The following is a 72,089-nucleotide window of genomic DNA, read 5'->3' on the forward strand; positions in this document are numbered from 1 at the left end:
TGGCTAGGAAGCAAGTGAGCTGGTGAAGATGATGCATATGTAAAATCCCGAGACTAGGGAACACAAAGGGACGTGTTTGTGTTTGTCCCTTCGTGTTCCTAGTCTTGGGGTTTTATATCATGCATAATGTGCAGCCTTCCATTCACGCTTAATGGCCGTGGCAGTAATGTATGAAGGCCACTGCTAAGTTGTGTTGAGAAACACAACTTTATGTTTGCCATGTCTAAATGAAACGTACCTGACCTGATCCAAATTAACCGTTCTGAGTCTGGAACACACAAATAGAAAAACGCAACACACGCCACAACATTAACAGATAGACGAATGAGCTGTGGCGAGCTCCACCTTGGGACAAAGTCAACAAGTAATTCAACAAAAGTCAATGAGCGCCTGAAATGTAACATCTCTGACTGGTAGCAGGACGGTCCACGTTCAATTCCTGGTGCTAGCACTGACTGGCTTTTTCATGAATTATTTGTTGAAGTTTCGATGTACTTGAGAACCATTCGTCAACCATTGTATCCTCATGAGGTGATGAGGGTTTGTCATCTCAAAGAGACTCCCTTTCTGCCGTGTGTCCTTATGGATGCTCATCACTGCAGAAAAAAAGAAAGAAAAAGCATTTAATGACAAGAAATGGATAGTCGTATTTACTCTATAATGATTGTGCACAACAGAAAGAAGACTTTCGCACAGAAGGCTGTACTTCTTGAGGTCTAAGATCAAGTTACAAAATTCCGGAATATATGACATGTTGTAAGGTAGAGAATAAGTAGAGTTATTGAGTTGTCGAGTTGAGTTGAGGGGGGAATTGTACCCCCTTTTTATTTTATTATATATGATTGTGTAATTATTTTTATGTCTGTAGCAACCCTCGCTGTCTACATTACACCATGTTTTATATATTCTGGGAGTTTGTAACTTCATGCTAGACATTAACAAGAGCAGCGTTGTGCACGAAAGTCTCGTCCCATTAAAATTTAGATGCTCCCAACAGTCGTCTTTCTGTTGTGAATCTCTATCGCAGCATACCTGCACATTGCTGTTCTACGTACTGTGACTTTGCAGTAAGAGTATGGACTTTGGGTAAAAAGACTACACAGCACTGCTCAGGTATTTTTGCCTATCAAACAGTATGTATGTATGCAGTATGCACACAGTATTTGTGCACCAGACCCACTAAAAATGTAGTGAATGTGGCATTGCCCACGGTAATGCACCAAGTTCAACACAATTATTGTAGAATCCAGGTATTTTAGCTTACATGTCAAGCCAGTACCACATCCAGTGTGAAGTTGTGACAAATAAATAGTTTCGATTTTTCTAAGCTCTCAGAACACAGACAGTGAATTAATAAGAGTAGACAATGTTAACATGAATTCTGGGCTATTCTTCAATTAAAGGTTCACATATAGTAAAGGCACCTTCCTCAATGGACGTTGATGACGCTGAAAATTCTAAAACGTTATCAGAGGCGACATCAGCTTCTGTGTGTCAAAGGATTGTATGTCCAACAGTAATCCAACTAACAGTAACGAAAATGTGCAAAAGATAAATTAACTGAACTAATGTAACGTACCTTCTATATCAGACAGTGAAGCTTGTAACAGCCCATCCACAGGAACCAGTGTCCAGACAGCAAAAGTGCTTGAACTGGGAGATAGCAGCTAATCGGAATGGCGACCTTTGTTTTCCACCCTGAAAGCACAGGTTGTAACTTTGAGGGCAGATTTAAAAGTGGTGTCAAGATGTCTGCATGCGAGTGCACATGAAAAGTTGAACATAGGTGAATACTCAAATTATAACATCACACTGTCGTACCTGTTGGTGGAGGTAGACTGCTACTAACGTGCCAGGAATTTCTTCATGCACCAGATGCAAGCCAGATCATGCTTCATTTCCGCCTTCAGCGTGCACCTGTGACAATTCAGAAGTTAGATTATCAATACTATTGTGTTGTTAATCGTGGTTATATCAGAGTAAGCGCAGTAGGACAGCTGCACAATCGATTCATTAGGCTTGCTATTTTTTGTATCTGAACCTCGACTTACCTTTTTTGCTCTCGTTTTTTGCCTTGATCCTCCGTGGCACGTTCAAAATGTTGTGCGTCGGGCACCTCAGATTTTCATCCGACGATTTCTTGCCGATATTCCAAATTGCCTCTGGAGTCGCGCGTAACCTATGAGACGAAATCCTTGCACTGGAAATTAGCAGGCTTCGCACTGCTTGGTCTTTTGGCAGCTTATAAAAGGTAACACTTGAATGCTCCGATGAATTGTTCTAACAGCGTAGCACGTAGCACCGTCGCATCTTCGACAACTTCGCCGTGGCATTTCGCTCCAGCCCATAAAAGGCAAGGTCAGAACAAGGAAGTGCACTTTCCAAACGACGCCGTGCCAAAAAAAATATTCACATGCTTTGTTTCCGGCTTAGCAATAACATAACAGCTGTTCGCTTATGTACGATGCACAGAGGACGAAACGAAAGAAGCCAAGCGGCCAAGCCAAGAGTCCATGCCAAGCCAAAGACAGATAAACCGAGAGCAGTGACGTCGGTGCGCCCGTGCGCAGGGTTTGCCGACGGTCTGACGGCCGGGCGTGGGAACTAAAAAAACTGTTTTCTAAAAAACTACGAACAGTTGGAGCAAGATATTTCGCACACATATTCAGTGTTAGGTGATGAGCACACAGCGCGAGTATCGCTCAGTTCTGCGGCACTTCAAAATCGGCATATCTGACCTTTAAGATGAAGCCCTTTTGTACGGAAATTTGCCAGCCTTTCTTTGCCAATGCAGTCTTCATTGCTGTACACGCACCCCTTGCCCTTTAAATTTTCACAGTTGGCACCTGGTTCCAAAGTAGTGTCTTTTGATGCTGTCCTATGAAAAGCATGTGTCGGCCGCCCCTACACAAAGGTTGTGCCCATTCGGCATGTCCAAAAAATGAGCTGCACTCTTGATGACCTTGCATAGAAAGAGAACCCTGCCTACTGCAGCGGGTGGCCAGCAATGACCCGGACACTACTGTTATGAGACGACTGGGGCAGAGCAGCAACTGCTTGCATTATTTGCTAGTATCTCTGTCCCTGCTTGGATTACACTCAGAAGCTTTCATACAAACTTTGATCATCCGATGGGAATCATAGGTCGTTGGGTGGTTTAGGCCTACGTTAACATTCGTGGTCAGAAGTTTGGAGAGGTAGTGAACTGCCTATTTTGTGAGTGATTAGGATGTCTCTGCCTTGAGGGTTTTGCTTGTAGCTATAGTGGTCAACTTGAAACAGGTGAGCCATGTTTTGGAGTGCAAAGTCAAGGAAAAATTGGGCTAAACACTAAAGCTTGAGGATGTGTTGTGATCAAGCTGCTAGAAAACAGAGTTAAGTTATACCCCTGACACACGTGCATACTTAGGGTCCAATATCTCAAGGCATTTTGAAAATTCCGCAGGTGAAAATACAAAACACTGACTCAGGGCTGTTTCCACCGTTTCTGTTTGGCACAACTTGCTGCCCTGCCCACTAATGCGGTTGAGATAAAAGGCTCTCAATGCACCCATTTTTCAGCGGTGTCATCTTTATTGTGGAATTGACCAAAGCGACGTAGCACGTAATATGCAGCAAACTCATGACATAGCAACGCTTAGTACCCTACATCCCTCCAAAGCATTTGTTTGAGGTACGTAGCATTTGGACCTGTATCATACACATGAACACTGAAGTGGTTGTGCTGGCCTGGGCCACAGCTGTACATAACCAGGGGCTATTTTTGTGGTCATTGTGTTAGAAACAGGTGACAGTCGAGAAAGCACCTTTTTCTTGCTCAAGCAGCAGAAAAATTGTGCTCGTTTTTATTGTGTCACTTTATTCATGAAGCGTTCATGAAAGCTTAATTTTCTTCACTCTGCGTATAAAGTGTATCGTGAAAAGTAATCAGTTAAAAGTGTGTGCTTAACAAATTGTCAATATGTAGCGTGTTATATGTACGTGTCGTATGCAATGTCTTTTGTACATTGACACAACTCAGAGCTGGCCAAGTGACTGAGGGTTAGTCATTTAAGTTTTGTTTATAACTTAGGTAGCAGTGAGTCCCCTCTGGAGTGGGGAAGTGAATTGGACATGCACTGTGCAGATGTCACCCAGGTGCCACTCGACTTGTAAGTCAGGATAGCAGTGGTAGATGATCACGATAAGGGGGAAGAATATTTGTGTGCTCTGAAGTCCATCCCCAGAGTGTTGAGTGTAGTCGGATTCTTGAGTTCTCATAAACTAAGGGGATTTACATAGTGCCACCATTAGGAACAGACATTCCCACGGAAAAAGGTCATGAAGTGAAGACCAGTGTCATATTAATGTATGAAGTGTCGTGTCATTCTCCATGTTCCTTTGTTTTACCTTCTGCTACGACTCCGTGGGCCATGCAGGGTCACTGTACAGTGAAACCTCTTTAATGCTTGGTGGGGGACGCGGAAGAGCTACGCATTAAGCAGCAGTACAGCGTAACAGGGCCACCTTATATACATGGGAAGTAAGTCTGATGATCAGCATTACTGCATTTAAAGGAGAACTACTGTTTAAGAGGGTATGCTTTAACAAGGTTTCACGTTAAAGGTGCAAACATTGCTCGTGTTCATTGCTGGGTGTGAATTACTTCCGTGTTGTGACCTACTCTAAGATGAATTGCCATGCATCAAATTGTCCATGACAAAGTTTGCTTATAGTTGGGACATGCTATCGTTGTGCGCTACTAGGCTGCCATTTTCTCCTCCTACAAGCACAACACGTACGTGCATCTTGCCTGTGAAAAACAATGCATATGTGATTGCATGAACGGGTCCCACATAAGCCGCGGAGAATGTTATTGAGCTAGTGTGACTCTTGCTTTGTCCTTTATTCTGATATATGGTTAAAAAGTAATGACAACAGTAACATGTTACATTGTTGCCGTGTAACTGATTATATAGTAAAGCAACTTGCTAGGGTAAAAAATTGGGCATGGTTATCAGTAACTGTGAACAGTTATTTTTAGCAACAGGCACAGCTCTGGCATATGCACTCAATGGTAACAACCTACACAAAGGAACCTATTGACGAGAATTTCATTGCACTGTGTTGTTCTCAATTAAGCGTGCAGAGGACAGTACATGATGCGCATCATAGCGTGTATCATGGTGCATCAAGCACATTTCGGATGTGCATGAAGTTCTCCCTGGGACCCTGGCTAACGTCTGGTTGATGTCGGCACACTTTATTTGTCTGTTGAAAGTTCACCCAGTGATACTCTTCATTTACAAATGTTCAGTGGGCTCCCACGATTACACATTGCACTTGTGATGTTGCATGTCCTTTGTACATATTACATGCATTTGTACATATTTCTAAAACCAGTACATACGTTGAAGTAAAAACTATACAAATTTTGTATCTGATTGGTGATTGCACAGGCACTGTCTACACTCCCTAACTGCAGAATATTTTTCTTTTTCTTGAAGCTAACTAAAGCAGCATTATGCTTTGTAGCCAGTATGTATGACAGCTCTGCCCTAAAAAGACCGTTTTTGCTGACCACTGTGCATCCAAGTGTCAAGTGGGATGCTTGTGGCATCTGTATTAATGTATGTACAACCGCTTTAACGCGGTGCTATGCGTGTATGAGCACGCAGATAATAAAGGGATAGCCCTACGAGTACATGTGTAGGAACAATGAAAACTTGCAGTATCAGCCTCCGCGCTGTGTTACCTAGTCGGGTAGCCTTTCTTCATGTAAATGCAAGACACATTTTTGCTTATTGCTTTAGACGTTGTTGAGGCTATTTGTTCTGTCTATCCTTTCCGTTTCTTTCGCTCACCTTCTACTGTACTATTTAGAAAGGACGAACCGTTGTTAAAAAAAACTTCGGCTCCTTGAGAAGTTCGCGTTCGCTGCGGCGCTTTCTTTACTGTAATGTGCTCAAAGAAAAGTATCACGGCGACACTGGCTGGTGCACGATTTGCCTGTTTCGTGCGGTCAGCAAACTAGACTTCCAAAGCTGGCGGAGAGATCGCCGATGTGAAGTGGGATCAAGTGACACAGCTAAGTGTTGACAGTGCGAACCGTGGAGCGCGGCGAGGCTTCTACATCGATGTTCAGAGCTCGGCAGGTGTTGGCGCTACAACTTCAGCACTAAACACGTCATTTCTTATAAGAAACATGATAAAACGATGCGGTGGTCCCCGATAGCTCGTGCCAGCCATTTCAGTACGATACAGCGGCCATGACGGAGTGTAAACAAACTGACTGCCAGGCAGAGCTGCCTAGGTGTGGCTATCCAATCCGCGCAGTTCCATGTATGACGTCACAAGTGGAACCGGCGCCCGGTAGTTTCGGTTTGAATTTTCTCAATTTTCTCACGAAGGAGTACGGAAATTTGGAAAGCAATGTGCGTTTATGAATGAAGTTGGGACCACGGTTCTGAATATCACAACGTCTCCATACTTTCGGAACAGCAGCGGAGCTGACCTTTAAGTACGCATCAGCAGTGTTCTGTCATGTGTTCAGGCCATTGCGACCCCTGTACCCTTTTCTGTGACCTGCAGGGGTAGAATGAAGTTTATTTAGAATCACAGGTGTACGGCGAACAGCAACCTCCGTGTTGCATGGGTGTTCGCCACGTACCACGAACCTTCCTTCATGGCCTCATCTACACAAGACTCATCTATAAACATATATATATCTTCACGGTGTCCTGCGAGAAAGTGTCACAAAATCACTATAAAAACACTAGGGGTGATAAAAGCATGAAACTTGCTTTAGGAGACTCCTGAAGGATTTTGCCACCTACTGTAATGATTTTCGTTAGTGTGATTAATTAATTAGTGGAATTTCGCTAATTAATTTCTTAAAAATGCCAAGGAAACGTCACTTTTTTCTTCCGGAATTGGAAAGGCTATGTCTGGAAAAGCGTATCACAATCAAAATTAGTTGATTTTGCGCACGTTTTTCCGAGAAAAATTGCTACCCAAAAGGCACCCGCAATCCTATCGCAAGTTGAACGCTCTTGCGGGCTTCGCTTCGCCGCGGAAACAAGATCCGCCCAAGGGCCTTCCCTCTGCGTAGAAAGCAGGAAGAAAGAAGCAAACGAAATCGATAAAGAGGAACAGTGAAACAGACCGCAATCCTATGTAAAAAAAAAGAAAAAAAACTTTATTTTGGCTTTGGAGAGTGGGAAGGTTCATCGCCACAGGCGATACTCTACCCCATCGCTGGTGGGAATGTGGAGAATAAAATAACGAGCCCCTTCACAATAACAATCGAAGTCCGATGGAGTCTAGAAATGTCAGAAGAGCTTTGAGCGCAGAGCGTTGCTGGGATGGATTTGGCCAGGGACCAAGCAATTTCGATAGGGAGAAGGGGGAGAGTCCAGCTGACGAAGAGACTCAGGGGAGTGTGGTTCGGGAAGGTTGGTAGTGGGAGCACTGAAGAAGAATATGCTCCAGATCCTCTAGAACACCACAGTGGCATCAGGTGGTCGCTGGGTGCTACGCCTCCAGGAATTTGACATCACGATCAAGTTTAAGTCGGGAAGTAAGCACTCGGACGCCGATTCCCTGTCCCGTTGCCACAACCCGACCTGGAGGACGACCCGCTACCCGTCGACGACATGGTCCATCCCCTCTGCCCCCTCACGTCCTGTGACCCGGCTTACATCCGTGAGGAACAACTAAAGGACCCACAGTTCTCTGCCATAATCCACCATCTTGACGGCATTCACGCCGGCAGTCCAAAGGTCGCTAAGAAAAGCCGAAACTTCACACTCAATGACGGCATCCTCTACAAGAACAGCTACTGCCCAGATGGCGACCTCCACCTTCTGGCCGTCCCATCGTCACTCCGCCGCTGCGTCCTGAGCAGTTTACACGACCATCCAACGGCTGGCCATCTCGGCTTCTACAAAACTTTCGACCGGCTTCGCAAACGCTACTTCTGGCCCCGAGTGTACACTACGGTCCAGAAGTATGTGAAGTCGTGCTTTGCCAACGTCGGAAACCATCCCACTTGCCCACTCCTGGGCTCCTACAACCTCTCCCGCCTTGCCATCGCCCCTTCGAGCGGGTCGGGATCGATCTGTTTTGGCCGCTGCCTACTACTCCTTACGGCAACCGATGGGTCGTGGTAGCCATCGATCACTCCACGCGGTACGTCGAAACCATGGCTCTACTATCCGGAACTTCCGAAGAAAATTCAAAATTTTTCATCGCAAGTATCCTCCCCCGCCACGGTGCGCCTCGTGTTCTCTTAAGCGATAGAGGTCGCTCGTTCCTGGCTCAGCTATTGCAGGACGTGCTTCGCGCCTGTTCCGTAGTTCACCGTCCTACTTCCGCCTATCACCCTCAAACCAACGGCCTCACGGAACGCTTTAATCATACCCTCTCACACATGCTCGCTTTCTACATCTCCGCTGATCATGACCACTATGACTCTGTGCTACCTTACGTCACGTACGCATACAACACCGCCATCCAGTCCACAACACAGCTTAGCCCGTTCCGCCTGCTTTATAATAGGGAGCCGCTGTACACCGTTGACACATTGTTCCCCTTCCCTCCTGCAGCCAACACTCCCACGCTTGAAGCGGCAACCTCCCGAGCTGAAGAATGCCGCCAACTCGCTCGCTGCCGTACTTTCGACCATCAGGCCGCGTCCAAATCGCGCTATGATACTCGTCATCGCCACATGACTTACAATCCCGGAGACCTAGTATGGCTTTGGGTCCCTCAACGAAAGCCAGGACTCTGCGAAAAGCTTATCTGCAAATACACCGGTCCTTACCGTATAGTCACCAAACTTTCTGAAACTTCCTACGTCATCGAACCCTTAGAACCGCCCACCGACAGGCGTCGCCGTGGAACTGAATCCGCCCACGTATCACGCTTAAAGCCCTACATTGCCCCTTCAGATCCCTGCAGCCCTTAACGTCGCCAGGATGTCTCTTTTTCCATGGGGGGTAAACTGTGAGGAAGAAACCGTCGGACATCGGGGATCGCGCTAATCTTCTTCGTCTGGATCCCTGTTCTGCCGCGACAGCACTTCACTCTCTCGACCCGCTCTCTTCATCTGTACTTTGTAACACTCATTAAACCCTCACATTTGGTGGAGGTGCGTACATGTTCCTAAAATCAACGACTGGCTATATTTGAGTTTAGGGAGCAGCATGCCTACCTTGCGGAACCAAAGAACGGAGCGGACGGTCCGTCCCTCGCAAACATGGGCGAGCGCTTCCGCGTAAGCGCTTGTGGGATACCCCAGCGAACTAGTCGTCGTTGAAATGGACGCGGCATAGCCAACGGTCCTTTGGCCGGTGTTCATCAGCTTCGGACAAGTTGGCGTACGTTTCCCACTGAAGACACATATAATGCATATCAGAGCCAAATTCAAAATTGCGCATAGAGCGAGGGTCAAATGCGCGGTAACAGTGTGAGAAACACACGTACCTCTCGCCACCGTCGGTTGGGAAGCGGAAAAGTGAAATTCTGGGAATTTTATTGCTGTTATTGCACCACTTCGCGGCGCAGTAACGGTCCATGACCTCCTACGCCACACTTCGCAGAGACTTCCAATAAACAGCAAACAGCAAAACGCACAAAAACCACAAGAACTCAATCAACGAGGCACAGACACACCGCAGAGACGCAGAGACGAACCGGATAGCCGGAGACCGGAAATGTTTCCGGAAGAGGGTAAAGCCGGTTTTGAACGGTGTTAAATTCCTCACATCTGCGTGTTTTTTCTCAGGTAGCGACTACAACGCGATTGATTCAATGCATTGTTGTTGCGTCGAAGTAAAGGAACTATTTCATGTACCAAACTCGATTAGTTCCCAACAAGGTGTCGCTGCCGTCAAAAAACGACTATTTGCCTCCTGAGGTAATTCGCTTGAACGTCGAAGTTAAGGGGCCCTGGCGACAGTGTGCTTTTCCCCCCTCTCACATTGGGGATGAAGGAAAGACGGGCCTTCGAAGATGCGCCATGAACAAAATAAAGAAAAAATGGTGTTCCTTCACGAATTTTTTGCGGACGATCTACCGAACTGATTTTTGTTCTGAAAACGGTTACGATATCAGGTCACCGAAAGAAACTGATGTTCTCATTGTGACAACTTCCTAGCTTTTATAATTAAAAAGTTAATTAACGATTTTTAGGTAATTAGTCATTTGACGATTGTCAACATATGACCAAGAACGTCCGCCGGCCCAGAGATGATAGAAGTGAGAACAGCATGTCTATAGCCGTTATAGTTTTTTGATGAAAAATCTGTAACGCCTAAACAAAGACACCCTGTATATATGTTTAGTTTTGTTAGACTTCTGGCGATTACCAAAGGAGGTAGCACCGCCTCGTATATTGCATTCCTCTGAGTCTTCTTTTTGCATACGCGCCCGGTTGAGTTGGCATATAGGAGCATATGGAAAGAGCGTAGAAACAATGTGGCTTGGCAACACCTTACGTTCTTGGAAGTCTCCTAGCTCGTGCATCAAATGCATCAAACGTGCTCTGATGTCGAACATCTAAGATTCGAAATGCCCGGAACAGATTCTACTCTGTGTCGAAACAATCCACTCATTTATTCTTCTCTTTTCTCACGGCGACGCTGTTCATCATTCGGGAAGCGAAGATAAGCGACCCCCGACGTAGAAGTCGACTTGTTGCGGCGGTGTTTGACGCAACACTTCGCTCAACCTCTGATATCACTCATTGGTGCACAGAAAACGAGAAAACTATAGGGCTTTGAATGTATCACAAGCATAGATCAAGCGGACGCATACGCAGTGACGACGGACGGCCGCCCAGTGTCGCTTCCAACACACCCTTGCAACGACGGCTCAGAGCAATCTCTCCTCACATTTCAAAAATCATTTTTGTGACATCTGCGCTGTTGTCAGTCGAGATATTCTGAAACTGCGTTCGTAACATGTCAACAATCGTAATAGTAACAGAAGTCTAAAACCGATTTTCTTCTGAAGTCACCCTTTAAAGGGAGGCCATGCCATCAAGGTACATATTCTATGCCAGCTTCTATGTACCCTGTGCAACTTCACACACTCACGTTTGTTTTAAAACAGGATAATAATAGAAGTAAACAACTGACATGACGACATTTATTGCACCGGTAATCTATGCCCTTAAATATACAGGGCGTCCCAGAAAGCGTGTCATTGAATTATAATAAAAAAACTACGTCACCTAGAATCATGCGGTCAACGGCATTTGTTCTTACAAGATTTTTGCCAGCTCCTGATGTGAATGTCGTGTAAGGTAAGTTTAAATATGTAAATTTGCCAAGTAAAGGTCACTTTTTTACCCCACCAATGTGAAGAGCGTGTCTAATTTACTCAAATTAATGATAATTGACAGGGATATTGAGGGGCTATCCCATCAGAAAAAATAGCCGAACATCATGCTCTACGGAGGTAGCACGCGACTAATTTTTCAGCGCAATCCTTGTCAGTCCGCCGAAAGGAGGTTGGAAACCTAGCCTGCAACGCAGAAAGAGATAACACAGGTATGGCTTATCGCGTCCGACTTTCGCTGGGATCGCACTTTCCCTCTCCCAATTTCAGGAACTGTCACTTTTTCAACTATCACTCCGTGGGCTGGGTTTGGAACCCCCTTTCGTCGGACTGGGAGCGATTCCGTTCAAAAAGTCGTCGCGTGTTATGGTTCTGTAGAGGAGGTGGTGTTCCCCTACATGAGTCCTGATCGGCGATGATGGAACGTCCCAGCGGGCAGATGGACGTGGCCTCAGCTAGGACGGTGGCGGTAGAACTGGCTGGCAGGCGCAGTGCCGCGCGCCAGCAGAGGCACGTCGTCATCGTCGTCCACGGGCCGCCACATCACTCCCCCCCCCCTCAGACGCGGAGCGGTGCATGCGGTTGAGGTCCGCGTCGATACCATGATGAGGAAAATGAGGACGACTCGTGGATGGTGGACGACTCGACACACGGCTTGTGATTGTGGCTGTTGATGCGGCAGCAGCGGATGGCGGGAACCAGAGCGCTGCGATCCGGGCGGGTTCCAGTGATGCGATGTGAATGCCGATTGGTTGAGTGGTTGGGTACTTGAGTGGTTGCGGATTGTGTTGAGTGTCTGCTGAGTGGTTGCTGCCGAGCATTGATTGTTGCTGAGTGAGTAAGTTGCTGAGTGCTGATTGTTGCTGGGCTAGAGCGTTGCTGAGTGGGCGACAGTACCGCAACCGGTACGACAGCGTGAATGCCGGTTGTCGTCAGAGAAGTGCCGTGGAGGACGATCGTGAAGCAGGTGGAGGCGGGAAAGTCAGCTTACTGTGGTCTCCCTGCGGGTCCCCGGTGGAACAGTGGTCGCGGTGCGCCTTGCCTAATAGAGGGTGGTTCACTGCTGGTTTGCCGAAGAATTTAGGATGTTGAGTGGCCGAATTACTCCGAAGAGGATGTTCGTTGTTCGGCGTAATGCGGCCATGAAATTCTGAAAATTTTTGTGCGCGAGCACTGTCGTGCACGTAGCCGCCCTGCGAGAACGAAACTGAAAGCCACTACAGTCTCGACCTCCCCAGAAATTCGGAAGGACACGTGGATGTTAGTGACCCCAACACATTCGTGCTCTTACACATTCTTTTGTCTGACTTGCTTCGGACACTCCACATATTGCCAGGAACACGACATGTGAAGGCTGTTGATCCAGGAACATGGAACTGTCGCAGGTGACCTAAGACGTGCGCAAGAAGCTGACAACCCAATAACTTCGTCGGCTCGCAGGAACTAAAAAAATGGCTGCTGCAGTACGCTTTTATTTAGTCAGCTTACGAAGAAGAGAAAAAAAAAACTATGTACATGATTGACAATGTGCAACCAACAAAGACATTGGAAGGACGCGTAAATGACTTCGTGCTGTGGTAACTTGCCGACCCGTAAATTTTTGCACCATCTTGTAGGCAATTCCTATAGCTTGGTATCTGATATGAAAGTAGTAGATGTGCCATTTGGTTAACAGTCTGCGCAGATAGAAAGGTTTGCCTAGAATAGGCCTCAGCCAAGGTCGTGCTGAAGACTGGGAGGTGGTGAGCTGGAATCCTACCACCGGCTGTGCTGTCTGAGGTTTTTCGTCGGTTTTCCGAAGGCTTTCCAGACGAATGTCGGCATAGTTCCTCCAGGATTCAGCCCAGGACGCATACCAACCACCCTGTCGTCCACTCCTTTCTGCTGTCCACTCTCCGTCTGTCCACATCTGTACGCCGCTCATAGCCACAGTTGCTTCGCGGCGCTAACACCGGAAAATAAAGTCAAACTCAATTAGAATCCTATTCACTGCAGGAAGCGCAAGCATACCTCTACACAGGTTCAAATAGAGAGCAGTATATGTGTCAGAAGAAAAATTTATCCCGGCGTCGGGCAAGTGGCGCCCCCATCGCCCGGCAGCGTTGCCGCAGTAGCCCCCTCCTTCACTCACGGTTGGGTCGCTGCATGAGGGAGACCCCCACGTATAGCTTTGCGTGGCTTACCCGTGTCTGGGGACAGGGGGACCCTGGTGGTTAAGTGGACCCAGAGGTTGTTTTGAACTCTTCGGGGCCTCTCTAGCAAAGTAACGCACCACTTTGGCCCCTGCTTCCCATAGACGGGTGATCCTGGAAGGCCCGGCCAGGACTATTCAGCTAGTCGTCATCTCTCCTTTCATTTCTTTCTCTCTCTCTCTCTGTCCTCCTGCCCACTTCCACCTTTTTTCACCTTCTTTGGCGCCAAGGGTCTACCTTGGGCAGTACTTCTTCCTTTAGAAAACTGCACTTGGGTATAGTGTAGAGGCAGTGTTAACGTGTGGGACACATTCCAGTGTTGGGCCCCATGGTGGGTGACACACCTGCTGCATCGAATCACTTATTCCGCTTTATGGATAACACAAACTCACGAAAACATGATATGCACCACAAAAGGCACCGCACCGAAGTGCAAACATTGCAGTTTCTCAGTTCTACTCCATAACCATGGTTCCCGAATATCCTCATCCTTCATGCTGAAGCTCAGACAAAGCCACTAGCTAGTGTCTCTCCCTTCCTCGTTGATAAAACTCTCGAACAAGTAATAAGTAAAGTGTACAATGCAAAAAAAAATTGAGAACTGGTGATATTCACATTGAGGTGAGCAGACCACCACAGAGCACAGCACTATTGTCAGTAAAACTGATCTGTAATATTCCAGTTTCAGCGACTGCGCACCGCACGCTCAACACAGTCCGAGGTGTTATATCTAGCGAGGAGCTGCTGCAGTGCCCCGAAACAGAGATCGAGGAAGGTTTAAAAGACCAAGGGGTGATCAATGCCTAGCGGATATCCATCCGCAGGGGCAACAGAGAAATACCAACCAGGCACATAATCCTATCCTTCCAATTGCACGCGTTCCCCGCAGAAATAAAGGCTGGGTATGTAAATTGTCACGTCCGACCCCACATACCCAACCCACATCGCTGTTTCAAGTGCCAGAGATTTGGCCAGCATTCCCAAATGTGCCGTGGGCACCTGATGTGTCCCAAGTGCGCCGGTGATGGCAATGATCCTAGTCCAGAGTCGTGCAAAAACTGTTTTCGTTGTGTCAAGTGCGAAGGCAGCCATCCCTCCTATTCAAGAAGCTACCTAGGCTTTAGCGGCGAAAAATAAATCTTGAGAATTAAAACTGTACAGCAGCTAACGTACAAAGCATTCGAAAACACAAATGGAGTTTCAGAAAAGAGGATCTTGCTCTGAAGCGGTGCGCCGGGGATTGGCATCGCTCAGAGTATCCGTGGGGACCCAAACTTGTGGGCATCAACTCCACAGTCCCCAAACACAAGAAAAGTCTGCGGAGAGTTCGCCTCCGCCGGCTCCCGCCACAATCTCTACGGAGGTTGATGGCGCGCTTTCAGTTTGGGATGGGCTCACTGGGAGCTCAACCCATACTGCCACACTCTATGGAGCTTGACGATGATGACTGCATGTCGCAGAAATCATCGTTAAGACTTCCGAGTACTCTGGATCCGCGAGCTCCTTCCCAAGGGAAGGAGCAAAGAGAAGAACACGGAGGTCGACATAGAGGCAAGTCGAAGGAGAAACAGAGGCTTCCCCCACCAAGGGTCACACCCCCTTAACACACAATGTGCAGCGTCCCTTTACTGTTCCCCATTTCTATTCTAATTATGGGACAGGTATTCCTTCAGTGGAACTGTCGAGGCCTCTACAGTAACATTGATGATGTACACGACCTTTTAGAAAAGTACAGAGCTGTCTGCTTCTGCCTGCAGGAAACATACCTACACGAAGAAGACTTAAACCCTTTCCGTCGACATAATGTTTTCAGGAAGGACCGCACCGACAGCGCGCGTGCATCTATTGGTGTGAATGTAGTCCTTCCACAGTCCATACCTGCAAAATGCTTTCCACTCGTTACAGACTTGGAGGCAGTAGCAGTCGAAGTGTGCCCTTGACAGGACTTTCACAGTATGCTCACTCTACCTTCCCCCATCAGTGGTAATAGAGCAAAGAGATTTCGAAAACTTATGCAATCAACTCCCCCAGCCGTTTGTGATTTTAGGCGACCTAAATGCCCGCAATCCTTTGTGGGGAAGTGCAAAACCAGTTACACGGGGGAAAATGTTGGAAAGGGTCCTCCTTTCGGGGTCAGTCTGCCTTCTGAATACTGGGTTACCTACCTATGTGAAGTCTGCAACACAAAATGTTTCTTCCATAGACATCTCACTGCGCAGCCCATCCATTTTCCAATTTCTTGACTGGACAGTTGAACAGAATCATCGGGGAAGTTATCACTTCCCAGTGGTGTTAAAATATCTTACTCTAGTCGACACTCTGACAACACGCCCTCCCAGATGGAAATTTGAACTAGCCGACTGGAATCAGTTTTCTGAAAAATGTGAGCTTTCTGTGATTCCTGTTGATACGGTAACGATGGAGGAAGCTAGCAATCTTATCAACAACGTCATCCTTGATAAGGCAACACAATTCATTCCCCAGGCTTCTGGTCGTCTCCCAAAGCGACCTAAACCCTGGTGGAATAGAGAATGCGAGGAAACTCGCAAAATTCAAAACCGGGCGTGGGGCACATTTCGGAGGTACCCCACAAAGCAAAATCTCTTACTGTTTAAAAAGTCCAGGTCAAAGGCCAGATGGACGCGAAAACAAGCTAAGCGGCCCTCTTCGCGCAACTTTGTGTTTTATTTTCCCTGTAATATCTCATCCAAAGCAGTGTGGGACAGACTCCTCAAAATCAGAGGGGAACATCTCAGTCGCTCAGTCCCTCTTTTAGACGTCAGTGGCCAGGTATGCCAAAACCTAGAAGAACAGGCCAATATCCTCGGTGAACACGTCGAAAGCATTTCAAGTTTTTCCCACTATACAAGTGAATTTCCTAAAACTAAACAAAGTTCTCAAAAAACAAAAAACTTCCGATACATGATGGCGATGGTTCACTATGGATGGTTCATTCACTATGGTAGAACTTTCACGCTCGTTATTAGCTGCAAAAGCAACTGCTCCTTGCTGAGCCCGGGAACAAGTTACATATTCCGCATGCTTGTCCACCTGTCTGACTTATCCAAAAAAAAAATTACTCAACTTTTTCAACCATGTTTTCATACAGGACACATTACCATCTGCATGGAAAATTGCCACTGTAATACCCCTTCTGAAACCAGGCAAGGAAGCTTCCAATCCAGCCAGTTACCGTCCTATTGCTCTCACGAGCTGCATAGGGGAAACATTTGAGCGAATGGTAAATATCCGACTGATTCATCTCCTAGAAACAAATAATTGTGTATCTGAATTCCAGTGCGGCTTTCGAATGGGGTGTTCCACAATGGATCACCTAATTCGTCTAGAAACAACTATTGGTGAAGCTTTTGTCTGGAGGCAACACTGTTTGTCAGTTTTCTTTTACATGACACCGCATGGCGATACAGTATCTTGCAGGGCCTCTATTCCATCGGTGTAAGGGGTCGCCTTTTTGAATGCATCGCTAATTTCCTTCAGCACAGAACATTTGGAGTTCAACTAGGAACTACTTTATCCCGTACATTTGTGCAGGAGAATGGTGTCCGGCAGGGATACGTTCTTAGCGTCACATTATTATTGGTTAAAATTCTATAGCCAGTATCATTCCACCTTCCATATCATACTCTTTGTATGTGGATGACATCCAAATATCATGTTGTTCGGCAAGCTTGTCAAGATGTGAACGACAGATGCAGCTGTCTATAAATTGAATGGCCAAATGGTCTTCACTGAACGGGTTTAAATTATCTGCTGAGAAAACAGTCTGAGTCCACTTTGTGAGAATGAGCGGAGCATTTCCACCACCCACGCTCAAACTTAGTGGGAAAGATACCGTTGTAAAATCGGACAGCCGATTTCTTGGTGTCATATTCGACTCTACGCTCACCTTCAAGTCGGATATTCAAAACTTGAAGGTGAAGTGAAAAAATGGCTAGGAAGCAAGCGAGGTGGTGACGATGATGCATAATGTAAAACCCCGAGACTAGGGAACACGAAAGGACAGACACAACACGAAATCTCAAACACAGCTGAATATTTTACTTCACATACAAGAAATATATACAAACAGAGGGAGGGAACAACCTGTTGAGGTCAAAATAGGAGGTCAGTTGATGGAGGTCAGTAGGAGGTCAGGTGAAGTGCATCAACTCAATGAATTTAGTGAAAATTCTCTCTCACAGATCCTGGGACCAGGAAACACTCCGCCGTGTGTATACATCTTGCATTCGCTCAAAGATGGAATACGGGTCCCCTCGTCTATGGCTCCGCCCGTCAGTCTGTGTTGAAATCCTTAGATACCATTCATCACCAGGGACTCAGGCTCGTTTTCGGTGCTTTCCGAACCTCACCGGTCGAAAGCCTGTATGTTGAATCTCATGAATGTTCCATAAGAAGACGGCGATTTTACCTCGCAGCATCATATGCACTGAGAATAAGAACCTTTCCGCAACATCCAGCACTCACTTGTGTCACAAGTACACGGTTTAAGCAACTCTTTATAAACAGACCCTCGTTAGTCCCTTCCCTTTTCTATGCGAATTGAGGGGGATGTTCTGGATCACGAATTTTCTTGCTATAACACCCTAGTGCATGGTATAAGGCTCCCACCTTGGGAACCACCTCCAAGATCCGATACTACATTGACAAAGTACAGGAAACTGCTACACCAACACTACAACAGGAATTCGAACACTTGAAATAAAGTTTTGGAAACTATGTTGAACTTTATACTGATGGGTCAAAGTCTATCGCAGGAGTGACTTGTGCCATGATTTCTGGAACACGCACAAGGTCACATCGTATAAAAAAGATAGCTTCTATTTTTACTGCAGAGGTGTATGCCATTATCCTGGCACTGAACTACATTCTTCAAGGTTTCATAAAATCAGCCATCATATACAGTGACCCTGTGAGCTCCATTAATGTCATTTGTAGCAGACAGAAACAAAAGAATTTCCTCGTGCAACGCGCACAATTTTGGCCAGCACTGCACTGAAGAAGGGCTGTTCTGTTATCATGTGCTGGGTGACGAGCCACACTGGTATATTGGGTAATGAATTAGCAGACCAGGCTGCTGCCACTGCAACTTCAAGTGACATTACCCCATTTGAAATCCACATCCAAGATATCAGGTCAGCACTCAAGAAATCACTTTACACTAAATGGCAGAGCTTCTGGGATGCGCAGACATGCAACAAACTCCACTTAATCAAACCTCACATTCAAAGTTATGGAGGGCCACCGGCCTCCTTCACGAACTGTAGGGATTTCCTTCCCTCGTCATCCTTTCATGTGAACCTTTTTGGAATGGGGTAGGGTCCTGCACTCAACGCAGGGAAACACCCCACATCATCATCATAATCATCCATTCATCTATGTTGTTGTAGTTGTATAGAGAGTACCTGGAAAATCGTCTGTGTAGTCTGTTACAATCAAGATTACGGATAGGTCATACATTCATTACACACAAGTTTTTACTTCACGGAGGAAAGCCGCCTCAATGCACGCATTGTGGTGAGCTTCTTTCTGTTCTGCACATACTTGTCACATGTCCACATAACGAAACCCTTCGTCAACATCATTTTAAGGAGTTGTTTACATATGTTTCTTACCTCCTCATCCAGCGCTTTTATTCGGTGATGAGGCTATCAACCCTTTTAGTAGAGTTTTCAATTTCTTACAAGACATTGGAATTGTGAATCTTTTGTAGATTTAGGCTTGCATTTTATTAGTTGTCTCTCACCTTTTTAAACATCGTACATATTTTTAACTAGTCACATTTTAATCACACCCCTGGCGCATTATGCCCTGTGTTGTCGATGCGCCATTAAAACTCCAATCATCATCATCAACGCAAAATTTATATTTTCTGGGTAAATAGAGTACGATATGATTAGATGGACATCTTTCATTGATTACTAAGGCTTACACCGTAAGGCGAAGATAACGAGTAATCGTAACAAATATGTAAACTCCTTTATGTCAAGTGCAGCAATTTATTTCATGCACCGTGTTCTACTCGTGTGGTTTCCTTCTTAGCATGCGAACTCGCAGGACTGGTCGCCAAGTTTTTTCTTCAGTTCGGAGTTAAGTCTGTCGACCAATTCATCAGCATGGGGTTCGCATTCTCCCTCCATGTAAAGCCGGATGCACGTCTCCATTGCGTCTCGCACACTGTGGACAAAGACAATATGTAAGAGCTCATCATTTTAACCGACATATTTGCAAGGTGCCGTGGGTGTTTCTTACTGCAAATAAAATTAAATTTCAACAGTACTTCAACACTACTTCCTCAATGTTCACAAAAATTATTTTAATAATGCGTTCTCTCTTTGTCCATCTCATGTCAACAGGAACCTGTCAGCGTACGATGCACAACGAGATTTCGCTCACTTTTGTCGTAGATCGTACGTAAACAACCCTAGCGTTATGGAGGTTGCGAAGACATGTTCCGCGTTTACTCTGCTAGATTTTAGTTTTGCATAGGTCACCAAAATCGAAGAAGTAAGTTGCTTGTTGCAAACTTCCTATAGCCACGTACTTCGAGTGCTTCATCAACATTTTAATAATTTGTTATTACAAAGCTGCTTTGAACACATAAAGAGTATGTCCATCTCAATAATAATACCTCGGATCGTCGTACCATAGAATGGGGGCAGCTCAGGTATGTGTTCAAGGCGCAATCTCTTCATGGTATGCACTAGCGATATAATGAACATCCCCCACATACCACGCATAATGGTGTACTTAATTTACACTTGTGCATTTTCCCAGTACAAACGTTTGAAATCGCATGAAGAATATGGCCATTAATAATTATGTCAATTACAGCTGCTACAACTATTTTTACGACAACAATAAACAAAAAACAGGAACATCATCGTTAAATTAAAAACGCAACCAGTAATGAAAACACCACATAAAAGTTCTTAGGACTGTGATTTCGCAACCATCCGTTAGGGAACCAGCTTGAGAACCAAATACCATCGGATCTATCAGGAACCACTGGAAGGCTATTCAGGAACACTTATCTCATTACCTTGTTGTGTAAAGCTCGAAACTGTATATAACTGCATTATAGCATATAAACAAACTTACTTTCATTAAAAGGAGAGCGGTATGCTTACTAGAAAATGTGCAATTTCACTGATCAAAAAATATAAAATAATAGATCTTGTGCCTAGTTTCCATTATAAATTCCCGCTTCATTTAAGGACGGTCTCAGATCTTGCTTGAAGAATTAGATGATGTTGGCTGATATCGCTATATGACGAAGCTGTTTGTTTAATGTCGCTATGTTCATTCGTTGCCCAGAAAAAAATACTGAGCGTACAGTTAGGTGGAATTTGCTTTTATCGCGTCTTTCCTTTTTCCGAAGTTTGGCCACTCCTGGTGGAGAAGAGACGCCTAGAAGAAATCGTGATGATTGTCTTCTTGTTTTCAACATGGAGGACAGTGGACAGAGGTGAACTAAAATGATCGACGAAATCCCACCTGTATGTAAAAAATGGCAAACTTGGTCGGACGTTCGCTCTACTGTTGTATTAAGGTACGTTCTGAGTAGCGTCTGTTGAAAGTTTCCCATGAGCAATGTATCATTTTCGTGAAATGTGCTTTCCGGTAATGTAAGTTTGGTATTGTTATGTGCAGTGTGTCATACACTGCTGCCGCGCAAAAATGTGAAACATCAGGAAGTATAAATTATACCTTCGAACCAATTTCGAAAAGACACATTATGTCGCGTCTTGATATTCTTTTCGTTACCGCCTAAAGGGTGTGATTGCAAAATATGCAAAAAAAATAAAAATGCTATAAAAGTGCTATAATATTATGTCACTACTCAAATTCTGAAGTGATCCCAGCAGTATGATTTTCATTATCTGGTCGTATACCGCCACATATTGCGAGGCAAGTGAAAAATATGAGTATGTATATATCGAGATCATGTGCATACCAGCATGTTGCGTAAACGTAAGTAGGGTTCGATAAATCCTCTTCCCCAAAGGCGTCTTGGAGCTCAGGATCGTCTTTCGCACTCAACGTACATCCCGAAACCACAAGGAGCTGCGTCTCTTCCGGGCATTCGGAGAAGGCAACCGCTGCAAATAACAAAATAAATAAATAAATAAATAAATAATATGAACGAGTGTACTTATGACCACAGCGGTGATGAAATCACTGTCCTAATAAAAATTTCCTCACGCCTATGGTGTTGAGCATTGTAGTGGGAAGTGGCACAATGCATAAAATAATATCGCAAAACACAAAATATGGCCGTATACATATGTGGCCTATTATCTAGTATCCGCAAATGATTTAACAAAAGTAACACATTTCACAGAATACCGGGGCCGTAGCACTGAGCAGCGTGCGCGTTACGTTCGCGTGTTTCGAAGTCGATTTAGCGAATGAAATGCATAGTTTAGCGACGGCTAAGCTTAAGAGGGTGGGCACGCTGGTGCAACGCAAAACGAAGTGACGTTCATTAGTTTGTGTTCGCGCCAAACTATATACGCACGGGATATAGTGCTGTAATGAGACCAAGGTGAGTTCAAGTTTGCTGGCTACAATAGTTCGTAATATATAGTTGTCGATGCGCAAAAAAAAACCTAATCATCATCATCACTTCGTAATATAAAACATTCGATATAGTCAAATTGTTGGGTGTATGGGAACCCAGGAAGAGAGATGGAGCATTCTCAGCACTTGCCAACTTAATAGCGAGCTGTGAGTGTGTCAACATACCGACTGTGTATTTTAGGACCGCGTTCTCGGCATGTGTCGTCGAGTTTGTCGTTCCTGTTAGAGCTTCTCGAAATTCCTTTCACTTCTAGGGGGTACAGCTACGCATGTGCACATACAGTTCGGTGACCGGGTGGGCTGATGTTTTTCTCTTTTCATCTTTCTTTTTCCTTTCTGTAGGGTTAATCTATTTAGGGGTCCTTTATGAGAGTAGCAGAATTCGTCAGGTGACGAAATCAATTTCTTCCTTTTTTTTTATCAAACTAAACTAAACTCAGTACCCCCGCGTATGGTAGGCAGTCCCAGCATTAGACTGCGCCGATTCGGATTATGAACGTCTGGGATTTTGAACATGTGGATTCTTAACTGTGGTATACCAGGATACCATGGTCAGCGAACGTTAGCACAGTGTGCAGGACCCTACAGGGTAGGGATATTTATGATTGCCCGCAACTTTTCAGAAGTTCCTTATCACACTCAGCAATGGCTACCATCGCGTCCAGTGCTACAAGCAAAAACTCTTTTTGTGAGTGTGTCTAAATTAATACATATATGTTCTTTGGAGTGGTGAAGCTTCGTTCGTGTAGCGATATTGCGTACTACTACCCTCCGGATTGCATCGTATGTAGCTGCTTCTTGTCGTATAGACATTTGCGGCTGGATGTTCTCAGTGGAACCATGAACATTGAAAGTTATCCTCAAATTCTACACAACATGACGGCGGTGGCGGCAAAAACCGGCTTGCCGCTTTTGGCCTCACTTATGTTTTTTTTTTTATTATTACTTTTTTGACACATGCTTTAAACAACATAACTGCATAATCCATACGGATCATAGCCCAAGGCTAGTACGATCCGGTGTGGGCAATGCCATGACTGTAGCCAGGATGAGATGAGACGATGTGATAACAGATGTTACAATGATGACGGACCAACGTTAAGGTCTAGGGTGGTCACTCCCAAAATTGATGAGAAGTCCGAGCAGTACTCATAAACTTTGAGCGAGGCCAGACTCCTGAAGGAAGCCGACGAGGTGCAAATTTTGGAGAGTCTTTCCGTGAAAGAGTCTCTGGGACGTTGGACATCATCCACCGTACAATGCATGCAATGGCCAAGGTTTTTCTCCCGCACCGTAGCATACGCACAGCGATGAAGCAGGATGTGTGACAGTGTTGATTTAGTGACAATATATGCAATTTGCGTTGTCCAGAAAGCCAATCTTGAATAATTGTGATTTAGTGAAAGCTCTTCTTGTTCGCAACCTGAAGAGAGATGCAACATGACAATGACCACGCACGTCGGGAAGAGCTGCACCAGCAGGCAGCGTTCAGTGCAACAAAGCTCCCGTCATTGAGGATTAGTTCGGTAATGTGGGTGCACGATATTCGTCCAAAGCGCTGACCACACTCCAATCTACTGCCTTGTGGATGAACGGCCAAGGGAAATCAACCCGGGAACCAAAACGAGGCTTACCGCTGCTTTGCCAAAGAACTGGAGCAGTCATTTGAGAATGGAGCGGACACAAGCCGATGCTTGGGAAGCGGAACGTTCCCAAGCTTCTTATTGTGGTGACAAGCTCTCCGGTTACCTGAGTTCCGGAGGCATGCCTGCGTACCGTATGTGTATGGAAGCGACGCAAATATATGTGCAGTATAATGAGCTTACAACGAATAAATGTGTGTATATGCAGACATGTGATCAATCACATTTATATGGTGCAAGAAATATTTGTACCGGTCCTCTGTTCGTGCAGGTGGGAATATTAAGCGGAAACCGTTCTAGAAGACTTGTGCAAAGCATCCAGAAATCGAAGTTACGGGAGAGATGCGCGATACATATGTGAAATGTCCAACTGCTACATTATCCCAGTGAAACGCGTAGGAATAGCGACCCCCCCCACACACACACACACACACGTCGCGCAGGAATCCAGATGATTCTACTTACTGATTACCTGTTGCTCACATAGCGCTTAGCAAAAAATCAAAGTAAGTTTTAATTAAACACGATCCCCAGTGAGCGCGTTTCAATTGAAAGCGACAAGACTGTAAGAAGATGCTTCGCGGTCGTAATGGCTGCTTCAACGTATCACCATTTCCTAACGTTCTGCTTTCTCAAACAAGAAGAACTCGATAATCCTTTAACCGGGATAACTACGTTGTCGATTCATTTGCTCTAGGAATGTTTTACTTACATAGTAGAGTGGCAAGAACGAAGACAGCCACGCACTTCATCTTCATGGGATGCTGTGAGAAGCACAAAAACACCAATAGCGTCAGTTGTCTTCTCATACTTGTGCGTCAATTATCGAGAGGAAGACAACTCCCAAATCTGAATAGATTGCACTGAGTACATCGTAAAATTGCAATAGCCTTAAGAGCAATAGATAGAATAATATAACGTGTACATCTGCTCTGGCTTATTCCTCAACCCAGCAAACGCTACAGAGAGTCATCCAAAATATTTTCAGTCTAAGTCAACTGAAGAAAGTATATGCGTCAATTTGCCAGACAGCACAAAATGTTTTGATGCATGCAGCTTGTTTTTTTAGAAAAAAAGAACATACACAACCACACTCGCCCTCGTTCACTCTCGGCTCGCCCCCTGGGGAGAACAAGAAGAAGAGGGATGACACATGACGTCATAGCGTCTGTGCAGTCAGTCGATGTCAGCGCCTGTTTCTATCTTTTTGTGCATGACGGCTTTCTTCGGTTGTAGTCGTTAAACCTGTTCTCTCGAGGGGATTAGAAATTGAAAGTGTCACCGTGGGCATGGAGGACTTCATCGTCCCGATGTAGCTTCCCTCTGGCCAAGGGTTCTTCATAGCTTGAACAGCTGACTTGCGGACGATACTCTAAACTAATCAGTGAGCGCGGACACTGCTGCGTCAGCGCAAGGTCACAGCCTGGTACTGCTCTCTACTACAGACCTGCACGGACACGGGCCCCCCACCCAGCCCGCGGGCCGGACCGGGATTATTTTTGGGCTCCGGACCAGGCCTAAAAAAATACCCCAACGTTGCCGGTCCGGCCGGTCCCGGGCCAACAAGAGACGTCAGAACTGCGAGGTGGGCCGAGCTCGGGCCGACAAAAATGTTTCCGAGATGCAGGTTCGGCCGAATCACGCAGCTATTTCGACACAATTGAGGACTATTAGTTCATATCATCACGTGCTTGCGTCATTCCTGTGCATATATTTGCAAAAACATTCAAGAGACACTGCATCGTACATACGGTTCGTCCCCCCATAACATTGTCAAAGCAACTTCACACTGCACGTAACTTCTCACGTAACAACAACTGACTTTTGACTTTGGAGGGCGGGGAGGTTCATCGCCAGAGGCGATACTCTACCCCATTGCTGGTGGGGATGCGGGGAATAAAATAACTAGCCCCTTCACAATAACGATCGAAGTCCGATGGTGTCCAGAAATGTCATAAGAGCTTTGAGCGCAGATCCTTGCTGGGCTGGATTGGGCCAGGGACCAAGCAATTTCGATAGGGAGAAGGGACGAGAGTCCAGCTGACGAAGAGACTCGGAGAGTGTGGTTCGGGAAGGTTGCTAGTGGGGGCAATGAAGAAGAATGTGCTCCAGATCCTCAAGAGCACCACAGTGGCAGTAGGTGGGAGAGTCAACTTGTCTCAAGCGGTAACGCCACTGAGCTGTAAAGGCCACATCGAGGCGCATTCGGTGGATTAATGCAGCATCTTGACGAGAGGTGTTTCGTGGCATGCGGAAAGCGAGCGTTGGATCAACTGTGCTCAGCATAGAGGGGGGGGGGGAGAATGTTGGTTGTCGATTGGCGGGAAACCAGGGGTGTCACGAGGCGTCGCAGAATGGAACACCGGTCTCCTCTCAGTAGAACAATACTGCTCCGTTTCCGATACGAGAGTGCTGCTTCTGCGGCGCTGTCGCCTCGTTCCCCACGACACTACAATGGGCTGGAACCCACTGGAGAACTAGCCTGTGCCCTGCTGCGTAGCTAATGTGGTAAGCCATTAACACATCTGTGACTAGGGGTGCGGGCCTCGTATGACGGAATTTTCAATAGCTTGAAGTGCAGATTTGGTGTCTGTGAAGACTGCCCATTCCCGCGGTGTAAAATCAGCGATGTGTTGTAGAAAGAAAAGGATGGCATAGAGTTCCGCAGCTGTGGAGCAGGTTGGATGTGAAAGGCGTCGTCCGTGCACTACGCCTTCGGATGGTATGACGAATGCTGAGGCGGACTTGTTGTTTCGGGATGCGCCATCGCTATATGCTGCCGTAAACGTAGAAAACTTCTCGTCTTCCAGAGCATGAAAATGGGCTCGGAGGACTTGAGGGGGGACCTGATCTCTTCTTTCCAGAAGGTTTGGAAGGCTTACAAAAGTCGGCGGTACCGGCAGAGACCAGGGGGCTTCCTGCGGTATAATGTCCTTAGCTATGAAGCCAGTGAGAGTCTGGCGTGTCCTCTGCGCTACTCGATAGAAGTCGCTTTCAGGGCGGTACCGAATTTTCCTGAGGAGCGGGTGACGGGGAATGTGAACACGCAAACGTAGGAAGTGCCGCCCTTATGAAAAAAGTTTTCCAGATTGTATACAAACGGTATACAAAATCCTGGGTTGGGTGGATTAAAGGTATATACATATTGTATACAGCTCCAATCCAGTTTCTTCTAAGAAATGGGCGCGGGAGTAGTTACAAATTAGGTAGCCAAAATGTATACAAACTGGAAAGGAAATTGTATAGAACTTGTATACATATTAGTTACAAATTCTAAACTGGCTGTATACAGTAAGATGTATACACATATAGAGCATTTATCTGGCTTCAGTGTGGTTCCTTTCAATAATTGGTGATAAAAAAACTGGATAGCAAATTTGAATAGAAGCTGGAAACGATATTTTATAGAAACTAGAAACAATATTAGGTAGGAATTTGAGAGCATATTACAAGTCGTATAGAATATGAATAGAATCTCGCTTCATTTTCGATGCAGCTTCGACAACTGGTTGACTACGCATTGTTTGCAGTGGAGTGCAGTTGTAGCTTCCTCAGTTTCGCCACGAAAACCACCTCCCCCTTTGACCACGTCATCACCCGTAACGAATCACGACAAAGTAGCCGGAGAACGGCGCCAAAAAGCGCGCGCTGGCTGATCGAACTGCGCATGTGCGCTGCGTGCCCTCTCCACACCCTCTCACTCGAATTCTCTCCCCCCCCCCCCCCCACTGTTCCGAGCGCTTCGCCAGACCATCTGCTAATATTATCGGGAAGCAGAAAATGAAAATCCAGAAGACGATGGAATTCACATGTACACATTTATTGACACGGTAAACATATAAACAAGAAGCAACATTTGAATGCAAGTAAATCTACACGATTATTACAGAATACTGCAGAATAAATAACGGAAAAATAGTGCTAAGCAACAGAAAGCGTGACTATCATATTATACAATCCTCAAGGGAACCTATTCGGTTTGGAGAAAGTACATATTATTATACACATATATATATCACGTGATGAGCCGCAGAAGCCATCCGCTTCATCCCAGCACAACTGTCGAATTTTCTGGTGACAGGGGCCACATGCTCGCGGATCGTAGGGCCACGAACAGCTGTCGGTGTCTGAATGAAAAAAAAAGGAACCTGTTAATGATACGGTAAACCCGAGCACAAGCAACGTTAATTGGCTGAATACGCTCTGTAAGACATGCTATCGTTACGCGCATGACGTCGGCTAATGACAAAATTTGAGGAGCCCTGCGTACGAAATGCACGCTGTTTTCCTTTTCATGCACACCAGTGTATTAAACATCAGACACATTCAAATAGCGGAACAAAACGCAACAAGTAACGCCACGCAGAATCATCAACCAGATCATGACTGATAACCGGCAGAAAGTGATGTAATACGGGACAAGGCGTACCTCCATGCACACCGTTAGGCGACAGTATTAAACGTCTGATCACTGACATCCATCATACGTTGGTCTGCTTACCTTTCATTCAGGCGTTCGTCCATGGCTCGAACATCTTCGAAATCCACGAAACGAAATCACCGACTGCTCACATACGTAGTAGACGCCAGCTACACAACGGTCAGACGGATCGGCGCCTCGGAGAAACGCGAGCGAATTCACCGGTTAAATGAGCCTCAGCCAATCATGATCGAGAAAGGTCACGTGGGAGACCGGAGCCAATGGAAAGTAAATAGCCGGAATTTGGCGGGAAATGCCAGCGGCGACACTATTTTCGCGGCGGCGAAACCCGCTCATTGTGCCCCTCTGTTGTTTGCGCCGCCTAGGCGATGGCAGTAGCTCGAAAATCTTCTTTTGTATTTCAAAAACCAGGAACTTTCCATTTATTTTACCGCCACATCCCACCCACTGCGTGCCATCCCACTCCAAACCACACAAAAAAAAGAGAGAAAAAAGACTAAAGAAAAACTTAAGAAATACGTAAAATACACAAAAGGAAGAGGGAAACACTTGCACACGCACGAGCCTATATACAGGGTGTCCCAGAAAACGTGTCATTGAATTATAATAAAAAAACTACGCCACCTAGAATCATGCGGTCAACAGCATTTGTTCTTATTAGGTTTTTGCCACCTCCTAATGTGAATGTCATGTACTCAAAGTTTAATTATGTAAATATTTGCGAACTGAACTCGGAAATTTGCCAAGTAACGGTCACTTTTTTACCCCACCAATATGAAGAGAGTGCCGAATTCACTCAAATTCATGATAATTCACAGTAATATTCACGAGCTATCCCATCGGAAAAAATAGCCGAATATCATGCTTTTCGGAGCACCGGACCATAGCGCGCGATGACTTTTTGAGCGCAATCGCTCGCAGTGCGACGAAAGGAGGTTCCGAAGCCAGCCCACAGAGTGATAGTAGAAAAAGTAACAGTTCCTAAAATTGGGAGAGGGAAAGCATTATTCCAGCGAAAGTCGGGCGTGATAAGCCGTGCCTGTTTTATCTCTTTCTGCGATATCGGGGAGGGCTGGGTTTCCAACCTCCTTTCGTCGGACTGACAAAGATTGCGCTGAAAAATTCACGGTGCGCTATTCTGTGCGACCTCCGTAGAGCATGATGTTCGGCTATTTTTTCCGATGGGATAGCTCCTGAATATAGCTGTCAATTATCATTAATTTGACTAAATTAGACACGCTCTTCACATTGGTGGGGTAAAAAAGTGGCCTTTACTAAGCAAATTTCCGACTTAAGCTCGCAAAAATTTACATAATTAAACTTACTTTACACGACATTCACATGAGGAGGTGGCAAAAACCCAGTAAGAACAAATGCCATTGACCGCATGACTCTAGGTGGTGTAGTTTTTTTATTATAATTCAATGACACGTTTTCTGGGACACCCTGTATATGTATTGGCATCATCGTGGCATGACGTGTTTGCAGAGGAACAAATACTGGAAGAACACCCAACGAAATGGCTAGGCCACATGTGGAGCCGTCTTAGCTCGAGATGCAACCACACGGGTGAGGAGAGCACGCATAGATTGTTATTTCGGTAGCGAATAACAGTCACTAAAAATATTTCCTCCAACTCGTTAATATATTACTGCATTAAGGACTGTGTTTATTACTCAAATTACTCGAACTAACCCAGCACAATCTCCACACCAAATTAATGTGGTGCTGCACGTTACTCATGCATGGAGCCAGCCCCGTACTATACGATTAGCTACTGCTATCAGTGAGTTACACTTGGTTTAAACGATGGTATAGACAGTTGAAATAGGTACAAAAATGGTACTTCCGCCCTGGTTTACCTTTTTTATACATACGCTTTTTATACCTTTTCCTCTGACAGTGTAGAAGCAGCAGTTCGTCAAGTGCAACATTAAAAAGTACTAAACGGTAAATGTTCACGTTGCCTGAAGTGATAAGTCACAATATTGCTATTAGCATTTCTATCCATATTCATACATGCACATGTCACATGTATTAGTTGTTCTTCAAATGTACAACAAAAAACAAGTAACAGATGTCCGTAAATAAGATCTTTCGGGGCAGCTAGTATTAGCTCTATAGAGACTGTTTAGAGAATGTATACATTCTAGAGTCTGAAGTCTGTACAGAAACTGTGTAGAGTTTATCAGTTAAAAATCCTATGCATACCCTATCTATTTCCTATGCACAAGATTGACACGTACTAGACACGATAGATAGATTCTCTATAGGTCCTGTATAGAAACTAGAAAATTATTTTCATAAGGGTTCGTCGGACTGACAAAGATTGAGTTGAAAAATTCATCCTGCGCTATTCTGTGGGAGCTCCATAGAGCGTAATGTTCGGTAATTTTTTCCGACGGTATAGCTCCTGAATTATCAATTATCGTTAATTTGAGTACATTAGACACGCTCTTCACATTGGTGGGGTGAAAAAGTGACCTTCACTTGAAAATTTCTGACTTAAGCTCGCAAAAATTTACATAATTAAACTTACGTTACAAAAATCGATATTGAGTTTCTTGTATGATCTTGATGAGTTTGTAATGAGTCAACAGAAACTCATCAGAAACTCAACGTCTAATGTGATTCCACATTACGTTCCTATCAGGAACTCCATTGAGTTTTGACATTAATTTTTCTCATGAAAAATTTCCATATTTTTTCTGCAGAGTTTTTAATGTATGAAATCATCAGGACATACCACTCGTGCTGTTCAAGACAAATATGCTTGAACTGACAGTTGATATGTTTTTATACTAATAACGGTGCAGTGCGGTGACATTTACCATGTCTCAAACCAGCCGCAGATACCAGGAGGGGGACGGGCGATAACGTAGTTTTATACATGGGATTTTCCTCTGTCCCCTCTCCCACTCCGCGCTCCGACAAAGAAACCGCCCCACATCCCCTTCAAAAAAAAATAAATAAAAAATAAAATAAAAATAAAAAACAAATAAGTAAAATAAAATAAATAATAATAGTAATAAATAAATAAGAGAGAGGGAGATAAAGCCAGTCTCTGGGTCCGACCTTGGCTAGTGCTACTGTGCTACTAAAACTTACAAGAACAGTCTATAAGAAAGAAGCTGCGCTCACGTACGGGGTATAGCTGCAAGACGTCTTAGTCTTCTGTTCATAACTGAGTACACGAGCTGCGCGCGCCATACGCATTTAGATCTAGCAGATAGCAACCCTTGTTTGATGCAGAATTCACTGCCTGCTGTAAAAAAAAAAGAAACAGAAAGAAAAAAAGGCCTCCACAGTGCTCCGGCTGGCACTGACCCCCTCGGGTAATCCGACAATATACTACAGCCGACTAAGTCACAAGTCTCGTGAGGAGTAGAAAAATCGCGGGAAAGTAAGTCTTCGCTCCTCAGAGACATTACATTCCTATCAAGAACTCCATGGAGTTTTGACATTAACTTTTCATATGAGAAATCTCTATAGTTTTTCCACAGAGTTTTTAATGTAGGAAATCATCAGGATATACCATTTGTTATGTTAAGGGCACATACTGGCTGCTGACATGTTTCTGTAATTTAAGGTAGATAATCTCAAGACTCTGCGATCAGCCAATACATAGTTATGGGTATTGTTGTGTGGCATCATAACTCATTTTAATGTGGCAAGTTAACACTCCTTCCTCATACGAATGCGTTTCTTCACTGTATTGTATAAAGGGGGAGGGATGATGGCTTCTTAACACTACACACTATTCAGCATGAGAGCTGATAAATGTACATCACACATGTCAATGTGATGATAGGGTCTATGTGTATGAATTTCAGAAAAAGAGCATTTACAAAAGAAAATTCAAATATTATTCAAATCAGCAGAAGGAAAGTATACGTCTAATTGTGTGGCACCTTGAGTTACTTTTACGTGGCAAATTAACACTTCTAAATCATAATGTGTGTCTTCGGTGCGCTGTACAAAGGGGGAGGGATGGTGGCTTGTTAATGACACACTATTCGTAATCAGGGCTGATAATCTTGCGTCAAACAGAAGGTTGTGTATATGAGCGTCAGAAATGAACCATTTATGGAAACAAAATGCAAATCTTATTGAAATCAGCAGAACAAACACTTAGTACAGAATATCAGATATGGCAAAATGACTATAAAAAGTGTGCAACTGGTAGTTTTAACCTATAGTACAAGCTAAACAATGGGAATCCTCCTAACTTCTAAGCAACTCAGGTCTGACATTTTTGTCAGAGAAAAGTAATGAAAGAGCACTGTTACGAGGGAACCAAAAGAAATGCTCAACAGCTCTAATCTTACTAAAACAAGGCTTTCGTGTGGGAAGTGTTGCCTCTAGGAAGCATTTATGAGTGGAAGTTCTCGAGCATGTTGTGCTGTGATGGAACTCTACACACGCAGCATGAGAGGATGTGACAATGAAGGAAGCATGGCCATATTAAAATAGCTCACTATAAAATCTGTCACACAAAATGACACATTTAAACCGGTGCCTGGAAAGCTAAACAGATTCCAAAACATGCTGCTCTGGGATAACAGTCAAGATGGTCCTTTCTGCACAACAAAGTACAATGCACTTTTTCACTTCAGATGCCCTCACAACAACATATTCATCTGTTTCGCAGACAGTTGCAAATCCAGTGGAATTTTGATCTATGCTAGGCAAAAATATGTTCAGGACACGGAACTTCTTCATTCTGAAATGCACTGTGGGTTTCGCTGTGTGACATGCTTCGGTGTCCATCTTAGTTATGTCCATTACCCTTCCAAAAACTCCTCCATTGGTACGCACGTAAGAGTTCTTTCTCCTAGACTTGTCGACTGACGCTACACAATATGTGAAGGCGCCAATGGTCGCTTTCTTGTATGCTGTACAAGCTGCCTCTCTCCTGCCTTTACCATACAAAATTACGTCAGCACATTTCGTGGAAGCCTTCCTTAGGTTGTAGCCCTTTAACAGAGACTGAACAAAAATCATTAGCTCATTAGGCCACGGCATGGATGCCATTACAATTTGTGGCAGACTTTGCAATATGCAGAATTTTTCCACAATTTGCAAATGTGCGTGCCTTGTACCGTTCACAAACCGGACAAGCTTCCCATTGATGGACTCAAATGGATAGGCTGAATATCCCCACAGTGGACCCCACTCCTTCACATGGTCCACCATGTGAAGAAGCAGGTGAGCGTTGTAGCTCATGCTTTCTGCACCATACAGATTCTCGTACTCCTCCAGAAATTCTTCCATTGCCTGCTTTACATATCCCATTCTATCCATAGGTATACTGGACTGAAGACAAAAGTGCATGATTTGTACAAACTTGGTCCAATTATCATAGTAAGCCTTTGGAAGAATATCCTTAAGGACAACTGGAGAGTACAACAGCAACCAATCTCTCCACTCTGAAGCCTTCCAAAATTTCATGTCTGCCAGTGACCGCGGCAGTCTGCTCATTTCCCAAATTGGCGTGAGCTGCCTGAGTCGGCGGTCTATTTGTGGAAGACAGTACCCAATGCTGTAACGGTGCCGCCTCTTGTGGCTGAACCATAAAGACGCTGTGGCTCTCACAAACCCGTTGCACACGGCATGCATATAGTCTACTACAAAGGCTACTGAACTACCTGAACACGGCAATTATAGCAATTATAGACAGATTGCATTCCCATTGCCGTGGTGCTCCCACAAAGTTTGCGCGGAGCCTCCTGAGGAACCTCTTCACGGTAGAAGAGCTGCGGGGCAAGTCTCTCTTTGGGAAGGGGTCAAATGCCAATAGAGCGGGGCCTGCCAAGGAGGCACTTGACCCAGTGCGTGTTAACGCATTAATTGGTGAGTCTTGATAGCTGACGTTTCTCATTCATGTTGTTACTAAGTGTCAGGATGGTCAGTGGCGACACAGTTGTACTTTTGCTGCTGTTACACCGCAGTAACGGCGGACCCATTAGTGTTATGACTAGTGGTCACATGCTAAACAACATTGCCACTTCCTCCATCAGTTTCGATCCCTCTTCTGTGTTTTGCGCTGCCTTCCTTTTGCCACAAGAGCTGCATATAGTAGGCAGAAGATGAACTGAAAATTTAAAATTATGAGTGGTCACACTGTGCCAGGGCCAAAATCGCAAAGGCTCTATTATTAGCAGAGCTGGGCCCGATACTTCAAAACAGTATCTTCGATACCGATACTCGATACCCTCAAAAACTATTTCCGATACAAGATACAGAACCGAAATTGATCTTCGATACAGATACTCGATACTGTATCGTCGATATTTCGATACATCACTGAAATCCAGAATATAATAAAGCTGGTGTTATGATTAGCGAAGTTTACGTAACTGAAATCCCAATATAATAAAGCTGCCAATAATAAAGCTGCCAAAATAAAGTTGGTAATATGATTAGGTCTCCATCAGACGACGTGACAGTAAAATATTTTCCATCAAAGATGGCACACCGCAGTTCGGCAGCCATAGCTGATACTTGATTTTCTTTGTTGGCCGTTATGAATTGTGACCTGTAGAACAGGTTACAGTGCTCAAGCTAAGCTGTGCTAAGTGCTCAAGCGCATTCCTGAGCACGGCCCAGGGCCTCCTCTCGCGGCTACCTTCACGATGGAGCGCGCTCGCGGACGTAAGCTTCATAAGTCCCACACAGCCTCAATATGTATGTCTTAATTTTTTTAGTATCGTTAAAATACACGATACACTAAAATTGTATTTTCGATACTCCGATACTCTCATTTTTGGCATGCGATATATAATAACGATACACAAAATGTATCGAAAGATAGTATCGAAGATACATGTTCCTTCCAAACTGCCCATGACTGATTGTTAGTAAGAACGACATGCATGAAGTGGCCTGATAACGCAATACAGTTATACTTGTTTGCGCTTGCCATAGTCAATACATTCCGATAGGCTTTCCTTAAGAAGTCAGGTGACTGCATCTGTTTTCGACTTTAGGGTGTGCCACCGGGTTATGCTAAGCTGGTGACAGTTCATCAATGCCTTATAGTGTGTTAACACTCTAATCGCATTGATTTATGTAGTTAATACGACGCTTTTATTCACTGCATGCTCAGGGGTCTTGCACATGAGAAAACAAACAGAAAATTTTTCGACTCTAATTGTTTAAATCAAGGTATATAATTTCATGCGAAATATGCCACAATGTGCAAAACATTCATTTATGTGCACCATAAGCCTAACTATGCAGTTAGGCTCAGACAGGGCAGTTAGCTGCTTTGGCCACAGGGAGAAAACATTGTGACTGTCCCTTATCTTACACAACCTTCCATTTTGGAGGGTTGTCTCGAAGCTGAGTAGTGGTTAAGTGAGAGAGATAACACATTGGTGTGGCACTCTACACCATGAATTTGTGAGATGAAAACCATCACTTACTCAAAAAATGCCCTAGGGTTGGTGTTTGTGTGTGTGTGTGTGAAATGACTTTTGAGAAAGATCCCCTTTTCTGTGGCACATGTGCCAAAAGTGGTTTGAGTGGGAGACAAAGTTTGGATCCTTCATTAACGAGTTCATGCAAATCAGCGACTGAGTGGTGAGCTCATGTTGACAAAAGGTGTAGCAGTCAGCATAGCAGGTCAATAGTAGCAGACATTTTCTTAAAAATTATGCAGCCGGTAAATTTTTCTGGAACACCATGCATCAAGATTTATCTGTGTAGAAATAGCAGCTGGAACCTTGGAAGTTTTATCTCTGAGCCATTCATATCAAATTTGTCTGCACATTATGATAGGTCGTGTAGTTGCAAGTGTAGATAGCAGAGTCTGCATCTGTAGTAGCTGCAAAAAGTAGCCTCTGACTCACTACTTATTTCCTACTGACCGTCACTGGCAAATGGTTAGTTGCCTGTCAAATGTGTGTGATTTGTATCTTGCGTGATTCCAAAGTCTCTCTGCTGCACCTGTAACCTCTTAGTATATGTGGACACAGCTGTACAGCCACCTTTTACTATTTCATCACGTAATCTTTGCTTCATCTTTCTTTGTTTTACAGCGTATGTATGCAGCAAGTTTGACACTACTGTCATCCAACTGAAGAATAGTCTTTCTTCAATGGTGTCCAGAGAGGTTCAATAAAAGCTGCTAGACTGTACTGCTTTTTTCATAATTTCCCTACTGCATAGGAACACAACAACTGCGTGGAAACATGCAAGAAACTCATAGGACACACATGAGGGAAGTGCACATCACGTATGGATCAGACGGGTATGCATCAGATACACATCAGAAAAGTATGCATCAGACACTCATCAGGAAAGTATGCATCACAGACGCATCAGAAAAGTATGCATCACAGACGCATCAGAAAAGTACACATCACATACGCATCAGAAACTCGGTGGCCAATTTTAAACAGAAACTAATCAGAAACTCATCACGAAACTCATCAGAAATTCCGATGAGTGTGATGTGAAAAGGCATTGACTTTTCAACAGAAACTCATCAAAATTTTTTGTAAGGGTTACATCGGGAAGTAGCAAAGACCCAGTAAGAACAAATGCCGTTTACTGCATGAGGCTATAGGTCGATTAGTTTTTTTTATATATAATTCGATGGCACGTGCCATCGAATTATAACAAAACAAAAAAAAAAGAAAACTACTACTGTCCTGCATGTTTTGCAGACTTAACAATTCGGACTTCAGCACAGGGAGGAAAACTGCCGTGTATGGCGGTTTTCCTCATGTGCTGAATTGTACAGTTTAAGTGAAGTACAGTTAGTGAAATCGCACAGTTGGTGAAGGAGACTGAAATGACCATGGCCATTTCATGCTGCTTCACTCTTGTGCACGATACGTTGTATCAGATGTTTATAGAGCTTTCTCTTTAGAACGTGAAGAAAAGTTGTTCTGCACGAGGCAGGAGAACACATATCGGGGCAAGCTGGAAGAGTAGAATATTTTTGCTTGTCGTGGTAGACAGATAGCCGCGAAATTGTCCAAATTCTTTGTTCTCGCGTACGTGTATTTTACAAATGCTGAGCCCAGCACTACTGGAACACAAGTATGCAATTTTGGGATTACAGTACGGCCAACTGTACGACCAACAACCCACGATACTCTGGTGCGTATGTACACAACCTCAACCCGTGGCACATCAACAGTGATAAAAACGATTTTGAAGTCTCTGTCAATGTAAGGCGCTTGTGAAAGAATGGTCAATGGCATGGCCCATTAAATAAGAAATGGAGCAGTGAATTCTTTTCTTAGTACTGCATGTGCATACATTGTGATGGGGTTCATAAAGTCATAAAATACTGCGGCTGAATAAATACTGAATAGGAACTAGTTACAAAACGGACAGAAATTTCTGTATAAAATCTGTATAGGGTGTTCTTGTACAGAAATTGATAAGTGCTGGTTACAAAGTGGTTAGGAATTCCTGTATAGAAAATGTATACAGTGCGCTCAATAAATCCTGTATCCAGTTTTAATCTAGTTTCTATCTGCTAGATTGGGACTGAATAGGCTGGATACATCCTGGTTAAGACCTGTATACAAACTAGAAAATCATTTTCATAAGGGCGCGCCGTTTCACGTTCACGTAGAACCTCAATCGAGAGTCCACCAGCTTCAGCCAGTACTTGCTGTGTCTCAGCCATCCTTGGAACTCCGAGGCAGCGACGAAGGCTTCGAGCAAACAGGGACGGAAGGGTATGTAATGATGTTGTTGATATCCTGTGCAGAATAGGAAGGCTGTAAAGCACAGTCGCCCTCACCAACGCCGCGTGAACTGCGAGCAGGGAACGCTGATCACAGCCCCATGCTGAGCCAGAAAGATGTTGAATTGCGGGGAGCCATCGCTGCACTTTGGTTTCAAGGTGTTTAATGTGCCGAGCCCAGCGCAAGTCCGAGTCGATTACCACGCCAAGGAAGTGGTGGAAGCGTACCGGCTCAAGCTTCTTTGCACCAACCCAAAGAGGGAAATTGGCCATAGCTTCGCGCGTGAAAAGGACTTCTCACGTATTTCACAATCAAGTTCGCAAAGCTGAGTGAGAGAGGTAGGGATTGGAAGAAGGAGTTTGTCGACAGCACCCTCTACCTCAAGGAAAACTAGGCCTTTAATTTGGCCTCATGCTGTTGTGGTGTTAAACCGACAGTTCTTGTATGTTTGTGACAGTATTTTCTCTTCTTATAACTTTACTTATAAATTTGTTTGATAAATGCTAGAAACGCGTAAGTCACAGCTTGCAATACTACACTCTTAGAAATGAACTTCACCGCATAGCACGCTCCTAACCAACCATTATCCCGAATGACAACGTTCTCGCCAGTGATTTGTTGAAAACGGGAGGCGGAGCCTATTCTGTGCCGTGCATAATGGACACAAAATAGGCTCCGCCTCCCGTTTTCAGCAAATCAGGGGCGAGAACGTTGTCATTTGGGATGATTGTTGGCTAGGAGCGTGCTATGCGGTGAAGTTCATTTTTAAGAGTGTAGGCCTGGATCTGCTAGCTGAGTCACCGGGCAGAGCCTTGCACAACCCACAGGGCCGGGCAGGTCGGGCTGCATAAAAACATCAAGGACCGCTCCGCGGTTCGAGCAGGAAAAAGTCGACCCGTGCAGGGCTCTACTCTCCACCACCGTTGCGCACGGTCGCTTTTTGTGACGCACTTTAAATTCAATTTCTGCCAGAATTATGACTCTATGGGGCGAATTGCTGTTCATTGCCCATTTTACTGGCCTACTTTACACTTTTATAGAAAGAAAGTAATTTTGTTCGGTGAAGAGTGCACTCTGCCTTTGTAATGTGCGGAAGCATTTAGCTTCCCCTTTTGTACTCTAGAATATTAACGAATGAAACTTCACTGGAACTGACTCGAGGCCACTAAACGCAATCCTTCACGAAAAGTGGGAAATATTCAATATACTAGATATTTGAATAGGTACCCCTGCATCGCAATACATGAGCAGTTTTTGTCCACTGTTGACTGTTGAAAATGAAAGTGGAGGTACAGTCGACCCCCGTTTATCCGGACTTCATTTATCCGGATCCCGCGGTATACGGACAAAAGGCACGGGAACAGATTTTCCTCCATGTATTTTGTTCTCGTTTATCCGGACTTCAGCTTCCGGACTCGGACAAGAATTCCAGGGAACGAAAGTCGAAAATTCTTGTAATCCAGCTTCAGTTATCCGGACTACCGTGAGTAAGAGGAGACGCTGACCCCACTTCGTCACCCTTTTCGCTGTTTTGGGGTTATTCCCGTCACACATCAGGGACCTACATTCCTCCGTAGGGGAGACAACCGTGCACGATGACCCCCTTTTCTATTTGTGTGCGTCACGTTGACCAGTCTAGTCATTTGGAAATATCTCGAGCAACTGTCCGGTTCTAGAGGGGAAAACTCCAACCCGAGGGCCTGCTGCTTACGGCCCGTTGAGCTGCGATTCCTGATGCAGAGACTCACTGCGACTGCCGTAGATGATGCTGCGGTTTCTGACTACGTTGACGTTGATAAGGATGATGACGCTTGTGCAGCTATGACTGACGACGGTGTGATTGCTGCTGTTGTCTCCGATCATGTGCAGCAAGACGGTGCCGATGACGCCAGTGAGAAACAAGGCTCGGACATTGACACTTTGGGACCGCACTGACATTCTTCGAGCAGCGCAACAGCGTGGCTCAACTCTATGCAATTAGCAAAAGTTTGCAGGAATCGAGTGCCTACACTACTATGTAACAGCTGTCATTGACGAGATTTCTGTGTTTTAATTAAACCTTGCTCTGTAGGAGGTCTCTATTCGGTCGTTTCATTTATCCGGATGCCCCGGTATCCGGACGATTTCGCCGGGAACGGCTCCGTCCGGATAAACGGGGGTCGACTGTATTTTGATCAAATTGCAATTAATTATTTTTCGTCTATTATGGCCACCGTATGCGCAGCTAAACGTAATGAGCTCAAAGGGCGATAATCGCCACTTTGACTGCATTTCTGATACAGACTTCTGCGCATGCAGCCAAACAATGTTTGACTTCTAGGAAACCCGTCCTAAGGAGCGGAAGAGTTGAAAGGCACTTACCGGACGTATGACTTTACGATGCCTTTGCCGATACTGGGTTGGTTGGTGTATTATATAGAGCAGTATGTGGGCGTAATAATGCAAGAATGCGTAGCTGATGTTTTATTGGGTACGATTAATTGAAGGTGGCGCGTGACGCTACTTCATTGGCAAGTGAAAATGGGCCAATCCCGTCGGCCTTGCGCAATTATGCATACCACACGGTTAGTCTCTTGCTAATGGAGTGTTCTTGCTTAACCTACGGAGAATTCGTTTCTGGCTGAATTACAAAAGCACAGGATGTATAAAGATGCTGCCCACATTCTTCTTTGCGCATCCTCCAATGTTTAAATATTCCCCGATAGCAAAATTCGACAGCTACTCCTGTTTGCTGATTTAACTTCAATAGTAAAACACGATGGCGCCTCTTTATGCTCCATTACATTTAACGCAATATGTAGTTCACGCACGATACACGATAGAATACTTCATGAGTAATCTTTCTAGAACCTCGTCATAACTGTCACTAGCTCAATCTCATATCATGTCTTCGGTACAGTGATGCATACTAGTAGTTCTTTGAGCCGTTATCAATTATAGGAATATTACCTGTGTCAATATGCGAGAGTGCAGTTTAACTAGAGGATAGTGTAATGTGTTTGTAATTTCGGCAAACTAAGTTGTGGTTGCTATTTATAGCAGCGTACATGCCCATTCCTACCGCTTGTTTTTATACATATGCTACGGATGTCTTACAAGTGAGTGCAGTTATGCCTCGTTAATATGAACAATCTTGTCTCCAATAAAAAGTACCCATAAAGCAAGTCGTCCCTATTGTTGGATATTACAAAAAGCAAAAGAAATTTAATGAGGAAGTAAAGCTGTAATCAGCGTTTGATAACGGGTATAACAGTGTGTAACTCATGCAGAGAAAATCTTGGACAAATATAAATCGGCCATTTCGTTTGAGGAACTGTCGTGTTCGTCACTAAGGATGATCTTGATTGGGTTTGCAGAGCTAGCCTGTTCGAAGTGTCGAGGATTTTGTGTTTTATGTTTGGAGAAATGCCTGGTGCATCGGATTGGTTCTGTGCCGGTGCAACGTGTGCTCCATATCTGTGTTGGGATTAGTAAACCGTGTACGCTTTCTATTCGGAAAACGATGATGTACTGGATGCAGTTTAATGGTATGTGCACGCCAATAAAATTTAGTGTTTCTAGTTCGATGCCCTTGGTGCATTTTCTTCCTTCCTTTTTCGTTTTTCTTTTTTTGTTTCCGAAGCCTGGAGGTCATCTTTCTGTTAGCGAACTCGAGAGGCACAATGTGTATCGCGTATTAGTGGGTACGAGTAACCCTGCAATACGTCCGGCACACTGTGGCTACTGACGTCTGCAGGAATGTCGTACCATGCAGTTGTCTCAGTGGGCGGAGAGCACCTGCAGCTTTCGCAGGCACCGCGGACCTCTTGGAGCCATCTGGCACATTCTTTTTTAAATGTGCCAGTTGATCAGACGGCACCTATCCGTCAGGGTGTTTAGGCTGTATGCAGAGATGTGCTGTAACTACTTTTTAGCAGGTCAATTATAACTACTAACTACTGCGTCACATTGTTGTTCAACTACAAGTGTAACTACATCACAGCCGCACTTGTTAAACCTATTTCGCAGCTACTAGGATGTAGCTGTTTAACTAGATATGTAACTACTCTGATATTTTGTGTGCGTCGTTGTGTCTACGAACCCTTAGGCGTAGAAATAACGCCTGGGTGCACGGCGAGCGAGAAGACAGTGGGATCCCACACTCCAAACAACCACAGCACAGTTCGCGCCACTCCATGCAATACTGATGTAGTGACATGTCAAGTATATATACAATCATGGCTTCCAATCAGACGACGGAAGGAGCGTAATCTTTTTGAATGTGCCTTGTGCGTGGGTTGTTACGTACCCTCATTAACACAAAAGACGTACTTTCTGCTCATCTGCCGTAGCATTTCTGTACGCATATTTAAAACGAATGTCTTCATTCCGCGTGTAACCAGTCTAACTCAACCTGTTTGACCAATGCTCCAACTGCCAACGGTTCTATTGCACCACGTTGGATACTATCCTGACTCCCCGTGGAAACCTCGTCTCGTGCGACGCTAGGCAAAGCGTGCTTGTCTGTGTACCTGCGCTGAGCCTTGCAGTGCATTATGGAATAATTCTCGCCCTGAATGACACTGCTGAATGAGCTTTTGCTGCATAGGTCAGATGGACAGTGCTGATATTCTGTGCATACTTATGCGCAAAGAAAACCTGAATCATCATCATCCTATCTGTGCATGCGTGTGATGCCAAGCTGAAAAAAATTCTCACAGTTGTCGGTAATAATACAAAGAAAGAAGACCATGAAGCACACGAACAGCTAAGTGAAAAAAAATGGGAAGCAGTTCTTGCTTGCCGTAACCTAACCACTCCAGATAACCACAAAAAATTAGCTTGTTACGACACCATTTTTGAAAGCAGGATCTAACTACTTTCAACTACCATGCAGTAGTTTAACTACAAGTAGTTAAACTACTTGTTACACATCCCTGGGCGTATGGCTTTCTTTAAAGAAGGAATAGCTTATGAATATTTGCTTGGCGACGTTATTACCCCTACTAGTCGTACTAGTTAATAGTCATACGTTCCTCATAGATATATTGTCAAGACGAAAACCTCTTGCGAAATAAGAGCCTGACAACATGTTCCACTGAGATGGTTTTTAAATTGAAATTGTGGGAGACACTATGAAAGCAAAGAACCGCGACAACACGTTTCGCCTGTGTCATTTTTCCGCTGAGACGGCAATTGCGATATTAATCTTGTAATGACACGTTTTGCGGGTACTCCACACCAATCAGTCACCAGACATGCCTAGACAATGCAGACAACACAATGACAAAATGACAGTACGGTTTTCTCAGGACATCCTGCAGGAGGGAATTCACATGACCTGACTTGATCAACTTTGAATGACAGCTTCTGGCCGGTAAAATGGGCTTGGATTTGAATTATCCTTTATTGATTACTGGAGGCCTTTCCCTCTTTTCCCCTTGGCATGTGTTCTGTGAGACTTCTGTGATTAAAATTCATGTTTGCCGGTTCGAGCTGCTCGTGTCGTGCCGTGGATTCCGTCGTTCTCTTGCCCAAACTCAGTTTTTTTCACGATTAATTTCATCCTCCAGCCTGCTTGCAGTTATGCGATTTTGTCACTGCTGGCATCATTGTGCTTATTCACCACGCTCTCTCGCATAGCAAGAACCAATGTACAGTTATAGTACAACCCGCAAAGGAACTGATACGAGCGTCGGATGCCAATTATTTTCATCGTCCAAGGCAGTCGTGCGACGGAAACAGACTCAATATCGGAGTTACGAACGCCCGGGTCAGGCGATTAGGGTACGCAGACTCGAAACTGAAAGAATATCCGGTTTCTGTTTCCTGTCTGGGCGAGAAATATCCCCCACGGCTTTTCCTACTCGAAGCCTCGAAATGACTGTTTCTGAATTATGTTTTGTGCTTTTGCTCCTATACGGAATTTATCACATATGAAAACGGAGGTAAAAAAATAGAACTAACTCTTGTAGAGGCTCATGTGAATAACAATCAGTTTTACGACTATCCAATATCACAAAAACATGTGGCGGTAACACATTAATACTGTATGCCACTACACGAGGGTATGAATATCACGCACGCATCTATCACACAACAGTAGTGAGGAGAAACCGATTATTCACCAGGTAGCTTGCATGCTGCTACAATGTTCGTCGCTGTTCTCTACACTGACGTTGGCGCTGCCAGCGCACGGCCATTCCAGATATATTGGTATCGTATACACGTTCGCCCCACTGGCTGAAATGGGTGCGCTAATGCCGTAGGCGGATGAGCGTCAGCCTTCTCCGACATTTATTTTTTTTATCACCGCCTCTGCTGTAGAACTTGGAATCTGTGATGAAAGATGAAAGTCACGGAAAAGGTTAGCCAGCTGTAGGGATCGAACCCACATCTTCTGGATTGCCGGTCCAGGGCTCTACCAATTGAGCTAAGCTAACACGCCTCTCCAGCGACTTTCGGGGTGCGTCATCTGAAGGGACGACAAACCAGCCACTCACTCTCACTCACCCTCCTTTCACTCTTACATTTTTGCTCACTCATACACACATTCATACTACGGAAATCGACGCAAGCGGCACCTGAAAGGAGGGTGAGTGAGAGTGAGTGGCTGGTTTGTCGTCCCTTCAGATGACGCACCCCGAAAGCCGCTGGAGAGGCCTGTTAGCTTAGCTCAATTGGTAGAGCCCTGGACCGGCAATCCAGAAGATGTGGGTTCGATCCCTACAGCTGGCTAACCTTTTCAGTGACTTTCATCTTTCATCGTTGATTTCTTAGGCAATTTGAGGCTTTGTTTGTATCTGTCCCTTCTATGTTGTTCTAGCCTCAGAACATCAGTTTATCTCTTGGAATCTGTGTTCACCACGACGCAAATAGCCGCCTTGCCCAAACACAAATACAAAACTATCCATATTTTTTCAGAGCTATCGATAGTAGAGGAACTAGTATCGATAGTAGAGGATATTAGAACAGTACTATCTATATAGATAGTACTCTTCTTTAGTTGTTCTTTACTATCGATAGTCGGGTTTGGCTCTCACTATGGATGCATTCGTTCGCATGGTTGTTGTGAAAAACGAGGTCACATAAGGAAAGTCCCTATGCCCGAATTTGCATACGCTGCAAAAGTCTAAAGTTATTCGCAGATATGTAGTCAATAATGTATGCATTCAAGCTGCAAGGAATCAGCCTTTATGAGCACAACAATTTAAAGTTATTTGTTTTTTTTTTTTCCTTTGTAACACTGAACAGTATATTCAAGTTCTGTATAAGGTATAACTTTCGCGATTGTATATGCCATAGCCCGCACATCTACTTGGCACCTGTAGTGATTAGTATAGTGAGCGATCACATGTAGATCATGAAGTTACGCACGAAACGAAAGCACCTACGTCGCTGAACTTGATTTTTGTTTGTTTGTTTGTTTGTTTCTCTTTATCTGCCTGTTTGTCCGTCCGCTGCGTGCGTGCGTTTGCGTGTGTACTCAGCTTAGCCACTTGAAATGGCATTTGATTGACGTAGGATGCAACAACAACTTTATTTTTAGTCCGTCCAAATCCAACTCCAACTTTATTTTTAAAATGAGACATACGTTTTTTTTATTCTCTGCGTCTTACAGCTTCAGCGATAAGAAAACAGTATGTCATACTTGTATAAAGGTTTATTTGAGTTTAGAGGTGTGCGAATATTCAAAATGATAAATACAGTCAAATATTTTCGACATCCGATTCGACAAGATATTGCGGATGACGCGCTTGAATTTGTAAGTTATGGTAGGGTTGTCAATCGGGATACTCCGAAATCCCTGGATCCCGGCCAAGTTTTGACGTCCCAAAGGCCTGTGATTTCTTCCGGAAAATCCCATGATTTTGAGACAGCAAATCTGACAGGAAAATCAAATACCTCTAGGCCATCAGTCACAGACTCACTCCTTCGTAAGGATATGACCCTTTTTGTGACTGAACGCAGAAGAGGACTGCTGTTTACACGTGCGTACAGATATTTGCTAACTGTCGTTCCTTCTAGCACAGAAGCTGAACGGACCTTCAGTTCGGCAGTCAGTATTGGCACAAAAGTTCGCTTCCAACTCAGAGACACCACCCTCGACGCCATGTGCTTTCTCAGGCCGTCTGTTAATCATTGAACACTGGGATAACCACGCACGGACGGTGTTCGAAACCGTTTAGTGTTTCGTTTGTTTCCAGTCGTTGATGTTGTTGTTGTTGCTGATCTTCATTCACTATTTCACGCCGTCACTATTTTACCAGTGTGGTTAGACAGCGAATTTGTGAGGAATTTCCTTCAGGAAAAGGTAGAGTTGACAAAGCGCACATGAACTGCGCTCAACCCGCCGATATAGTCACTTGAGCTATACGTAAATTGACTTGGAAGTAGACTCCTGCACGGCCCGTGAGACCCGCGGGTGACTCTTACATTTTTGCCGGTGGCGGGTCTAGGTTTTTGGTGTCGTGCGGGTAGCGGGTCGGGTGCTGTCGACGCATTTTACCAAAACACTATTAGAAAGTACACCGAGTTGCTCAATTTCTTGCGCGTCTGTACTGCATTCGTTCGAAATATGACGTAAAACGTCGCTGACAAGAGCGGAACAAGCGCTCACACCGTTAGGGTACAACGCCGCCTGTATGTCCCTCTTTGTCCATGTCGCGTGACGTATCATCGTGCACAAACCAACACAATTTTGCACCTTTTTACCCCCTGCGCTGAACAAGAAACCATGCACACAGGCACATCTAATCATCAGTCATGGACTAGGGTGTACTCACAGTTTACTCGTCAACGTTCATCGCGTTGCGGGTAGCGGGTCGGGTGCGGGTGAGCATTGGTTCAAAATATATGGGCTGCGGGCAGATACGGGTCTGAATTTGTAACGGGACGCGGGTTACGTGTCCGGTGCGGATGTGAACATGCGTCTCCGGGTCGGATGCTGGTTAGATAATTCTGACCTGCGCAGGACTGTACTTGGAAGCACCATCTGAGCCCATCAAACTCCCGAAATCCCGTCACGGGATAGCGGGATTGACAGCAAAAAATCCCGAAATCCCCGGAGTGCAAAAATAGCTGGGGGGGGGGGGGGATATGTTTAATGCAAAGTTTTCTCATTATGTTATGCGAATGGCTCGGGATTGACAACCCTAGCTAACAGTAACGAAGACGAATCGTGCAGCAGGTACAAGGTAACACGCGGAGGTTTCAAGGCTATTACGCACACCTGCAAATGCATTTTTAACCGATGGAAGAACTAGTACAGGTTACCGAGCTAACGAAATCCTGTACCACGTGTACGGGTCCGCGAAACACATACGTGAAAATCTTGATTCTTGTCGTCGACCATGTATGTTTCGTACGTAAGGAGAAAAGTCGAAGGTCCCTGGCTGCGGGCAGTGCACGAGTTTACACCACAGATGTCGCTGAAGTGGGACAGCGTTTTCGACATTACTGGACCATCATCACCCGTGCGCAGGTAGGAAACGTTTGAGTGGATGGCATCAAAATGCCTTTAGAGGTTCTACTTTTTCACTATGTACCAGCTGGCCTGCACCCTTGCCCTTTTGCTTTAGAGATTTGCCCGGAAATCGATGTCGGGGTGCCAAATTCCAGGGGTATATGTTTATGGGTATATGTATTGGTATTCGAGCTTTGGGAATCTCTTTGCAGTGTTTCTCGACACAAATGTCATCCTATGAACAGTCTATCACGTTCAAAACCCGAATGATGTGGTCAGCTGAAGCTGAGCAACGTCGCATTGTCGGCGAATACAGGTATTGTAGGTAGTACACAGGTATAATTCTTGTTTGTTGTATTATTTCATGCGCTGCAAGCAACAAAAGAAGATGCTCCTCGTGAAATCGCAAGCACCCGTGAATGTACCGTGCGTGCATGTTTTGTAAGCACTTTCTTCACTTATCTTTCTTTTCTACTTTCTTCACTTGTAAGCACTTTCTTTGTTGCACTTTCTTCCGTTACGGTGTGTCAACGAACGCAACGCGGTGAGCCCTGTATGCACGGTAAATATAAGCGTCAGGCTTTTTAAGAGTCAGTACGATGTATCAAATATGTGGACATTGTGTCCAAAATTGCTTTAGTGATTTTGGAATGCGGAATAAAGGGCGTTAAGGGGCATGAAGACCAGTAGAAGTCGATGGTGAATCAAGCGGGAGACTCCTCATAGGCCGAGTGGCAGGCGACGTAGTTTATTTTAATTAGTCGCATGCCAAGAGTTGCCTCACTTATCAAACCATGGCATCTGTGGGGAGCTGTGGGGGAATGGAGCTGTGGGGTCACAGAGTAAAGTGCTGTTTTCATAGAGTATGGTACATGCGTCACCGCGAGATGTACCTTTACGTGTCGCTGTCAAGTCGGAGCTTCCCTACAGTACGGCATTGATTGGACAATGAGATGCGGGAAGGGGACGTTTTCGCAATATATGTCCTTCGACAATTGTGTGTGTTGGACGTCATGTATCCTCGACGTTTTTGGCTGCTTCAGAGAGAAGAAAGGGGAAGAAAAACGGGGTATTTGGTAAATCTTACATAACCATAACGCAACCGTACAGACATCGGGACGAAGAGCCACACAGGACGACGGCGTTTTCGTAAAAGTAACGCAGCATAGGAAGGCAGTGGAGCCACACAGGACAACAGCGTTTTCATAAAAATAACGCAGCAATAGAAAGACAGGGCCGGGTAACCACACAGGGAAACAGCGATTTCATAGAAGTAACGCAGCAGTACTGAGACAAGGTTGGAGAACCACACAGGACAACGTCGTTTTCATTAGAGATGGGACGAATCCAAAATTTTACGAATCCGAATCCGAATTCATGGAAGGTTCTACGAATCTAGGAATCTTACTAATCTCGAATCTTTCGAATTCTTTCTCTAAAAATTGTTTAAAATGACAGAAAAAAAAACACACTTCTATGAAAAATGTTTTGAAGCAGAATATGATACCTTCGTTTAACGAAAAACAGATTAAATAATGGTTCAGTTTCAGAAAAAAATATACTCATGTAGTTCTTCTTAAACGTAATTCATTTAACATGTTGTCCGTCGACTACAAAAAATGCATACATTCTCGAGTCTGAATTATTTCAATGAAACTAAGCGACAGTCAAAAGAAAAGCCAGGTTACTTTTAGACTTGTGATGTAACAGTTCCTTCCTGAACTATTTCAGTCCAGAGCAATGTAAACAAACAAACAAGAAAACATCCGTCGTCCAATGAGTCTTTGGGCGGACTCCGAAGGCGCCAATTTGAAAAAGAAACAAACAAACGCGGTTGGTGGATTCGAAAGATTCGATTCGCCGTTTTGGGTACTCAGATTCGGATTTGCGAATCTCGAATCCCTGCCTGGGATTCGTGGATTCGGTTGGCACATCCCTAGTTTTCATAAATAAATATAGGTTAGATTCAGTTGGGTTACTTCAGTAAGATCCTCTGATCACAATGAGTTCGAACTTTGTGGCGATTAGAAAGCGCCACGTGTCACGGCGACAGAGGGCAGCCGTGCTCCAGGGGGGCGTACCCCAGTCACAGGGGATAAAAGCGGTGATCCGCTGGAAAAGTGGGTTGTTCGTTGCGTGATTGTTGGCTGGAGCGTTGGTTTTCCCCTTGTCAATAAACCTGGTATGTTGCATTGAATTTCTGGTTGTGCTGCTGGTTCCTTCGCGCACGGAACGGACGGGCTGACGCCCCGAGGTTGTGGGAACTTAGGTTTCCACAACTGGCGCTCAACGTTTGGGGTCCGAGCTCGTCTGTTCCGTGGCGGGGAACACGCGGCACGCATCTTGCGTAGTTTGTACTAGTTTTTAGGTTAGTTTATAGTAGTTTATTGTAGTTGCTAGAGTTTATTGCTGTTTTTTTTGCGTGTGTGTTTTTGTGTTTGTTTTTGAGTTTTTCAGCTCCCACCCGGCGGACGAGCCCTTGGAGCTGATGGCTGACAAGGCGAAGGTGCCCACGCCGCAGTCAGACGCCATCGCAACGGCAGAACTCCTGTCACGCATGAGGAGTTGTGCTCGTTGGTGGTTCAACGCCTGGATGCCGGGTCGGTTTCGCCGCCGCAGGCACAAGCACATCTACGACTCAACTTACCGGTGCCTACCTTCTCAGGTTACACCGATAAGAAGTCTGTTGCCGATTTCCTGGATGACCTCACCGCCTATCAGACGGGTATGAGAATTTCGGAGGAAGTCCTAATCCAACGCATCCTGCAGGTTGCTTTGGTCGGAGACGCCGCCCGCTGGCTTCGATTGCAATCGGAGTTTACGTCCTTTCAGGACTTCCAGGAGCGGTTCAAAAACGAATTTCTTCCCCCGGATTACGAATACCGTGTCCTAGAGGAATTGCATAAGCGTACTCAACATCCTGAGGAAAGCTTATCTGAATTCGTTCGGGCATTGCAGGATCTGTACAGCAGAGCGGATCACACTGCTACGGAAGAGCAGCGCGTCGCACGGGCGATCCGTCAGTGCCACCCGCGCTTCCGGCCCTACTTAAGAGCCCATCGCTTTAAAACCCTTGAGGCATTGGCCCAGGAGGCTCGTTCAATACAAGGCGTCCTCCTGACAGAGCTCGAATACCGGCCCCCTCCGCCCCCGGAGCTAGCGTTGGAACCGCGCGGCGCGTGGTCGGGAGGAGCCGCCTCGGTCGAACGCCTGCATCCAACAGGTTTGGGTGACAACCCCCGTAATTCATACAATGCGGAGTCATCCCACCGAGCCCTAGATCCTTGCCTCTATAACCAGAGGACGATCCCCGCAGGAACAAGCCTTGACAGACCCGTCCCGCCCCGAAGTCGCGGTCAACCTTGCCTTTGAGCTAGCGAAACCCCACGGCAGCGGGAGCGGCATCATCCTGCGCCCCCGCAGCCACGAGCGCCCAACGGCTGTTGGAATTGCGGCAGCCCTGACCATTTTCGTCGGGAATGCCCGCGACAAAGACCAAACACCCGTAATGTGCCATCGGGAAACGGTCGCAGCCGGCGTCCATGAATGCTCGCTGAACGACGTCGGCAAGTTGCGAAAAAAGCGAGCAGACGGTTACTATCCGTGGCCTTGATCAGTCAAAAACTAGCTTTGCAAGCGGTTAGATGACGCAAAGAGATGCTTTGGCTCATCTTGCTTTTTCTGTCCGAGATTACATCGAGGATAAGGAACCAAACATCGCCGTTCGAATTTTGGGTAAAGATTACATCGCCCTTATCGACACGGGAGCTACGTCTCAATTCGTATCACGGCATGTGGAATTGCAATCCACAGACGTCACTCTTCGTCTTGCTTCCAATGACTCCGTTCCAGCACAGACTGCAGTTGTGCTCTGGGTACGTTTGGGTGGGAGACGACGAAAGCAGCGCTTCGTGCACCTTCCTGGCCTGGCAGTTCCTGTTATCCTGGGCAGAGACTTCATCATCCGGCAGAAGTTGGTGCTGGACCTGACCAATGGAGGATACGTTTACCACGGCTCGTCGGGATTTTTCCGCTGCGCCGCAGCACGGGACCACTGCACAGCACAGCAAGCTGTGGCAGCGTCCGTTGAAACGTCTGGTCTGCCGACTGTCTTGGGGTCATTCCATGGTCCCGAGGAGAAACGCCGTCAGCTTGAACAAGTACGAAAATACTCCAAAAGCCGGGAGATGACATAACGAAAGAAAGAGAGGACTCCGACTTAACGTAACAAATAACAACTTTAAGCAGACGTTTCCCCCGAACAATACTGTCATTTCCTTAAGTAGCGACTGGTTGTTGGCTATCCCGCTCAGTCTTGCACTGATGATGCCCGTCGTATGACAGGCGAAACGTCTGCTTAAAGTTATTTGTTACGTTAAGTCGGAGTCCTCTCTTTCTTTTGAACAAGTACTGCGGCAGTTTACCGGAACCTTTACCGAAAAACCGGGTAAGTCGTCTGTGTTACAGCATGGCATAGACACAGGTAACGCTAGGCCCTGGCGTTGTAATCCGAGACCATTGAGTGTGCATAAGCGTGCTTTATTAGACGCTGCTCTTAACGAAATGCTCCAAACCGGTGCAGTTCAAAGGTCCCAGAGTCCTTGGGCATTTCCTGTTCTGGCTCCGAAACGAGATGGCACGGCTAGGTTATGCGTCGACTACCGTCGACTTAACGCAGTAACTGTAAGGGACTCTTACCCCTTCCCGTCCATTGAGTCGATCTTGTATTCCCTGGGCAACGCAACTGTGTTCTCAACGCTAGATTGTAGTAGAGGATTTTTGCAAATCCAAGTTGCCCCGGAGGATGTCCCAAAAACAGCCTTTACGTGTCATAGAGGTTTGTTTGAATTTGTACGAATGCCTTTCGGACTGTCTAATTCACCCGCCAGTTTCCAGCGGTTGATGGAAGATGGATGTTGGGAGATGCGAAGTACAATTTCGCAATGCCATACATGGATGATGTCGTAGTGTTTTCTAGACATTTTCAGGAACACTTGGAACACCCCTCAATCGTCCTTGCAAGGATGAATGAAGCGGGTATAACGATCAACCCCCGCAAGGTGCAGCTGACATCGTCTAGGATCAGCCTTCTCGGCTTTATGGTGGACGGAGGGACCATCCGTCCTAACGACGACAAGCTAAAGGCGATCACGGAGTTTCCGGTTCCCGGTAACGTCAAAGCCTTGCAGCGCTTCCTAGGTATGGTTGGTTTTTACAGACAATTCATTCCTAATTGTGCCGAGCTAGCGCAGCCGCTTAACCAGTTGTTGCGCAAGGACACGCGCTGGAATTTGGGAGAAGAGCAGGAATGATCATTTCGCGCTCTATCACAAGCAATCGGTGATACGGCTAGGCTTTATCTGCCCGACCTTAACAAACCATTTGTTGTGCAAACAGATGCAAGCGATTATGGTGTTGGCGCAGTTCTCTTGCAGGAGCATGACGCTACTGTTTGACCAGTGGCTTTTGCAAGTCGCACGCTGAATGCGGCAGAACGGAATTACTCCGTCACGGAAAAGGAGTGCTTGGCGATCATCTTCGCTTTCAGGAAGTTCGACCTTTATCTGAACGGCAGTACCTTCACTGTCCAGACTGACCACCAGGCACTTTCTTGGCTGCAGCGGCTCCATAACCTGTCTGGACGACTTGCCAGGTGGGCCCTGACGCTACAAGGCTACTCCTTCAACGTGGAGTACAGGCGGGGCTCAACGAACGTGGTAGCAGACGCACTGTCCCGCGCGCCTCTACCGGAGGGGAAGAGGAATCTCTGAACTGAGAGCGCAAGATACACGGACAAAGAACGGAGAAACAGACAGGACGGGCGCTAACTTCCAACTAAGTTTATTGAAGAAAATGAGTAAGAAAGGAAGAGGGGAAGAGGAAGGCACCGAGGCGCCTTCTCAACTTCTGGCAGCAGCACAGGTGGCACGAGACGTATCTTCGTCTTGGGGCACGGTCGTGAGCAGAGGGCAGCTCCTAGACGCTCAGAGAGCGGACGGCCTTTGTCAGCGGGTGTCGCAGTGGATAGCTGAGCAAGACTCGGCGGACACCGGAACGACTGACGGACGGCACGACTCCTATCTGCTGGGCGAGGATGGCATCCTGTTAAGATACATACCCCAGGCGGATGAGGACGACGGCTCATCCCCGTTCAGAGTCGTGGTGCCACGGAAGTTGCGTAAGTCTTTCATACGTTACTTTCATGACTCGGCCTTGGCAGGTCACAGCAGCGGCAGGAAAACTTATGAAAAGTTATGTCGTGTTGCGACATGGCCAGGAATGAGGCAGGATGTAACAAAGTATGTTCGTACTTGTCCCGTATGCCAGAGAGCAAAACCTCGTGGTGGTTTACCCCCTGGGCGTTTACAGCCTGTTCAGAGTAATAGACCCTGGCAGATAGTTGCCTGTGATCCTGTGATGTGATGGGACCATTTCCCCGTAGTCCTAGAGGTAACCAATATTTGTTTGTGGTTACTGATCATTTCACGAAATGGGTTGAGCTGTTTCCTCTCAGGACACTGACTTCCCAGAGAGTGTGGGAAAAACTACTCGACACCTTTTGCCGGTTCGGGTTTCCCGCACAGCTGATAGCTGACAGCTGATGTCGGGGGACCCGACAACGCAACCTACTTTACAAGTAAGGTGTTCTCAGATTCTTGCGCTGTCTTAGGCATTCAGCATAAGAAGACTTCCCCGTATCACCCTCAGGCTAACATTACCGAACGTGTTAATCGGAACCTGAAAATTATGTTGGTTGCTTTTACTAGCCAGCACCACCGTGATTGGTATCTTCGCCTGGCCGAGCTGGCGTTCGCTACGCGGATGACGGTGAACAGGTCTACAGGATTCACCCCGGCGTTCCTGAACTTGGGACGAGAGCCCCCTTTCCAGTGGAGAATGCTCTGGGCCTCCGGGATGGTGCCACCCGGCTTCCTTATTCAAGGTTTGCTGAGGACCTCCGGAGTCGACTGGACGATGCAGCCCGGATGGCTCGGGAGAACCTGGACGTCGCAAGGTTGGACCAGGCTATCCAGTACAACCGTGGACCGTCGGAACCTCACCTACAGCGTCGGTGACCTCGTCCTTCAACGGACTCACCCGCTAAGTGATGCGTCACGAGGCTTTGCAGCTTCACTCGCAGATAGGTGGGATGGCCCCTTCGAGGTAAGTGCGTGCTCCTCCGGCCTCACTTACAGGGTTCGTCGCTGCGACACCGGCGAAGAGACCAGTTCATCTAGGCCAGTTCACATCTCGGATCTGAAGTCTTACCACCTCCGAGACCCTGACGGAGAGGAGCCCGATTTGCAACCTGCCTCCCTCCAGGACCTGGACCCGGATCCCGTTCCCGGACCGGCGTCCAGCCTCTACAACTTGCGTCCCCGCAGGCGGCGCATGTAGCTGCCACTTTCTTTATCGCTAAGCATAGTGCTTGTGATTTAGTGCTTTATTAGTGTGATTTCTGTTGCACAGTTTTCCGCTGGTTGTCCTAGGGAGTGCCCTATCGGCGCTCGCGGCTTGGGGATTCCCCCTTACCGTTTCCCCTTTTTTTCTCGCAGATGCAACGTCGTCCACATCAGAAGTCCCGCCCCACTACTCCGGACCCCCACCGTACACTCTCCCGCTCTCGTGGAGGTCGTCGCCCGGATCCGGGTCCACCCCAGCACCACTCTGTGGCCACTTGGACGGTTGTGTCCCACGGACAGCCGGTTTCCTGGGCATCCCGCACACGGTGGGCTCACCAGCCAAGGCCTCTTCGGAGGGACGACCCCACACAGACTCCGGCTCCGTTTCGCGGTCTGACGCTCACCGAGCGCCACCCGGCCGATCCCCTACAGCCCCTCACTGCGGAGGAGAAGCGGATACTATGTCCGCTCTGCTTGGGCCCCTGAGCTGCACCGTCCGACACACCGCCAGGGCCCACTTCACCAGGCCCGAACGGAGGCCGCCCGGACAGCCAACGACGTGACTACAGCCCTGTCCACCCTCAGGCGGCTCAGACCTGAGCTTCTGGTGGAGACCAGGCCTCTCCCTCCTCCGCCGCCTGCACCCTCTTCAGCCATTGACCACGCCGTACTGGACCTAACTGACGACCTCATGACCCTGTAAGGGAGGGGGGGGGGGGCGATTAGAAAGCGCCACGTGTCACGGCGACAGAGGGCAGCCGTGCTCCAGGTGAGCGTACCCCAGTCACAGGGGATAAAAGCGGTGATCCGCTGGAAAAGTGGGTTGTTCGTTGCGTGATTGTTGGCTGGAGCGTTGGTTTTCCCCTTGTCAATAAACCTGGTATGTTGCATTGAATTTCTGGTTGTGCTGCTGGTTCCTTCGCGCACGGAACGGACGGGCTGACGCCCCGAGGTTGTGGGAACTTGTTTCCCCAACTTTTATTGGGTACTGAAGTACATGCCTGTTCTGCAAAAAGGGAGACGCCCGACTGTGCGCATCCGAGCCAGCCAGCTCTTCGGTGAACAGCACTTCGGGAAGTGGTGGTGGTAGTAGTGCTGAAAGTGCCCGCCGTTGTCGGTCTCACATAGCCGGCTTCAGACGCTGTCAGAGATATGTCGGCACAGTTCCCTCAGAAGTCGGCCCAGGACGAACATTCCCCCAGAGCGATAGTCGCGACGGGACAGGAGGTTAGTCGTTATCGGCTTAGAGCATGTCCATAAGCGAGTTCCATCCCCGGGTTTTTCCTGGGTTTTCCTCAGACGCTTTCAGACATATGTCGGCACAGTTCCCCTAGAAGTCGGCAGAGGATGCACATTTCCCCAGGGCGTCAGTCGTGACGTTGCCCACATACGTGAGGCCGACAACGGCAAGCCCTTTCACCATCACCATCACCATCCCCGGTCAATAAAGAAATTCAAACTCATAAGCGTTTAGCGTCTGAATCCAACGAAGAATGATTGGTGACATTAACAATCGGAACCAGCTTTGACCTTTTGACTATCTCTAAGAGTGGTTGCTGGTCTGTCATAATTGTAAATGCACGCCCATATATAAAATGATGGAACTTCTTCCGGCGATGATGGAGATGGCTTCATTGTCGATTTGCACGTGGTTACGTCGTGTAGTCAACCTGGCTGAAGAGAATGCAACTGGAGCTTCGCGTCCATCTGGCTGTTGCTGTCTTAGTACAGCCCGTACACCATAAGGTGATGCATCACATGTGAGGAATATAGGACGTTTCTCGTGGAATAGTACTAGAAAGCTAACTGACGAGACGGGTTCTTTTGCTCGCTGGATTGATGATGGTCCAATTCCAAAATCCTCCTCGTCCTTGTCGAAAAGGCGATGCAACGGATCTGCAGTCCCAGGTAGAAATTGCCGACTGCCAACCATCGTTCAGTGGTCGGTTCTTGGTCAGCAAGTGCAATCGGCCACTGCACCTTGGAACAACGTTGGTCTGGTGTCGCTGACAATAGTGGTTTGCGAACGGCGTTCGGCCGAGAAGAAAGTGCGACGTGTTGCGAACATTCTATTGGAAGTTTGGCAAAAAAAAAGACTGGCCAATGTCGGTCCCGCTCTGCAAACAGCCCTGAAAACAATGCAGCTGCTACTCAAAACAAAAAAGAAAGAAAAGACGCTTTGACGGTTGTAAAAATTCGGATGACAGTTAGCCAACGACTCTTTCGGCCAGTCAACGTTGACGCAATGTTGCATAGTGACAGGCAGAGCGAGGTTTCGCAAGCCGTCAGCCATGGCGCAGATCTGTACCAAGAAACAAGCTTGTTGGCCAAGCACTTGGAAGCAGACCAAGGTTCGCCAGCTCGTTTGGTCCAATATCGTTATGCTGCCTTGGGGAGAGGAAAATGCGGGATGGTGTAGCACTGCATAAGTTCGACTTTCGATTGGCCAAGGTGATTGTCTCAAACCGAAAGCAGTAAGAAACAGAGATGTTATCTTCATACGACAAGCAATTCCTCTTTTCAGCATCGTTTCTGTATGCGTGGAATGAAACTTACACACCTCAACCTTCATTTTGACTCACACGCGAACAGGACTCTCGAACTTGTGGAAGCTCGGGAGACAACCTATATGTGTAGTACTTGTTCTTCGTCAGGAAGGAAATGCAATTTCATTTTTTTTAGCTGTTTGATTCTAACGGTCTTGGGTATATTGTAAGCTTTCATGATTATTCGCTATGCTGTTACTCTACGCCGCGAGACAGTTGAGCGAGCGACGCCACATGACTCCTTTGGCCTAACCCTGATACAATCCAGGATGGCCAATGCTTGGCAAGTCCTTTGCCAGGGTACATATCCGTATCACGAAACAACCTTTTGGACGATAATGTGCCAACCAAGGCCGGGTAGGCCAGCCTAGCTATTTCCACGCTTGGTCTAACCTTTGTTTGTTGCTTGGGCATAGTTGGCCCATCGTGACTGTTAATTGGTGGGCCGCCATCTAGCTGACAAAGGGCCGGCTATTGCCCAGAGTTGGTCCTACACTGGCCCTATCTTGACCCCACGTCCTATAGGTCGGTCTGCTAGCCTGACCCAAGGTGGCAGTATTATGTCGGGCCAAGTCAGGCCAATGTCAATCTCCAAGCTTGGTGCAACGTTTTTTTGCAAGGACGGCCCAGCGACTTTTACGTTGGGAGCACACCCGATGTGGAAATTGCCGACTACCAACCATCGGCCAGTGGTCGGTTTTTGGTCGGCAAGCGACTAAGTGTGCCACTGCACCTTGGACCAACGTTGGTCCGATGTCGCTCACAGCGGTGGTTGCCGAACGACGTTGGGTCAAGAACATTGTGGAACGTGTTGCGGGCGTGCTATTGAGAGATTGGCGTAATAAAGACGGACCAATGTCGGCCTGCACTGCAAAGAAGCTCGAAAATAATGCAGCTGAAGAAAAGACGCTTGGACGGTTGGCAGAAAGTCAGAATACAGTTTGCCAACGATTCTTTCGGCCAGCCAAAGTTGGTGCAATGTTGCATTGTGACAGGCAGAGCGAGGTGTGGCAAGCCGTCGGCCAGGCGGCAGATCTGTACCAATAAACGAGCTTGTTGGCCAAGCACTTGCCAAGCAGGGCTAGGTTAGCCAGCCAAGCTTGGTCCAATCTCGGTATGTTGCTTTGAGGAGAGGGGAATGCGGAATTGTGTAGCACTGCATAAGTTCGACTATCGATTGGCCAAGTGATTGTCTCAAACCAAAAGCAGTAAGCAACAGAGGCGTTATCTTCAAGGTGAGCTCATACGACAAGCAACTCCTCATTTCAGTGTTGTTTTGTACGCGTAGAATTAAACTTAGACACCTCACCCTTCATTTTGACTCATACGCGAACAGGACTCTCGAATTTGTAGAAGCTCGCGAGACAACCTATGTATAGTATCTGTTCTTCCTCAGGAAAGAAATAGCTGTTTGATTGTAGTGGGCTCGGGCATATTGCGAGCTTTTATGACTCTCCCCTACGCTGTTACCCTAACGCGGCGAGACAATTGAGTATGAATACGAGCGATGCCACAGGACTGTTTTGGCCTAACTTGGCACAATGCAGGCTGGCGAATATTTAGCAAGTCATTGGCCAGGGTACAGATCTGTATCAAGAAACAAGCTTGTTGGCCGATAATACACCAACCAAGGCCGGGTAGGCCAGCCTAGCTATTGCCAAGCTTGGCCCAACCATTGTTGCTTGGGCATAGTTGGCCCATCGTTGCTGTTAATCGGTGGGCCGCCGTCTGGCCGACAAAGTGCCGGCTATTGCCCAGACTTGGTTGTACACTGGCCCTGTGTTGTCTCATAGGTCGGTCTGCTAGATTGGCCCAATGTTGACAGTATTAAATCGGGCCGAGTAAGGCCAATGTCAATCCCCAAGCTTGGTCCAACCTTTTTCTGCAAGGACGGCCCAACGACTTTTAGGTCGGAAGCACAGGTCGGCCCGGCGACGTTGTTTTTCCCCTTGGGATGGTAGCCTTGTCCTTCAGAAATGAATTGTAGAAGTTCAACAGACCAAGAAAAGCTTGAAGATCTTGCTTGCTGTTCAGACACAGTGGATCATGGATTGCTGTAACCTAAGAGTCTGCGGGGTTAATGCCGTTAGCGTCGACGTGGTGCCCTAGGAATTCTACAGAGGACACATAAAACAAGCATTCGTCCTTTCTCACTCGCAGGCCAGCATGGGCCGTTCGACCTAACACTTCACGCAACCGTGTTGCAAGTTTGTTCTGGGTAAAGGTCCGCTCTGCCGATATCCCAAATGGGTCCAAACGGCTGTGATATTCTGAAAGCCCACATCCAGCTCTTCCCAAAATGCACCTTCATTCTCCCAGTTCGGTACAGTACCATGTAAAAAAAAATAGATAATTCATTCCGAAGCACACATGGGCGCAGCCATTTTTATGACGTAGATGCACCCGAAGGGGCATTGTGACGTGTACGCGCCTTCGTACTTGTCAGTGGATTCCAGCTACGGCTTTTCGTGGCTTCAAGTATCTGTGCTTGAAGATGGCGGACAGCCGAGTTCCACTGGTTCCGCGATAAGTAAACAGTGCAACATCTGCTAACACTTTCGTGAATCAAATTGTGTGCGATGTTGCCACTGGAATTCGTCGTTTGTGTTTTGTGAGCACTTACAATTTGTATCATGTCGCGTCTGCGTTAGCCCCTTAACAGCCCTTGCCCGTTGTAGCGACTGACGTTTCGACAGCCGTTTCAGCAAGAAATGCCGACAGTGTTTTCTTCTTGCAGGACAAAAAATCGTGCTATGTATTTGAGAAACCGCATACTGCTATGGGACAAGTTTTACGTACGATTTATCAATGTGCAATCACACCGTCGACGATGGTATGGAACGACGAGCGAGGTAAAACGAAATACAAATCACATTTCAAACTTTTTGTGGGATTCTGTGCATTTTCCAGAGGTTTTCTTTGAATCACACACTCCCATGTCACGCTGCCTAAAGTACTGCATTTCATGTCTAACATCTGGATATTGTTTGTAATGAGCACCGTGGCACAAAAACATGCACTGAACCATATGTGTGGTTGCATACGAAATTTATTTTTATGCGCATGCTTTACCTTTCTAGTCCCACATGTGCACACGAATAACAGTGAATATATATGAAGTGGCAAGAAGCAATGTTAGACACTATCATCATTGTGCCCCTTTAACTTTTTCACATTTATGTCTGGTGAACAGGGAATATCTCACTAGAAAAAGACGACATTTGCGTATTATTTGGCAAGCAAGTAAATATATTTATTTACATTTTCCATCAATCATCAATGTGTTAACCTGGTGCAAATGTTAATGTCAACAAGGAAAGTACTCACAAATTATTCCTATGTACTCAAATGCAGATATGACAATTCTCTTTTTGTACCTCAGCACAGTACAGTTTCAAAATTAACAAACTGCACAGCATCAGCAATCTTAAAGTATCTCCAGAGGCGAATCACATAAAGCTCCAGTAATAGGCTCGGCAATCAAAGCTCCAAAAGACAAAGTAGTTCAACAAAAACCTGAATAATCGGTTGCCATTGTCATATGTACTACTATGTACAGCTCATGAATGGAACATGTCACCTCATTGCATTGCCTCCATGTGAGCACTAGAACAGGCGGCTTTCCAGGTCGCTCGTTTTGTGTTCTTCTGCGGTCTTTTTTTTTCTTTTTTTGCAAAAGCAAACTTGGCCATAGTGAAACACAAGCAGCCAAGGACAGGATGAGACATCCAGAATGCGACTGCTAGCTCTCAACTGATATATTTATTAGCAGACTCAGGAATATACAGATATATGCTGCTAAGCAAATGACAATTTAACCAACAGAATAACAGACAAGAAAAAGGGTTGTAAATCTTCCCCGTCTCCTCATTCTATTTCACAGGCAGTCCTAGTATCATTCTGAGTGTGCCCGTGCGTCCCCTTTGAGATAACGTATCTTGGACAGAAGCAAATCCAACAGCGGACTGCTTACACATGCAACTATCTTGGATTTCTCTAACTACTTGTTGTTTAACCGCTGCCTTGAGGTCTGTTTTCTGGAAATTTAGGCAGCATCCAGAGTCCCTGCAATGTGTTGCCATGTTTCTGAAGGGAATGAAAAGTGTGTTCTTGGCCGCCTGTGTTTCACTATGGCCCCCAGACACAAACTACCCCATTTCAACACAGTATGAAACACAGATTTGTAAACAGCATATCTGTTAATTGCACTGTACATACCCCCCATATAAAAGATCATAGTGGATACTACATCTTGTGCGATAATGTCAGGAACACAAAAAAGCTAGATTTGAAACCATTCTTACGTCGTAGTAGTAATATTTTTGTGAAGCTACGCAATTCCTGTCCTGCAAATAATTTAAACAATGTGTTTCATCTGCCAGTGTGATGATCCCCTGAAAAGCAATTCTCACTTGGCTGGAACTACCGGTTCTGAAACCTATCCCTGACTAGAGATGCAAAATTTCCGAAAATTTTGAATGGGTCGAAAAAAAAACTAAATGTTCAAGGTTTTTTTCGGAAAAATTGGGAAAAATTGAAACAAACGTGGTTACTGCTGAGTCGAAGCATTGCTGGCCAAGCCACAGCATACAATCAGCTAGAAACTTTAGTAGTGTTCACCCTCTCGGCATAAATGTAGAGAAGAGCATCCCATGAGACTGCTGTCTACTCAGTGATAGGTAATTGGAACAACCCGTCGACTTGGACCAGAACTGCGACATTATGTGAATATGACGGCTATCGCTTGGAGCAGCCAGACGGAGCTCTAAGTTGGTGGTTGTTGCCGGATTAGAGGCACGCAAGGCACTGTTGACGGGTTGGAACACATCAAAGGCACGATAATTTACATTTTTGAATTTTGTCGCCTGGAAATTTCGGGCAGTTTTTCCGGAGACGAAGAAAAAACCGAAACAAACTGTTTTTTTGTTTGTTTGTTCAAACTGGTTTAAAACTGGTTTTCTTCCGGGGCTTCGCATCTCAATCCCTGACATGTGTAGCCATCAGGGAGGAAAAGAAAGGACTGCGGTGGAAAAGACAAACACACACGGGCTATGTTCTCACTGTGTATCAGCTGCTCTGGCTACTAAGAAGAACATGTTCCAAATTAATATAACATTGCTCGACACGATACGCCGGCGAAAGCTACGAAATAAAATTAGTAGTGAAATGTACAACGCATAAACACTTGCCATAACATGACAGTTTCCTTCCTGCATTCATGCGCTACCATTCATCCCACTTGAAGAGTGTACTGAATTTTTTAATAGCATTACACGCTCGCTTGACAAAACTTGAACAAGATTACATAGCACACGATAAAGGTAGTGTGAACATAATGTGCAGCCTTCCATTCACGCTTAATGGCCGCAGCAGTAATGTATGAAGGCCACTGCTAAGTTGTGTTGAGAAACACCACTTTCTGTTTGCCATGTCTAAATGAAACGTACCTGACCTGATCCGAAGTAACCGTTCTGAGTCTGGAACACACAAAGAGAAAAACGCAACACACGCCACAACATTAACAGATAGGCAAATGAGCTGTGGCGAGCTCCACCTTGGGACAAAGTCAACCAGTCATTCACCAAAAGTCAAGAGTGCCTGAAATGTAACATCTCTGACTGGTAGCAGGACGGTTGACGTTCAGTTCCTGGTGCTAGTACTGACTGGCTTTATCATGAATTATTAGTTGAAGTTTCCATGTGCTTGAGAACATGAACCATTCCTCAACCACTGTATCCTCATGAGGTGATGAGGGTTTGTCATCCAAAAGAGACTCCTTGTATTCTTGCATGTGTCCTTATTATGTGTCCTTATATATGTGTACCATTCTTGCATGTGTCCTTATGGTTGCTCACCACTGCAGAAAAAAAAGGATTTACTGACAAGAAATGAATAGTCATGTTAACTTTATAATGATTGTGCACAACAGAAAGAAGACTTTCACACAGAAGGCTGGAGTCCTTGAGGTCTAACATCAAGTTACAAAATTCCAGAATATATAAGACATGTTGTAAGGTAGAGAACAAGTAGAGCAAGGGTTGGTGCAAATATAAAAATAAAAATACAAACATAGTATAATAAAATAAAAGAGGGTACACTCTAAAAAATAAAACTCCTTTTTAGGTGTATCAATTGCTTTACTCTCTTATTACACCCTCAAGAAAAAGAATACACCCTATTTTTGGTCTGAAATGGGCGTAATATGTGTATGTCCACTCTGCAAGGTGTAATTTCGAGCATTGGTGTGAAAAAGATCAGGTGGGAGTAAGTGGCCATCTTCCCATGCATTTCTCCCTATTCAGCGCGTCAAACGGCGGCGGCAGACATGACGTCCCACAGTTATTAGCACAGAAATATCTCTCCCCATACTTGGCGCAATGTATAAAGTGTCTGGGCACACTGTGCCTAAAGTTGGATGCTTGTTTGGATCCAAGTGGATTACAGACTCAATCGAAGTCATTCAACTGGCAACTTGTCCAAGCCAAGCCGAAATGCTCCTAATGTCAACAAGAACTACTGCGAAGGCGAGATAATGCGAAATCGTCGGTTTGTGAATTGAGGAAACGTATTTTTCGAAGTTGTTGATCTACAATATGCTGCACAGTTTTGTGAAATTGGTGATTTGTGGCTTCCGGTCTTCAAGCCTTGTTTACGTCGTCGCGTTTGTTGGAGTAGTGTTGTCGGTGCTGTGGCCTTTATATTTGCGTGCCATTTACCACTTCTACCATGAACGATGACCTGCGTTCGTTTTTGTGAATTCGTTTCACGTTTAGCGAAGTGAAGTAAGCAGCATATGGATCATCGTGCTAGCTGCATCATGCAATTGAACTATTAACAGATGCATCAAATTGTTTGCATCGAATGAACTGCGCATGTTGACGGTACTTGGCACAGAGCTCTGTAGGTCGATGTGCGATATCACAATCTGCCGTGATTCAGGTAGAATAGCTATACGAATGCACGAAGTAGAGGGAAACGTGTAGGTGAATGAGAGAGCAACACACAACTTTGTTGCAACAAAGAAAATCCGTTTATTAATGCGAGTCACGATTTCATTAGAGAACAGTACAGTAAAATTAAGCTGTTTCACGGGGTAGTCAACAGGCATGTAGCTGCTGCTGCCAAGGAGCATGTAAAAACGTAGTTGTGGATGGGATGCTGTTCTACAGCGCTACGTCTGAGCAAACTATACTTGCGTCTGTCTTTTTTTTTTAAGTATGCTCCCTAGAAAAGGGAAGAAAAATGTGGAGGTACAGTCTTTCAGTTTCCCATCTGTAAATCACGGTGACATCTGGTGCTGCTGATGCATTTGGGTGTTATAAGTTTCATAATTTTTCTCTTTTCTCTGTGCAATTGGACCTCAGGTAAAGAAAGTCAAATATACAGTTGTCACAATTAATGGTCACAAGTGCTTAATGTTGTGATGTCAAACGTGCTTTGCATAGTTTATTTTTGCACTAAAATAATTTTACATCATACATATACATTCATATTACCACTAATTAGTAGATATGATACATGATTGGAGTTCAGACAGAGATCATGTTCAACCAAAATTGGGGCTCAACTGGTTCGGGGTAATAATCAGTAGGAGATGAGTTTAACTTGAAAAAATCAGACCGTAAATATAATGTTGTAGGTACACAGGCTGTTCGACACAGATACACCTCTACATTAAAATAATGGATGGTGATCATGAGTGGTCTACTTTATTGTACCGAATACAATTAACACACAATTTATGAATGGTCAATATTCCTGCAAAATATTGTAATTAATTGAGATTCATAAAGCGAGGCTCATAATTTTGCAATAAATAAGGAAATGGGTTTTGTTTGAGAGGGCACTGTTAATAAAATAAAGGAATTTCATCAATCAAGAGATGATTCTATTTTGTTTCAGTGAAAATACAGTTGCATTGACTTTCTTTGGAACAAGCTGTGACTGTATTACACAGGAGCATTCACCACGCCACGCTGCACTGTCAGTGTCGGTACTCCCCATATAAAAGAGATGATCGACTGAGCAGCCACCATGTAGAACATGTTGTAGCACATAGCTGCTTGATGTAGACAGTCGTAGTGCCTGCGTACTTTGCCGGAGATTCTTCCTTGGTTTTGGTATAATCGCACACAACTTTAAGCCATAGTTCTGTGGTTCGTACCTGAATTTTAGTCATGTAACATGTGCTAGATGAATATGCCTCACACAAACTACCTGGCCACCCTTTTTTGGCTTTTCTGGCTTTTAAAAATTACATTTATGCACCAATCATGTACTTTTAATTAGTGCTTTACTTTTAAAGGGTTTGAAGACCCTTGCTCAAGCAAAAAGTACGCTGCAAGCAGACTTTGAACTGAATGGCCCAAGTGAAGCCGTTCCTGTGTCATGGCTTCATGGCAAATGCTTGAAGAGGTTTGCATCTGAGACACACTTTGCTGTTGGTATACTCTTGCATGACCTGCACACAAGCACAAGCAGGAAAAAATTGAGAAAACTCACAGAGAAGTACAGAGGCACACTGACACTAAAAGCAACGAAACAGTGTAAGCTTTATCACCTGAACATGTGTACTTTGTTGACCTAGTGCCGGAACGCTAGGGCATGCACCTGGCTTCAGTACAGCTCGACTGTGTCCACCATAAAAGGAGCATTGCTGAAAATGAGTGGAGCACATGAGGTCGTGTTTGCAGTCAGTGTAGGATTTCGCATTCACTTCCTCAAGTCGCTGGACCCATTTCGAATATCGTTCGTATGTTGTTGTGGGAGCCTGTGAGGGCGACAAATTTTCATTAACAATGTTACAGAAACAACAGAAGTAGTGCCCTCTTTATCTTTATGTAGCACACGCATAATACACCTTCAAATGTGTCAGAAAAAGCTATAGGATCTCCATCTGCAGGTGCATGCATCCCCAGAGCCTTCCCGAGTGGAGCTGTTAATGGGATGGTGCAGCATCTGCTTGCCATATTCCCAGAGTGAAAAATATCTGAGTGCTTGTATTATCTTGAGGAAAATACAAGGTGCTCCTATGTGTGTGTGTACTTGTATCTGAAATGCAATTATTGTCTTAGTAACTTGCACTGCTTCTTTGGGGACCTTTTCTCAGATGGTTGAACAAAGACATGGCAGATGGGATCAAACAAATATAAGTAACTGGGATAAGGTGGGTGCTAAGCGGCATGCTACCTTGCGGCATGTGCCGTCTAGTCAATGCTGTGTTAGTACAATATTTCTGATGTTGAAATTTGTTGGTTTGAGTGATTGTTACAAACATAAAGCTATGTTTGTACATATTGGCAGTCTGATGTACAAAACTGCACGGCCAGGGAAAGACGAACTTCGTTCACTCAAAAAGAATTTCACACACATGAAAGTAGGAAAAACAGGCCACTTACTTTAGGAAAGATGCTCCTCATCCACCCTCTCTGTACTGCTTGCAGTTCTCTTTTATGCATTTATTGGGCAACAACAATAACAACTTTATTTTAAGATTATGAATGGAGAGTTCCATCGCCAGAGGCCAATGGGGAGTTTCATGTTTATGTTGCTGACTTCCGAAACGGAGCGTCGAAGCTCTCGGATTTCGGCTCCATTTAAAGGCATCGGTAACCACGATATCTTTGAAATCTCCAATAAACTCCATAAACCGAACTCTAAGTAGGCTCGAGTTAGAAAGCTCAGAGGTGGAGGCTAGTCTAAAAGAATACATCGGAACAATAAAACGCACAAGATATGACCCCACTCTAGATTTAATCGCTTTTATCACGTTTCACACGTCTTTGTTTGGTACACACACTGACAAAACGACAAACATGAACCAAAACCATTGTTCAGATTTCCTCCGCCAAAACTAGCGGGCTCCGCCAGTTCTGGCCTGGCAACACGGGGACGCCTAATGGCGGCTTCCTTAGTTTGACGGCAGTTTTCGATCAGCTCCGGTGACCTGAAAAAGATGTAGTGGCCATCAAATTTCTAATGCTTCGCTGCGACAGGTCTGGCAACAGTAAGCTGTTTACTCTGTGTTCTCCTGATATGGCGGTTAGAGTTAGTTGTAGTAGTTTTCGTGTTCTTCGGGGAGGTCGTTTGGTGAACTACAGGTCATTTGACCATCTGAGTTTAGTATGCACTGAAAGGATTATGGTTCTGGGTCTCGAACGGATGCAAGCAACAGATGCGCCGTGCCCATCGGATCGAGTAGCTTGTCCAAGCGTCTCGCTGCAGCGTGCTGTTTGGTAAGTGTTGTCGGAGTATTTTGTCTTGTCTGCTTGTTTGGTTGACTGAGGTGCCTTTGAAGCGGGTATTTTGAGATTGTGTTTGAACCTTAAGTGGAATGCACGGATTAGATCACAGAACAGTGTGGGTCGCGTCCGAGAGAGAACAATGCTTTCCTACGGATGTCCCGTGGAAAACCTGAGGTGGAGATCCGGACGTCCACAGGATATGACCATTTTTGGAGTTGACGTGTACAGGATGTCCTGTGGAGCTCCGCGTGGCCGCAGTTTTGGTATCCTGTGGAAGTCCTATATTATCCTCAGAGGTCATAGCAGGAACATGTACGGGACTGTTACAGCACATGCACCCACAGCTGTTTTAGCAAGATTATCAGCCTTAACAGAGACATATTCAAAATTTTTTATTGCAGTTTAATGTAACAGCATGTAACATGGAAAAACACCGTAGGGACTAAGGACAATATCTTTGTAAACGCTACAAATGCAGATATTCATGCAGTAGAATGCAGTGTTCATTTTCAATGTTTACCAGGCTCACAAATTCTTCAAAGTACAAAAGTCGCTACTTACTTTATAGAACATTATATATTTGCACAACATACTTGTGCAATTAAAAGGCGAAACCCCACAAAAAAGTACAGGCACTCGTCATATATGACAGTCGAGATCAGTGCACGTTTGTGCATTAAAAAAAATAAATAAAAGCTCACTGTATCACAGTCAAGATAGCGAACGGCACACTTTGCAGCTTCTGGAGTTTTGAGTAAAATTCTTAACAGTACAAAAGCGGCCACACATAACATCACAGTCAAGATATGTGCACGGCATTTGTGCACTGAAAAAAAAAGAAAAAGTACGACTTATGGGTTTAGGACTTTCAAAAATTTTTCGCAGTACAAAACCATGTGCACATTATATCACAGTCAAGATATATGCACGCCATTCTCGTGCAATATGAAATTAAAAAGTAAAAATTGATGGTACAGCCTAACCGCTTGGCAGTTCTAAAATTCTTTACACTACAACAGTCACAGAAAGTTAACTAAGAGGTAGTAATATGCACAGAAATGAGTATCACAAAAATAGCAATATTTATAGAAAACTGAAAACTTTTACATGTGTTACGTGCTGTAAAAGTCAGATCTAATGACCACGTAGCCCGTTGCTACTGCAAACAATTTATATTTGGCTAACGTGTTCATTTAGCAGAGTTAAACTGCTCTTACAAGCAGACTATTAATGTAGGCAGGAAAAACGCATAGTCACCCTTTTTAGAGAAAGACACACAAACGGTTTGTCTTTTAATTAAACATAAGCAGGCAAGCTACACAGGCACTATGGATGCGGGTTTTGCACATGATATACAGGACAGTCCTCAACCGTGATAACTATTCACAATAAGAAATATAGGCAATGGAAAGATATGCGGTCAAACGAATTTTTCTCCCAAGAACTTTTCCCATGTGTTGAAAGATGGTGAAATATGCACATGAAATAGGCACTTGAAGCTATGTATGTATTTGTCCCTTATATGTGTTCCAGCCTCAGAACATCAATGGTCTCATCCTCCCATGTGTTTGTAAGTTTGATTTAATTTTAATTAATGCAAATTGAATTTCTTAAATTGAACTTCAAAATTTACCAAGACAACGTAACCTTCTTTTTTTTATGGAAATAGGTTACTCGTGGTGACTCTCTGAATTCTGTCCCGTAATGCAACAGCAATAGCTGAAATAAATTCGCCTGAAACTGGTAGAAATAAGCCCTCGGCACCACCCACTATTTTTCAGCACTAGTCTGAGCGTCAAAGCGTGACGGAAGAAGCTGAATCGACACGCCAAATGGGAGGGAGAGGGTAAGAAGCCCAGCCCTGATAAGACAGCTATGACTCCTGAAATAAAGTGGGTGGTGCCGAAGGCTTATTTCCTCAAATTTTCAGCAAATTTATTTCTGCAAATGATGTTGCATTAGGGGACAGACTTCGTGCCATATTGAGTAAAATGACCACGAGAAACCTATTTAAAAAAAAAAGCTACTGACTTGACAAGTTTTGAAGTACAATTCAAGAAATTTAATTTCTGTGAATTGAAATTAAACAAACCTATTACAAACACGTGGAAAAAGTTCTTGGGAGAAAAATACTTTCGACTGCATGTTTTTCTGCTGCCTACATTTTTTTATTGTAAATACTTATCACGGTTGGTGGGCCGCCCTGTATATGGCCAGCAGACATCACGTAACGCAATTCTGACTCTGAGATACAGGGAGACCACTGCACATTTGTACTGCAGCTATCAATATCATCACGTGTGTGATGAAGACAGATATAAGCAGACATCTACTTCACTTCTAAATAAAATTGCAGAAATTTTATACTGTTTATAAAAGCGATAAAAATACACACGACGTACACAACGAATTAAAATTTTAACAACAGACATTGACGTTTCGGAGCCTATGCAGACCCCCTCATCGGAATGAAGCAGGAGGCGGTTACCCGGTACTATTTATGTAGCAAGGGGGCGTAGCAGTCTGGGAGTGGTCCTGGGTGCTTGTTCAAAGCATTATTTGTTCTTTTGATGAACCAGGATTCAAGTTGTTTGCGCATTCCCCAACGATTTTCACGTGCCAAAATAACAGGGTTATCTAAATCCACGTGGTGGCCTGTCTTGTGGGCATGTTAACACAGTTCTGTGTGCTTATCTGTGCTATTGTAGATATCTGTGCTCTCGTAGTGTTCCTTCATCCTCGTGCCCGTCTTCCTCCCCGTCTCGCCTCTACATACACGTTCTGGCAATCGCTGCATGAGAACGTGTATGCAGGGGAGACGGGGAGGAAGACGGGCACGAGGATGAAGGAACACTACGCTGATATCTACAAGAGCACAGATAAGCACACAGAACTGTGTGAACATGCCCACAAGACAGGCCACCACGTGCATTTAGATAACCCTGTTATTTTGGCACGTGAAAGTCGTTGGGGAGTGCGCAAACAACTTGAATCCTGGTTCATCAAACGAACAAATAATGCTTTGAACAAGCACCCAGGACCACTACCCGACTGCTACGCCCCCTTGCTACATAAATAGTACCGGGTAGCCGCCTCCTGCTTCATTCCGAGGGGGGGGGTCTGCATAGGCTCCGAAACGTCAATGTCTGTTGTTAAAATTTTAATTCGTTGTGTACGTCGTGTGTATTTTTATCACTTTTACAAATTTGATACTGTGCGCTTGCTTTCCTGATAGGGCTTGACGACCATATTTCCAGTTCTCCTATCAATGCTATCCATACACATTTGTTCGCAAAAGGCGGTACATAAAAAGCTAGCTTGTAAGCCAATGTAGTAGATGTCTGCTGAGGCTTCTATTCATCTTGCAAGACCATCTGTGATGTTTTCATGACTTGTCTTAGCTTAATGGGTGGAAAGGTTACTTGTTAGTTGCTTTGTTGACAAGACTATAAAGGCTCCTCCCTTGTTCTCTTGTGGTCCCGTTCCTTAGCATGACGAAGCCAAGACTTGACAACCTTTTCGATGTCAAAGTCTGTTGTTTCCTTCAGCCGCTTGTTAGACCTGACAGCATCTGTGAAAAGAAAATGAGTGAATTGCACATGGTCTAGTATGGAAAATGTTTGGAGACAATTATAACGCCTTTGTTCTTTGCACTTCACGCAATGTACCATTTGCTGTGTTGTACTGCGGGCTGCACTCGAAGTTCAGTTCACAACAGTGTTAGAGGAAGCAGTACTGGACATCATCCAACATTCTTGCACCAGTTAACATGACCACCTTATATATTTCTTGCCATGTGACTGAATATATTAATTTACTAAATTTTCCTCTCCGATAATAATACTGTGATATGCGTAAAGGAAGGTGTTCATCTCCTGAAATAGTCACGCGTACACACCAAGTATGGTATCATGCTCCTCTGCCGGTGGGTTTATAAGCTAGGGATGGCTGTTCAAGCAGTACCCTGTACTTGGTGTTGAAATTGGAGGCACCACGTATTAATGGCACAACACAGAAAGAGACCTATACATAGCCTATCTATAGGTCTATCTACTCAGTGCAACGAAATTGAAAAGCAGGCAACAGCAGGTGCCTATCAAGGGAAATGCCACGTATAAAGCATTTTCAAAATACTTCACAACATGAAACCTGATGCATACCTCGCAGCACTGCCCAAGACTCTAGTTCGCAGAACTTGAGCTTCCCTTTCGCACCCTGCCAGCTAAAGTTAGCGGCCACATTATCTGTGCAGAGCAGCCTCAGGATCCTTGTGGCTGCGTCGTGGACTGTTGCTCCTCCAAAACTTGACCAGAAACGCTTCTGAAGTACAAGCAGAGAAGTAAATATTATCACACAACTGGACTTTTCTTATAAGACATATCTTAATGCGACAAATACGTACTATTTTTCCTCTTGTTGTGCTGGAGGTCAGGGATGAATCGAACTTCAGGAAGTCATCCAAACTGCTGTAGGGGCCTTCAGTCACATCATCTGTCTCGGGCACGGCCACTCCCGAGTTTGTAGCTAATGACACCAGAGTGT

The 72,089-nt window shown here is 45.4% G+C and overlaps 2 protein-coding genes across 3 annotated transcripts in view; both read right to left on the reverse strand.

The window, feature by feature from the left end:
* Nucleotides 1–17,551: 17,551 nt before the first annotated feature.
* LOC135385242 (uncharacterized) lies at nucleotides 17,552–40,439 on the reverse strand. Of its 2 annotated transcripts, XR_010420371.1 has the most exons (5): nucleotides 40,271–40,369; nucleotides 24,471–24,522; nucleotides 21,490–21,634; nucleotides 18,756–19,709; nucleotides 17,552–17,895 (listed from the first exon to the last, which is right to left on the reverse strand). XR_010420371.1 is itself a non-coding variant. In XM_064614447.1 (2 exons), the coding sequence occupies exon 2, from the start codon at nucleotides 33,816–33,818 to the stop codon at nucleotides 32,727–32,729; it is 1,092 nt and encodes a 363-aa protein (XP_064470517.1). In that variant the 5' UTR covers nucleotides 33,819–37,924; nucleotides 40,271–40,439; the 3' UTR covers nucleotides 31,274–32,726. The 2 variants fall into 2 exon arrangements, 1 of the variants encoding a protein (XP_064470517.1); XM_064614447.1 differs by lacking the exons at nucleotides 17,552–17,895; nucleotides 18,756–19,709; nucleotides 21,490–21,634; nucleotides 24,471–24,522 and adding an exon at nucleotides 31,274–37,924 and having other exon boundaries at nucleotides 40,271–40,439.
* A 30,518-nt stretch (nucleotides 40,440–70,957) lies between these two features.
* The window catches only part of LOC135386407 (uncharacterized), a 4,377-nt gene continuing 3,245 nt past the window's right edge, over nucleotides 70,958–72,089 (reverse strand). The window contains exons 6-8 of the mRNA XM_064616322.1: nucleotides 71,950–72,089; nucleotides 71,708–71,867; nucleotides 70,958–71,118 (exon numbers count right to left, since the gene is read on the reverse strand). The exon at nucleotides 71,950–72,089 is cut by the window's right edge and continues 72 nt beyond it. Of these exons, the coding sequence (XP_064472392.1) occupies nucleotides 70,994–71,118; nucleotides 71,708–71,867; nucleotides 71,950–72,089 (425 nt within the window). The 3' untranslated portion in view covers nucleotides 70,958–70,993. The remainder of the gene's footprint in view (nucleotides 71,119–71,707; nucleotides 71,868–71,949) is intronic.

Source organism: Ornithodoros turicata, chromosome 2 (assembly GCF_037126465.1).
Source record: "Ornithodoros turicata isolate Travis chromosome 2, ASM3712646v1, whole genome shotgun sequence".
Classification (NCBI taxonomy): Eukaryota; Metazoa; Arthropoda; class Arachnida; order Ixodida; family Argasidae; genus Ornithodoros; species Ornithodoros turicata.

Bases quoted from the DNA above. Each gene is read 5' to 3' on its own strand.
- LOC135385242 (XM_064614447.1), bottom strand. From the start codon at position 33,818: ATGCATGCCGTGTGCAACGGGTTTGTGAGAGCCACAGCGTCTTTATGG.